Source organism: Dendropsophus ebraccatus, chromosome 11 (genome assembly GCF_027789765.1).
Source record: "Dendropsophus ebraccatus isolate aDenEbr1 chromosome 11, aDenEbr1.pat, whole genome shotgun sequence".
In the NCBI taxonomy this organism is placed as follows: Eukaryota; Metazoa; Chordata; class Amphibia; order Anura; family Hylidae; genus Dendropsophus; species Dendropsophus ebraccatus.
Window position 1 is genome coordinate 8161877 of NC_091464.1, and position 72089 is coordinate 8233965.

Here is a 72089-nt window from a genome sequence, read left to right on the forward strand (position 1 = left end):
ACAACAATCAACCAATGATCGGCTCCTTGTCTGATCGTTGTCTTTATTAAATGGACCCCTTGTAATAAACCCCTAATATCAGGACTGTCCCCCCAAATAAATTGTAATATAAATATAAAATGTTATATGTTCAGATTTTGATGGGATTATGGGGATGGGGTAAAGTGTCATATAAAATCAGTTGTATGAAATAGTCTCAGAGACTTTACAGTTGAACTTTGAGTCCTTTCATTTGGGCAGATCTGTGTCTGATATGAGCACCATCGAGCAGATTAGCACTTGTTTCATGAGTCTTTCACACAGCTCAGTGACCATGTATCATTGTTGGCCACTCATCTCTTATTACAGGCTGATATGTGGCCGACCAACTATGATTGTTAGGATTGCTCAGTCCCAGCCATCAACTGAACAAACTAATAGCCATATAATGAGGAATCGATATCCTCCTCATACACGTCTCCCCCGTTTACCAGTCCCTTCCTGGGCTAGTCTCCCCTCTACTGGATTCCAAACAGCCTTGATGTTTTGTCTTGACTCTTGAAAAAATAAATGGCTTTCCCTTACAGTTTCCCCCTTTGCTTCTCCAAAATTGTGATTGTCCAAATTGTGAATGTCTGATAAACTACAAAATCTAAGGGTACTATTACCCTACGAGCACCTAACTACCCGACTCTGGCCTGATCATTTTATAAAACGAGCGCTGATCTGCTAGATCGGAGCTTGTTTACTGGACCTGTTAGACTGCCCTATAATTGGGCAGCAAGGGCTGCATGAACATCATTTGCGATGTTCATGCAGCCCTTGACCAAACACCTGACACCTAACCTCTTCATGGGACCGCCACAGCCTGCAGTTGTCGGCCGTCGACCACTCATTGCTATTACACATAGCAATGCACCGTTGGCGTCCGATGATTTTATGTCCAATCCTAAAGCAGCGATCAGCCGATGAATGTTTCATCAGCTGATCGTTGTCTCTATTACACAGAGCGATAATCGCCGAATCGGTAGTTTGTCATCTTTGCTCTTCCTATAATTTCAGCTGTAGAGACACCATTAAAGCAGATAGAGTTTGTACAATGAGGAGTACAAGACTTTCTCCATCAGAAGGAAAGATTCTCGTAGTACAGCTTGTAAAGCTTTGTCCGTCCGGTGAGGTTTGTCCCGGTTATACATTTGGTTTTCTCGATGACTTGATGGAAACTGCTTTTGACTTGGAGTCAAACTTCAAAATCCGAATGTGACATTAATTGTGAACCCCAGAAGTGAAGGAAGAGACCTCAGCAGTTCTGCCAATCAATGTAACCACGAGAAACTCTGACATCCAGTCATCTTGTCTATCTAGATCATAAACACATGCACATCAACTGCATAATGAAGAAGGCCTTAGATTACGTCAGAAATTATAACATCAAAATGAATGTGGAGCAAACTTGCCGAATGTTCAGCAACTAAAAATCGCCAATTACTGACATTGGGGGAGATTTATCAAACTGATGTAAAGTGAAACTGGCTCAGTTGCCCCTAGCAACCAATCAGATTCCACCTTTCATTCCTCACAGAGTCTTTGAAAAATGAAAAGTGGAATCTGATTGGTTGCTAGGGGCAACTAAGACAGTTCTACTTTACACCTGTTTGATAAATCTCCCCTTTGTTTGTTTTTTTCTTTTGCATTTACACCTTTTTCCATGCAGGATCACAGCTTAATAGTTGGGGCAATGGCTCATGGGATGATTTTTAAAAAAATATTTTTTAATTCGAAAAAAAAGGAAAGGGGTTAATTTACTCTTTTATTATGCGATGGATTTATGGATTCCTGAATTTATTTATATTTTTAAATACCTATTGATCTATCATATTGGGACAGCCCAGGAGGCCTCTGGCTTTTCTCGAGATCTCAATGTGTGGCGTTGATCCAGACCACTACACCACCAACGACACGGGGCCAGGCCATTTACATGCTGCATTCAATTTTTATGGCAGCATATTAATAGTTAAAAAGTGGCATGGCTGATCACTCCAATAGCATGATCATTATGCGTTAGGGCTTAAAGGGAACCTCCCCTGGGCATCGCCCATGAACCCACCCCATCCCTGGACAGGGCCCTGCATACATAACCGATCCTGTGTGTCCCGGTACTGGTCCCGCCACGGAGATCTGGCCGCGGCTCATCTGTACACTCACTATGCAAATGAGCAGATCGTTTTCCTACGGCCATCAGACTCATCTCCGCTCATTTACATATTGTGCACGCAGAGGAGTCATGGCCACATCTCTGCGGTGGGACCGACATTGGGAGCAGGACATGCATGAGCAGGTATGTATGGGGGGGCCTGTTCAGGAGCAGGGTGGGTTTGGGGGGCCTGACAGGTTCCCTTTAAGAAATCCTCTCTTCCCTCTAAGCCAAGCCTTTTTTTCCCTTCAAGCAACATTCTCTTTAAGCAAAGTGAAAAAGGTGTCCAAAACACATAATAAATGTGGGGCAAAGTAGGTATACCCCTTTTTTTTGGCTGGAGAAAATAAAGCTCAACTTGAGCTGTAAATAAGTACAGAAGAAACAAGGGGCATAGTAGCCTTGATATTTATACACCAGGCTCCCTGCAGGTATCCACGCATGGCCCCGTTTATCAAATCTGAATTTCAAGGATCAGAACAAGAATATTAAGATAAGATGGAGAGGCTGTCAGGTCGGCTCGGCTGTGTATATTAAAAGAGTGACAAGAATGAGAATAGAACATGACTTGTACAAGGCATTTCAGAGCCAGAGTGGCCCCTTCATCAGGTATACATGATGTATGTGTTTACCCCCCCCCCCCCCGTATCAGAAACGCTCTGTACCAGACCGCGCTTTAATAAAAGGATTTGATTCCCTCCTTATCAATTATTTGATATAAACTCTAACTCTGACAGACTGACATTTTTCTCCTTGATCGCCTTCTGATCCTCTAAATTTCCCAATGGAACTATTGTTATAACACCATACTTTACCACAGCGATAGGAAAGCCAATATTGTATTACCCTCGAAAATCATCCTGGCAGACTAGAGGAAAAAGCTAAAATTAACAATTGCTATACAAAAGATCAAATGCTAATGCTATTTAAGGATATTTTGCATTTTTCTTATGTATTTTATAACCTACACAATATATACTGTATCTAACTTATTGTCCTAACATTTATAAAGCACAATCCTATTCTCATTTACAGCTAAAACTAAAGTAGAAAGATAAATTTTTGAACGTGTAAATTTAAATTTTACGATTGCTCTGCTATATCACAGAGCTGAAGGAATCCTTTTAAGCACATGAATACCTCAGGGCACATTTATCATTGTCTTTACGTCGTTATTTTAGCTAATTTGGTGTTTTGCACATGATGTAAAATTGTAACCAACATTTATCAAGGCGCCTTTTTTATTTTTATATTATATATATGTATATTTGTTTATTTACATTTATGTTTTTATATTTTATATTTCTTTATTTTTTATAGTGTTATGTTAGCTACATTATTAGCCAGATTTATCATGGGCATTTTGTGTGTGTGTGTGTGCAAAATTTTGCACATCGCTGCTCCACTCCTATCCTGGCGTAGTTATGTTAGTCAAAAATATTGTGCAAACAAAAAACAAAAAAGGTGCAAGATTCATCAAGGCCTGTGCGCCGTGATACATTTTGCGCAAGGTCCGTGAGTTTTGCTTGAGAAAAAAAAAAGCACAGATAGTAAATAATAATAGTAAATGTAATAAATAATAATAAGTGTTTTAACAGATAAACCAATGGAAACTCCCTATTGCCTCCAATCAAAAGCAAACCTGACATGTAGGCCACTCTTGTTGTCTAGACTGGTGATCAAAAGATAATGTGGCTTTAGAAGAACTCTTGGGAAGGAGTCTGTGTCTGGGATTTCCATTTGCTGACCCCTATCCTAAATGCTGGACAGGTTACCACAGGCACGTGAATGTGTTGGACAACCCAAATACCGCGCTCCTGTTATTGTGTAACGCCAGTAACATTGCTTGCAGCCAATGAAGCACAACTAAAATACCATCCAAAGGACTGTTGTGCTAAAGATCATCTAGCCATCTAACTGCTCCTATGATGAAAGGCAGCAAGGGGATGTGTATCTGCATGCCAGTATATTACCAGGGAAACTGACATTGTCTTTTAAAGACAATTTCTTTCTTTTTTTTGTTAAAATAGACATGCCTAATCCTATTACTGCCTCTAAAGTCTCCCTAGGACAAGGATAAGATTGCTTCCTTAGGCCGGGTTCACACAACATACAGTTTTTTTTTATTTTTATTAATAACGGCTGTGGCAACACTGGCCGCTATTTATTGAAAAAAATACATTGCATTGCTTTCTATGAAATGCTGGCCAGACTGCATACATTCTGTATATCCTCCGGCTGGGATTCTTTGCGGCCGCCCAGAAGACTAACGCGTCAGTTTTGTGTGGCCGCTATTCATTGAATTGGTTTAGTACACCAACCCTTCCCTCTATAAATAAAGCACCTGTCCTGACATTCTTCAGTGTACCTGCCCGTTGTTCCTGCATGTGGTTTCTGTCCATTTGTTTCTGCCTGTGGTTCCTGGTCATTTGTTCCTGCCTGTTGTTCCTGCCCGTGGTTCCCGTCTGTGGTTCCTGTCCGTTGTTCCTGCCCATTGTTCCTGCCCGTTGTTCCTGCCTGTGGTTCCTGTCAATTTGTTCCTGCCTGTGGTTCCTGGTCATTTGTTCCTGCCTGTTGTTCCTGCCCGTGGTTCCTGTCCGTTGTTCCTGCCCATTGTTCCTGCCTGTGGTTCCTGTCCATTTGCTCCTGCCTGTTGTTCCTGCCCGTGGTTCCCGTCTGTGGTTCCTGTCCGTTGTCCCTGCCCATTGTTCCTGCCCGTTGTTCCTGCCTGTGGTTCCTGTCCATTTGTTCCTGCCTGTGGTTCCTGCCGTTGGTTTCCGTCTGTGGTTCCTGTCCGTTGTTCCTGCCCATTGTTCCTGCCCGTTGTTCCTGCCTGTGGTTCCTGTCCATTTGTTCCTGCCTGTGGTTCCTGTCCATTTGTTCCTGCCTGTGGTTCCTGTCCATTTGTTCCTGCCCATTGTTCCTGCCCGTTGTTCCTGCCTGTGGTTCCTGTCCATTTGTTCCTGCCTGTGGTTCCTGTCCATTTGTTCCTGCCCATTGTTCCTGCCCATTGTTCCTGTCTGTTGTTCCTGCCCATTGTTCCCGCCCGTGGTTCCCGTCTGTGGTCCTGTTGCCTGTGGTTCCAGTCATCCTGTCCTGCTGCGTTCTTGCTGTCAGCCTACGTGTCTCCAGCTGCCCCTCGTCCGCTGCCGTTAGCAATCCTAGCCAGGGGTAGCAACCTGGGGGTCACCTGCCGCAGCAAGCCCATCCCGCCCATTGTGGCGGGCACTGATGATGACCAGCGGTAGACTCCGCTCCCTGGTGAGGCTTATGTCATCGCTAGCGGTAGTACAGCGGATCCATGACTCCTGTTGTTACAAGTACCTCTTTAATTATTTTATTAGATATTTAATTCAAGATTCCTGTCTCTTCTTTTGTTTGTACCGTAGCGGCTGCCAGCCTGGTATATAAGAGAAACAGATTGCTGAACTCAGGGAGAACAGCCAAATGACAACACTGCCGGCTGCTAATGAAAGCGCTCAATGCAGTGAAGTCCTAGGTGCATTGCCCCCTGGGAAACATGAGTATGCAAAAGAGGAGTCCGTGGAGCCTCATTGAAGAGTCTCAAAACACAGGACTAGCCAGATATCCCTCCGGGAAGGACCCAGCCAAGTGGCAGCTCCTGTTAGGAAACCACCAAATCCACCATATTAAGTGGCCCTATAAGTCAGTGTAATGACAAGGGATAAACCAAGGCTAGGTAACCATCCACAGACGGCTGTTTCTGTGGTTCAGCCTGGTATATACATGGACCATTCTAATATTATTAGGGTGAACAAACAAAATGTTCTGCCTAGATCACTATAATCTATACAGAATCCACAACAAATAACATTACAAGGTATGTCTGTATCCTTTTGGGATGCTTAATATATTATAAATAAAAGTTATTGCATGTAAATGTTTGCACGGTGTCATCTGATATCATCACACAATAAGGTCCTCACTTCCATTGACTTATTGCACAGTTGTAATCTCCATGGAGCTGGACGTCTAAAGGAAGAAACAATCAGAGCAGTTCAGGATGCCTGGCTATTGTTTCCTATTATTTCTCATAATCTCATTTTATTCTTCCTAGATGGCTCAAGCTTCAATCAGTCTCTGTCTAATTTATCTGTAATAACATTTTCTAAATACAATCACTTGGGGTCCTGGCCTAGTAACAAGGTACAGCGGCTATAAAAATACAATAGAACCGCACAGAGGGAGCAGATTGTTGGCAAACAAAGACTGGAATCAAGATAAATCACCTCAAAATGTTTGTGTATAATGCAACCAATGGAGTTCAAATAAAAATCGAATATAAAAAAAAAATATAACTTATTTCCCTACAACTTTGGTCATGGTCACAGGAGACAGAGTGGAGGCCGGATTTATCATGTAGAATTGAAGCAAATAATTTCCCCATATTAAATTAAAATGACAATAAATTTTTTTATTGTATTTACTTTTTATGTTTTTTTTTGTATTGTGCTATGTTAACACAGTAAAGTAATACCAAAAAACGGGTATAGTGTAATTTTGAGAAAAAGTAAGACAATGTGTGAAAAGGTGAAACAAAAGTCGGTTTTTCGAAAAAAAAAAATATATATATATATAGATATATATATATATATATATATATATATATATATATATATATATATATATTTTATACGGCCTGGTTGGTGTCTGTGTGTAGATCCCAGTAGCACGTCCATTTGTCAAAACGCCACCTGATTCCTGCCCTCTGCACTGGTTTCTCGATATTCAAATGGAACCACTCAGTGCACTGCAGGTGCAACCACTTTATGTAATCTGTCAAATGATTTCATATAATGTAACTAATCAAAACTCCATATAGGCCAAGACAGACAAAAGGCAGAGCTGCAGAGACTGGGGAAGTCCCGAGGACACCAAAGAAGGCCCGAGGTCACAGGGCAAGGGCTGCACAGACATCACTAACAATGTCCATGCAGCCCTTGCTGTCTGATAGTCGGCCTGTGTAATTGCTCAGTAAACGAGCACCAATCTTGCAGATCAGCCATCATTTAGGGGGCATTCACATGCCCGCAAATTTGCGGACGTTATGGACGGAAAGGAATGTAACGGATTGGTTCCCCACCCAGCATGATCTGTCAATAACATGCTGGCAGTGGGGAAAGTCTTTGAATTGCTGCTGCTCTATCACTACAGTGCAGCAGCGTTTCAAAAAGTTTCCCCACTCCCGGCCTAATATTGACACATCATGGCAGGTGGGGAACCAATCCGTTACATTCCTTTCCGTACGTAATGTGGTCAAATTTGCGGACGTGTGACTGCTCCCTTACACTTCATGATGGGGCTGTGTAACTCTTACCTGATGCTATGATCACTGACACTATGAGAAACCTTCTTTGGTTCTTTGTTTCCGTCCATCAACATGCATACAGAAATTGTATAGTGGTCTACATGGTTACACCGGCTAATAGTTCACTGTAGAAATTAGAGTGATTCTCTCTGTGTTTGTTAAGTAGTTTATAGCTTCTTGAATTCTTTAAATGCAGCAATGCAGTAACTTCAGGGCTTACAACAAGATATAAGAAGGTACAATTGCATAGAAGGAATTGCTTTTGAAGCAACAGGATGTATGAATAGTTTCACAAATATATTAGTGGAAGGAGACATGACAGTGCATGCTGTAGCTGTGTGACCCCCTAGGGAAGCTAGATACACAGGGAATGCAGGAACTCACAGATGTGTGGACATGTGGCATTTGCTTTATTATAACTACAATATCTTAGGTCCTAAAGGAGATTTTACAAAGGGTCATCATTGACCAATAATCAGTTTTTTTTTTTTTTTTGCATGTTGCTTTTTATAAAATACAGCTTTGCCCATATAAAATATTCTAATCAGAGTAAAGGAAGTATTGCTGGATAATATAGAGTGTAGCTGGCCTAGTTTGTTATTACAAACAATAATGGGATTTATTGCTATAACTCAATTTCCCATAGTCAATGTTGATACTAAAGGGGAATTCCAAAGTAGTAGAAGATGGAGAGGAGAGGCCTCCGGGGAACTGGAGCGGGGAGAGGCCTGAAACACCAGTCTTAAAGACAGATGGAGAAGAATTTAAATATAGTGGTGGTAGAGTTGATGTGGGAGTTTTTAATAATGGTTGTGAAACAACATCATGATCGAGGTGATCGAGGCTAATGCAGCTTTTTATAACATTTTGTACAGCTGCAGTGTACAGGAGCGACTGTCCACCGCTCTTTTCTCGCAGGTATAGGCCGGTACAATGTGTTATAGGCTCTGGGGCTGAAGCCCGTAGAATGCTGCTCCCACCACCTGCTGTCACTGTACTCTTTGCATGGCTGAAGGTAAAACTATGATAAAAGATTAACTGAGGTCTCTATTGATTATGTGTATTCTATGCCACTGTCTGGTGATTATTGACTGGCCAACCCTGAGCCAGGTACCTCAGAGGTCCCTAACCTATCAGAGGTGCCTAACATAGATCGCCCCGACCCTCCCCCAAGATATTTACATAGTGGGGCTAATTTTTAGGGGGGGGGGCAGTTTTGCAATTTTTATTGATATTATGGTGGATCTTGTCACAGTGTCAGGCTATACCCAGAGAACATGCTGAGAGATTCTTTCAAGGGCTGGCCTAAGACCAGGACCCTGTTGCAGGGATATTCTTTATTTTTTATGTCTGGCAATAGCGTAGTAATGCCGGGCAAGAGCACTCGATGAGGGGCTAAACCTATTCATGTTGGAATGCTGATCTTCTACCTTTGATTGCTACACAAGCTTACTGAGGTAGTTAGGTAGCCAGTAGTTAAGCTAAGTGCAAAGGCTGAGTCTCTACTGCAAACATGCTAGGTTCCTAAGGGCTACTCTTGATGGTTAACTCTCCTACTAGGTGGGCCTGTAATCCCTGATTGTGTGTCACTTCATGCCCACAAGATAGCACAGGCGGATGTTCATTCCTGTGGATGCAAGACTCTCTTCTAACGGCCCCAGCTGAGTACCTTGTGTCTGAAGTTATTCTTGTCAAGGTAATCTACTTTAAATGTCTATAGTATACAGAGACTGTGTGAACTCTTATCACTACCTCTACCAGCGTCCACAGTTGTGCCTGAAAAAGTATCTTCTCTTATCTTTTTTTGTCTGCCAGTCAAGCCAGCTGTGTTCTATAAAAGTCAAAGCAGAAAAATCTATTGTATTCTTGAGATTCCTAAACTGTGGAAGAACTGTTTATTACCCGGAAACGGAAACTTCTGCACTCTATACACATATATACCCTCATACCTCTGTATTGCACTACGAAGTTCTTCAGTAAAGACTTTAACCGGACTCTATTAGTGTGTGACACTCTGCATAACACTGTCTTTACCTAAAACAAGAGTTGTCGTGACAGTGTATCCAGGATTGGGCAAACCTACCACCCTTGGTCATCATTACAAGTTCCCCAGTGGTGCTACAACAACCAGCCGAGCCACATAAGACCTGGCCCCCCTGAGTTGCTGCAGAAAAAAATACATATTGAACTTTGTTGGAATTTACTCTGCCTGTACATAGAGCAGGCAGCCCTATATGTTCAGTTTCATCGCAAACATGTGGATATTAATAGATATTGTTCCTCAAGTCTCCAACATTCAAGAAAACAAAGTGGATAAGAAAAGACGGGTTAAGGACGGGTCAGAAATTGACTGTTGAAAACATGTTTAGGTTTAATGCACTGAAAAAAAATCACTTGAGGGAAAACTGACTCATGATATTTCTTTAACAGAAATATTTGTACTACATTGAGGTTGGACCAAAACTAGGAGTCTTATAGTTCATACACGTTATACAAGGCAGTAATATGCCAGAAAGGAATTTCAGCAATCATGTTGGTGACGTGAGTTACAGATTTCAGGACCCTCATCTGTCTTAGGCTGGGTTCACACAAAAAAAAAAAAATTTCATCAGTTTTTTCATTCTTTTTTTTTTTGCAAAAAGCAGATGAAAAACCGGATGGAGAAAGGATGCATTTGTGTGCATCTGTTTTGTTCTCTTTTTCCATTGACTTCCATTAAAAAGGTAAACAAAAAGAAGTATTCGGTAGGGCACTCACCATAAAACGTGACATCCCGACATCCTAATAGAACTCTGTTCACATAACAATAGTGCCGATCTCTTTTTCTATGTTTTAGGATTTTCCATTATAAAGGGGTTTTTTTTCTGTGTGCGTGTACACAAAAACAATCACGTTTTTGTGTATGTTAAAAGCAGACGGATGCATTTTATTTTTTATAAAAAAAAATTATATTGGAAGTCAATGGAAAAGCAAATCTAAATGGGTGCACACCAAAGCATCAATTTTTTCCATCTGTTGTTTCATAAGTTTTAAAAAAAATAAGTTATGGGGAAAAAAAAAACAGATGAAAAAAATACAGGGTGAACCCGGCCTTACCAGCTTGTGAAGAGGCAGAAGAGAACATAGCAGTAGACCATAGGATTCCATAACTGCCCATTGTGATCATAGTAGGTCAGACGTTGTCCAGATGGCGTTCACCATTAGCTAGTTGGGAGTCAGACTCATGTGGTGATCGGCGGAATCATTGCATATTACAGTCAGCCACCTCTAATAGTGATATAAAGGCTGCTAGCAGCTCAGCAATAGCTCAGAACATCCAGCGGCCATGTGTTGCTTTTCATGACCAGCATTTTTCGAGTGTAATAACTTTCATCAACAAGTTATACAAAGTGATTGTGTTTACTGAGAGATCAGTTGCATTCTGCCCATAAAAGTCTATGGAGGGGGAGGGGTGAGGTAGGTGATGGAAGGGGAAACTGGGGAGAAAGCTGGGGAGACTGCTAAAAGACTATATACCAGACTTTACTATAAAATAGGGCAGGAGAACAACATATATGGACAGAGAGGTATGTAATATAGTGTAGCATGGACAATATCAGTAGGAAAATTACTTGAAAGTGGATCAAAATAACCTGGTGTTGTGCAAACCTTAGGCACAACACTAGTAGTCATTTATGTTAAATCAGTCTGCTGCCTGGCCTCTGCTTCTCTGCTCCCGGCACCCGTCATGATGACAAAGCACGAAAATGCACCATATATACAGCCACGGCGTAGGACTCCCAGAAGAACTACAAGGACCTCAAAAATATCTTTCTTGGATGTTTATTCACACTAGGCTTAAAAATGAGCGAGGCGTTTCGGTGTCGGACCGAAGCTCCTCCTTACTGCAAAACGCCATGTCCCCTTAGCGTTTGGCGGTGAGGAAGAGCTTGATAAAGCTATAACCATTTTTGTGTATTGCGGGAACGGCAGACATACCTGTTGGCTGGACAACAAACAATCTGCCTCCAGCAATGTCTAGCAGATATGATGTGCCAGCAGTTCTGCAGGTGGATTAGTTTCATTGTCATTTAGTGGTGCTGATCCACGCCTCTTACATCCTAAGGTCATGACCTTATGATCTTTCTTTAGCCTTTTGATGGAATTTTTTTTGGTTTTTGTTTGGACAGCCATCATTTCCAGCCCAAATAATGTCTGTTATTTCAAAACAACAGCCATTGTTAAAAAAAAAACTAGGTTCAAAATCGTCCAAAAAACGGCAATCAAAAGGCCAAAAAAAAGTTTTGTTGTTGTGCGCTGAATACAGATTATGTACAACACAGAATACTGAATCAGTACAAATGATAAACCTGGCCATTGGTCATAATTTCTAAATTATAAAATGCCTTATTCACTTGCATTATCTGTGCTATGTTGGTGGATTAAACTTCTATACAATTGTCTGGCTCAAAGTGTCTAACTTAAAAAATAAAATAAAAAATAAATCCAGCCTGAGACTCCGCTCCTAAACCATTTCATCCTGAGGTCAAAGTATTATTTACCTTTTCCAGATAATAAACAATATATTTCCACGCTGTAATTTCCTAACTATATCCAAAAGGTTTGCTATTATATTTCCAATATGTGACACACACAGTAATTGAACACCATTTATTTTAAGTTACCCTGTGGGCATGTCATCTCTTATTGTGCAAAAGAACATTCGAAGAGCAAACATACTGGATCTTACATGTGGCCGTATTACATTTCCTATGTAGTGTTTTTTTTTTTTTACTTTAACCCTTTGAGGACCAGGCCCAAAATGACCCAGTGGACCGCGCAAATTTTGATCTTAGTGCTTTCGTTTTTCCCTCCTCCCCTTCTAAGAGCTCTAGCACTCTCAGTTTTCTAACTAAAAGCCATGTAAGTGCTTGTTTTTTACAGGAATAGTTGTACTGTGTAATGGCGTCATTCATTTTACCATAACATGTATGATGGAATTCCAAATATATTATTTATGAAGATATAAATAGGTGAAATCGTAAGAAAGAATGCAATATGGTAAGGTTTGGGGGGTTCCTGTGTCTACGTAATGCACTATATGGTAACAGCGACATGATACCATTATTCTATAGGTCAGTCTGAACACAACCATATGCAGGTTACACAGATTCTCTAATGTTATATATATATTTTTTTATGAAATCCTTTTTTTTGGCAATTAAATATTAATAAAATGGGCCTATTGTGACGCTTATAACGGTTTTATTTTTTCACCTATGGGGCTGTATGGGTTGTCATTTTTTCCGCCATGATCTCTAGTTTTTATTAATACCATATTTGTGAAGATCGGACGTTTTGATCACTTTTTATTGATTTTTTTTTAATATATAATGTAACATAAAATCGGTAATCTGCGCACTTTTTCCCCTCTTTTCGTGTACGCCGTTTACCGGTCGCAATGACGCTTGTTATATTTTAATAGATCGGACAATTACGCACGCTACGGTATATTATATGTTTATCTATTTATTCATTTTTATATGTTTTATTTATATAATGGGAAAGGGGGGTGATTTAGACTTTTATTGGGGGAGGGGCTTTGGGGTAGTGTAATAGTGTTTTGAACTTTTTTTTTTTTACACTTTTGAAGTCCCTTTGGGGGACTTCTACATACACTACTTGGATTTCTACACTGATGAATGCTATGCCATAGGCATAGCATTGATCAGTGTTATCGGCGCTCTGCTCATTGAGCCTGCCTGTGCAGGCTCAGTGTAGCAGAGCGCCGATCGGACCGCATGGAGGCAGGTAAGAGACCTCCAGCAGTCCGTTTCAACGATCGGGACCCCCGCAGTCACACTGCGGGGGTCCCGATCGGTAAGTGACAGGGGACTCCCCCTGTCACTTACACTTAAACGCTGCGGTCGCGCCGCGATCGCGGCGTTTAAGGGGTTAATGACACGCGGCAGCGCGATCGCTGCAGCGTGTCATTACCGGTGAGGTCCCGGCTGCTGATTGCAGCCGGCCCCCACCTGCTATGAAGCGCGCTCCGCTCCGGAGCACGCTTCATAGCGGGAATAACACCCATGACGTAAGGTTACGTCATGGGTCGTCTGGGGACAGACTTCCATGACGTAACCCTACGTCCAGGGTCGTCTAGGGGTTAATAATATTTTTAGTGTCAAAACCTATAACAGAGATATTTAAGAAAGAAATAAAGAATAAATTATTCAATTGTGACACTGAGAGCATTTTGTAGTGGTATTAACTTATACAGATCCCTTTAAGGCTATGTTCACACAACGTCAAAAATAGGAAAAAGTGGCCGCTTTTGCCATTTTAAATCATGTCCATTTTTGCCGCAATACATTGAAGTCAATGGAAAGACAGACGTCCAATGCACACTATGCATTGAATTACGGATGTTATTGCTGCGGACGTCACTATTTTTGGACCTCTTTTGCAAACAGCGGATGTTTTTTATTAGTAGTTCACACACCGTTTTTCTTTTGTCATCGTTCTTTCTATGGATTTACTAGTAAAGTCAATGGACTTTTCAATTAAGCCGCATCCAAAGGGCAATTAGTAACCAAACTAGAATAATGTACAAACACCAGTCATTGCACTAAGGGGAGGCCAGACAGCTAAATAACGTCCGTTATTTTAGACTCAAAATAACAGACATAATTTTAAACGGAACTGAAAAAATGTGTGAACATACAGTAGCTAAACAGTTAATATTTAATTAAAACAGCAAATTTTTGATTTCATATTGATATTTTTCGTTTACAAGAGCCAAATTGAAACAAAAAAATGTTGTTTCAGTTAAATATACTGCAAATAAATAAATAAATATATATTTTATATATTTATTTATTAACAGCATATTTAATTGAAACAGATTTTTTTTGTTTAAATTTTGCTCTTGTAAACGAAAAATATCAATATGAAAACAAAAATTTGCTGTTTTAATAAAATATTAACGGTTACAGGGAGCGGTATTATTGCTGGGGACCGCTAATACCGTTACCTGTGGTAGTGGTATAATACTGCTTCCCTGCTTTCCCAGTTGCATTCCCGAGGTCTTGGCATCATTTTGCATCATTTTGCATTTTTAATCCATTGACTTTAATAGGGTTCGATATCTGATTGAATAGTCAATTATCTTGGTCTACTCGAATCGAATTTTGAACTTTCAAATATTTCACTACTCACTCATCTCTAGTTAAGTTCGAAACAACACCTTTTCCAAGAAAGTTTATTCATTTTAATAACAAAAATGACATCATGGAACAGGCGGAAGCCCATAATGGAGTTACAGTACATAGTCCTGAGGCTAAGTGGAAGATCTTGTAGCCATCATTTTCCAAACATGTGCTTTGTCCGTTTTTCTGGCTACCAAAAAATGTGTAAGCTCTGTACTGTTGACTGCTATATTCTATAGGGCAGATAGTATATCAAGACTGGTGGACTGTACCACATTGTGCTTTTATATGGAAGATTCATAAACACTGGTGCACCACCCTAATTCACAAATCCGATGTAATATTGGTTTCAGAGAGCTCCTAAGTCCAGTTTTTTAACCCCTTTGGGAACAGATATATACTAGTAATGGCTTCACTTTGTTTAGTTGATTGATTCACTCATCTGTACTGGAAAGCATCAACAAATAAAATAAACCAATAGAGACAAACTCCTTCAATAACTAGAGATAGCATTGTGCCACTGCCTCATTCCATCTCCTGTTATTGTGAGCATACGAGCCCTATGAACCAGCGTTCAGTGGCCATGGGTCACACGCCGAGATGTCATTACAAGAAGCAAGTCTGATACTGTCCATTCATTGCAACTGGGAGCCACTTTGGGAATGGAGATTATCAATGGCAATCTGACATCGTAGAAATTGGTTTTCATAAAGGGAGCCAAAAGTAACAAAAGCAGAACAAGATGAAAAGTGCCCCAGGCTGATTTTCACCAATGACATCACATATCACCTGACCCAGGGCAGGAAAACAACAGCCTCTCCTGAGTAGTATAAAGGAAAGGAGACACTGTTTAAAAGAAAAGTCTGGACATTTTTAAAATCCGTCATGCGCCAGGGGCAGCGGGGAATTTGTTAATGATTAGGAACTTACCTCTCCCCGTGCCCGCGATAAGTGGCGGCACTCGCCTTGGGACCCCTGCTGGAGTGGTGATGATGCAGTGCCAAGATCCCGGAGCCTGGTGAGAGTCCTGAGGCTGGTCCCGCTGCTAGCCACACACGTGGAGAGGTAAGTTCTTAGTAATTATAAAACTACACCCTGACCCTGCTGGTTGCCAGCTTTTAAAAATGTCTGGACTTCTCCTTTAATCTCTCTCTCTCTCTCTCTCTCTCTCTCTTTCTCTCTCTCTCTTTTTCTCTAATCCATCTATGTAGAAAGCTCTGAGGTGCAATGCATGCTGGGAGATGTTTCCCATCTGGGTGCCATGATGTAAAACTGGGATCATTTGTAAAACTTTATATTTTGTTACCGTCTGAGTTCCCCTTTAAGATAATGTATATACCAGGCATTGATACATCAGATCCTACTTAGCTCTCTTGGATTTGGTTAACAAGAATAGTCAGATCAGTAATGCAGCTTTCTGGAATCCTGCCAAGGCAGCTGCAAGTTCAGTCCAGATGAAAATGGAGTAAGTGAAGGGAAAAGTCTGCGGCATAATATTATAATATTGTTTTGAAGAATCCATTAAGTTAAAGCCTACATTAACTAAAGCATTGCCCTATTTGAATTATTTATTCCTGCCGAGATTAAATCTATTTTAAAAGCTTAAGTTTCATCTTTCACCTTTTACCTCTAATATGACGGTTAATGTCTAAGTTATAAGATTTAGGAGTAAAGCGCAGTTTTCATTTGCAGAAGACCCAGCGCCAATGTTTAAGGTTAATCACTAACGCATTTGCAAAGGAATCACTTTGGTCAACTTATCCCTGATTCTTCTGTTCAAAATTCCTTCCCATTGGACAATAATTGCGAGTAGATGTCCACTTCTGGAGTATTTAGGAAATTAAATTACCCAGCAAATAAAGTACTGTATACTGGCCACAGTCCTAAAACCTGCAAAGGGTAGCAAGAGTAATCTACATCTCAAAGGTATCGCAGGATCACATACCAGTACATTAATTTTAACATTGCATTCCTGCATATAGCCATTTCAGTGGGTCTCAACTGTTAGAAATAGCTGTGCACCCGCTGCAACTGCCAGGACCCGAGTCATGTTCAGATCCTGGCAGTTAACTCTATAGATGCTGTGGTCAGTTTGACGCATCATCTATAGTGAAGAAAAGAGTGGTATTCTCCCTCTGTTAACCATTGGGGCTATGCGAAGCGATCGCAGAGCCCCGATGCTAGCTATGACAACCAGAGGCCTCAGGGAGAATAATAGCTACGGAAACTGATCAGCTATGCCTATGGCAAAATACAATGCCACTGCTGTGTATTATACTGTACCTGTCAACAGACAATCAGACAGTAAAGTCCCCATGGTGGGACAGTAAAATAAAGTTTTAATGTAAATAAATAAAATTAAAATAAATAAAGCACAGTAAATGCATAAACCCCATATCCCCCAATGCAAATAATAAATGAAGAAAACAATGTGCATGGTGACCGCAGATTTTTTTTTTACAGTTAGAAAAATACAAATGTTGCCATTTTTTTATAAATGTGGGCAAGGAAATCATAAGGATATCAGCCAAAACTTACCACTAACCTTAATGTCATCATTACGAGAGGCAGGTCAGATTTATTAAAAAAAAAAAAAGGGCTCTGGTTCTTAAGGCTAAGATCAGCTGGATCCTGAAGGGGTTAAACATGGCACTGTCATGGGATACACTCTTTGCCATAAATCAGTTTATGAGATTTCTGTTCCGCTAGATTTGCCCTGAACAACTGTAAGGGCCCTATAACATTGAGTGATTAGGGTTCTTTTTGTTCCAATATGGCTGTGCCCCTGAGCATAAAGATATAAAGTTTCACCCAGAAGAATGGAGGCTGTTAAAGGCACAAAAAGAAACAAGCTCTTTATGCCCCTTTGTGCTACCAAAAAAAAAAAAAAAAAAAAAAAAAAAAAAACATACTCACCTGCCCTGATCTTCTACCGCTGCATTTCTGACAATGCTCAGTTCTCACCAAAATACAGGAAATGACCAAAAAGACAATCACCGGTTGCAATGGTGACCTGTATCGGCCAATATTGGCTGGCTGGTAGTTACTTCAGGGTCAGAACAACAAGAAAGCTGGATGACAAGGAGAGGGAAGGGATCAGGGATCGATCAGAGTGAAAGCAGAGGGGGAAAAGAGCAAGTAAAAAAGGGAGTTTATTGCTCGTAGCCTTAGAATGGTCAAGTCTCCACATACTTTTATTTATATGCTGCAACATAACTTTAGATTTCACTGAGAGTAGTTAATAACTTTTTAATGTTTTGCTTACCTGCTGCTCTTTTTGTAATTTTTTAGACTATGTTCACACTGCGTATGAGTCCGGCCTTAGTGCGAACCGCGAATATACGCACGTAGTTTTGAGGTTGATGCATTCGCTGGGAAGTATACGATATACGGCCGCACAGTGCACACTACGTATGAGCTTAGGGCCGGATCGTATACGGCGCTGTGAAAAATGAACAAGACCATTGTTTGAGGAGGGAAATGCTGAAACTCACAGCCGTGGATTTCCATGCGGTCCCATACGAAGTACTTATTTCAGCCAAATTAAACTTAATTTTTCCATCCAAAAAGTTCTGTGTGGTTTACAGGGCTGGGCGAAGATTTCCAAGTAAATGACCTGCCTCAGATCACTTCGAAACAAGTTAGGGAAGCATAACTGTACTACGGGCGTATGTTCGTGGTTCGTACGCATCCCGCCGCATGTCTATTTTTCCCACGCCCCTAGTTTCGGCAAACGAATTGCGGCCAGACTCGTACGCAGTGTGAACATAGCCTTAATATGTATTTTTACTGTTTTTTTTTTTTTTATCTTTTGCATTCCTTACGCTCCCTGAATGATGATTCTGTCTTCTCTGAGACTACAATCAATGTTTTACCTTTCTGTTTTATTTCTCACTGACCTTTTTGCTTACCCAAGTTTTAATTTGATTTATTTTTCTATCATTTGTTTACCGAGTACATATACTGAACAAATGCTTAGGGGTTTTTTACCTGTCATTTCATGGTGGAGGCTTGGCAGTATATTAGTTTACAGTATATGTGATGGTTGAACTAAGGCATTTAAATATTTTAGTCAAAAAAGGACGTATATAATAACTGCTGAAAGAAGTATTAAAGTTATTTAATTTGTGGGTTGTTAATGATTTATGCTTATAATAGATCTCTTACTGTAGGGGATCTATTATTATTATTTGTAGATATCTATCTATGGCCAATCCTGTCATGGCAATACTGTTAGGCCGGGCTCACACTACGTGAAACACTGGCCGTTCTGTGACTCGGCCGGTGTCAGTGAAGATCATCCCGCAAAGTACTGCAGTACTGGTCGGATGATGTTCATTGTGCTGAATTGGGATGCGGGCGCACCCATGTGCACCCGCATCCTGATTTACCATTGCACCCAATTGGAGAGTGCGGCCAGAGCCGCACGCTGCATAGTGTGAACTGACATGTCTGTGCATCTGCTACTGAATGAATAGTGGCCGCACAAAACTGACATGTCAGTTTTTCGTGTAGCCGGTTGGAATCCTGGACAGAGTGTATATTATGCGTATACACTTCGTTTGCGATTCAATTAATTTATATACAATGTATTTTTTTGCATAAATCACGGCCGCTGTTGCAAATTGCAACAACGGCCGTAGTTTATGCAAATAAACGTTGTGTGAACATGGCCTTATAATGTGTGAAGACATTGCTTTCAAGTAAGGTGAAATCCATGGAAAGTAATTACTGAAAATAAAAATAAAACAGATTAGGGCAATCCCTTTTCACATTGTAGCAGGAAGAATATCACCCCTTCAAATCTAAGGGCCGTACCATGGCCCGACCAAACATTTGCAATGTTCGTGCAGCCCTTGCCTTTAGTGTAAAATAATAAAGTTCATACATACCTGACCACACTCCCCATTGCCTCTGCCCACTTCCTGGTATCTTCCTGGCTTCTGCCCAGTCCTGCACTGCCAGGAGAAGTACAGAGACCATTGGCCAGTGATTGGCTGAGTGGCCTGTCACTTGAGAGACTGACCCTGAAGTTCTCATGGTGGCTGCAGAATCGGGCAGAAACCAGAAAGATATTGGGGAGTGGGAAGAGGCACCAGGGAGTGCGCCTATTTTTATCATGGAATGATTGTCCTGGAAGCAATTAATATTGTAACTAGAAGTACCATTGTCACTTAGAATGAGAGATTCATTATCAACTCCAATCAGGCAATCGGAATAAATCCCTGGATTAATAACCAAGAGAGGGGGTAGACAAAGGGAAGGGGATTTGGATGCCCCTTCCCTGCAACATCACAAGGGGGCATGGATTCCAGCACTGGACTGAGGCGGGGAGAGGGGCTCGATGGCCAAAAAGCTCCACCTCAATGATAACGTCCACCAATGATAAAAGTGTTTTAATAATGAAAGAAAGGAAAATTTACTAAGACCTTTGAGCATGTCCCGCAGGTGCATTAACTGATGGTGCCGAGAACAGCACAAAACAACAGAGAGAAAACTGTCTCCTTTATGAGGTCTATAGGTTTTTGTTTCCAGTTTATATAGAGGTGCCGTATGAATTTTTTTTTTCCTACTAAGCCTATTTCTATAAACTAATCAGATCTCTACACCAGGTTCATTTATAAGTCAGTTCCCAATCTACACTGGTAAATTATAGTTGCTCCCCCTCCATTGCTTAGTTTAAACTCTCCTCCAACGTCTCAGCCATCGTCTCCACCAACACAGCTGCACCCACCCCGGTTCTACCCATCATCCACCCCCCTTCTCTTTATCTGTCCCCTCCTTGTATATCCCCTTCCCTCTATCTGTCCCCTCCTTGTATATCCCCCTTTCCCTGCATCCATACCCTCCTTGTATATCCCCTTTCCTATATCCATCCTCTCTTTGTATACCCCCTTTCCTCCATCCAGCTCCTCATTGTATATCCCCCTTCCCTGCATCCATCCCCTCCTTGTATAGCCCCCTCCATCCATCCCCTCCTTGTATATTCCCCTTCTCTCCATCCATCCCCTCCTTGTTTATCCCCCTTCCCTCCCCCAATCCCCTCCTTGTATACCCCCCTTCCCTCCATCCATCCATCCCCTCCTTGTATACCCCACTTCCCTCCATCCATCCCCTGCTTGTATAACCCCCTTCCCTCCATCCATCCCCTCCTTGTATATCCCCTTTCCCTCCATCCATCCCCTCCTTGTATATCCCCCTCCCTGTATCCATCCCCTCCTTGTATATCTCCCTTCCCTCCATCCATCCTCTCCTTGTATATCTTCTTTCCTGTATCCATCCCCTCCTTTTATATCCCCCTTCCCTCCAACCATCCCCTCCTTATATACCCCCCTTCCCTCCATCCATCCATCCCCTCCTTGTATATCCCCCTTCCCTCCACCAATCCCCTCCTTGTATACCCCCCTTCCCTCCATCCATCCCCTCCTTGTTGAACTTGATTGACATGTGTCTTTTTTCAACCGTGTTAACTATGTAACTATGTAACCCAATTCCCGCTTTCCTGCACCAGCTTTTTAGAAACTTGATCCAACAAAACAATGGATGCTCTGCCTATGCCTTTTTTGTGTCTCTCCGTTTTGTTTTTCAGATAATTGTATCTGAAGAACTATGTCAGATATGGTGAACCACTGATCAATGACCAGTAGATTATTATTATTTTTTTTATAAAATGGTCAATGAGGGGAGTTTTTTTTTTTTTTTAATCATTTTTAAGGAAACTTAAGTTGTGCTGCCGTCTATAAACTCCTGTCCGGAGCGTTTACACATACTATACGCTCCGGCTGGGATTGCTAGCAGCGGCACAAGAAACTGACATGTCATTTTTGTGCGGCAGCTATTCATTCAATGAATAGCAGCCACACAAGCCTGACAGATCACACAATGGAGAGTGCGGCTCTGTTGTGTTCAATGGTGAATTGGGATGGTGCGCCAGCATCCCAATTCAGCACAAATAAGGATCATCCATTAGTTACTGCAGTACCGGACGGGATGATCTTCACTAACACCAGGCCGGGTCACAGAACGGCCAGGGCAGTATTAACAGCTGCTGCTGCCCTAGGCACTAAACCTGAAGATACCCCATCTTAGGGAACGTGGGGGAGAGGGGTTTCGGCCACACGCATCTCTCTACATGTGGAAACATTGTCTAAATCACGTTTTTCATTTTTTTAACGGCTTTAAACATAAATGAATTTCCTTTGCATATTGTCTGATGGAATTCTCACCACTGGATTGGTAGGCAATAGCTTCAGGCATTACATTTAACCCATCCATACCAGACCTGACCAATACAACCATAAACCTATCTCCCTCCCCCTTGAAAAGACACCAGATTTACTGGCAAGTCTGAATGGGAGGTTGGAGACTAAAAAAATAAAAATATATAAAAAAGTTGTTTCCTTCCCCCTGCTCCCTGGTGCTGCCCCCCTGCAAGGTGCTGCCCTAGGCACCGGACCACGGGTGCCTAGTGGTAAATACGGCCCTGAGAACGGCTGGTGTTTCACGTTCTGTGAACATGGCCTTAGTGCTGAAAGCTGTCTAATAGATGGCATCAATTACTAAACTGGCTCCATAAAATGGCTTACATTAACCCTCACATTGTAACCCCAGCACCTACTGCCACAGTTTTAATAGGAAGATCTGGGTACCTGTAATCCCTGAGAGTCAAAAAATAGCACTCCTGGACTGGAGGGCAGCAGACTGGTATTATTAGGCTGAGGAGGGCCAAAGTAATTGTCCCTTCCCACCCTGGTACTACTAGGATGTTCCTGTTTATCTATTTTCAAAAAAAAAAAATCTAATAAAAGACGAAGGATTTCCACGTTTGGTAGTATAAACCAGTCAGATCTCAGGCTGCCATCATTATGTCACAATTCCCCTGATTTGGTTCTTTAGAATGGCCACAATTTTCACTTGATCTAACTAGTTATCTCAGCATGCTGTTATGCTGCAGACACTATTTTCGGCGCTTTGCTATAAAGAATTAAATGGTATTTTTCTTGTGCTAGTAGGACTAACCCCTACGTGATTGATTTTGATATATAAAAACAATTTAACTGATCTCCGTCTACACAAAGGCGGCATTGTTCCTTTATTGCACCGCTTCAATCTCGATATTGTACATCAATAAATCTCTTGTTGCATTATATGTCTAACATATAAACAGTAGAACCTGGTTTGCTTCTGATCCACTTGATAGAGTTAATGGCCGTAGTCCCTTTGTTACTTAGTGATTCTGTTATAAAACTTCTTCCTGCTAATATCCACAGACACAACAATGGCCATTACTTTGAGATATGTTCTGTAAGCCTTTGCCGCTACAATAGAGAAAACAGAGATATTGTTCCTACTCTTGTTCATTTCAATAACAGTGCTGCCTGATGCAATTTCATCTTTAATCCCTGCCTTATAAAACCTTCTCTGAATGATATTGTGTTGCATCCGGTCTGCAATCCAATCTACTCTGATCCCATTCAATTCACACTTCCAATAAACCTTTGTGGATAAAATACTAAAGGATACGCAACCAGTGCTTCATCTCTTCCAGGAGGTTGAGAGCTTCTAATGTTCGTTGATTTTTTTTTTAATATAAAGGAAAGATGAAATTTGGTGATGTTATTATTACCTGAAGAAAAGCAGAGGCAACGTTATTAAATTGTGTAAGAAGTGATAATTACCAGATGATAGTAAATAAATAACAGCTGAGTCTAACTCCGTCATGTCTCGCCTTTATGGATGAAACAACGCAAAAATACAGAACTGGATAACCTGCCTTTATCTTGGATTGCCTAAAGCTCAGGAGGTGGAATGATTATTGACCAAACTACAAAAAAAGCCATGTAAAAAAAACAAACAGCAGCAACCTAGTACTACCAGGGAAAGGGCCATTTATTTTGGCCCTCCCCAGCCTAATAATACCAGCCTACTTCCACCCAGTCAAGAAGTCAATTTTTTGATGTCCCAGGACTACTGGTACCCAGCTAATTCCAGTATCCCTGTGGGGTTGATTACTATGGTAATAATGTGGGATTTAGTGTTATCCATTTTACAGTCTAACACTAAGCCCCAGCTTAGTAATGGATGCTATCCTACAGTTGGCTTACACTACTAAGCCTGTAAAATAAAAGGAAAGAACAATACAAAATAGAATTATTTTATTTTTTTTTTTTTAGATAAAAACACCCCTCGTTGACCATTTAATTAAAAAAATCCACTGGTCATTGATCAGCAGTCCACTGAATCCGATGAAGTCCTAAGGATACCAATATCTGAAAAACAAAAAGGAGAGACCCATACACAAAAAGGCATAGTCAGAACATCCATTAATATGACAGGTGTTCTGCTCCCTACAGTATGCAGCATCTGTACAGATAGATGCTTACAGTCTGGCCCCTCGCTTACTCAAGTGGATATGCTATATATCCCCCTTTAACTCCCTGGGGCCAGACTGTGGTCCATCTGCTGTCCTGACTACACTGAACCTGCCCCAGCAAGGTAGGGGTTAAGTAATTTAACCCGTTTATTGCTACGGCGGGTGCAGTGTGCTCAGGACAGCAGTGTCAACTTGGGGCTATGTGGACCAACTGAAGGCCAGAGTACTGAGATGTTGGGAACTGTACCAAATATTTGAGTCTCCCACTGATGTCAATGGCGCCCATTCCTAGAGTCGAGCACTCGAGGATTAAAAAAAATACTCGACTCACGTAACAAGCACTTGAGCATTTTAGTACTCACTCAACACTAGTAAGAAGATAAAAAGAATCAGACACAAAAGAATAAAATCTTACATTTTAAAGCTTAATTTTTTTTTTCTTTAAAGAAAAGTGCGTCTTGTTCTTCAGCTTTAATATAAGACAATTAGGGACAATTTTGTGCATTAAACTGAATCTCTTTCTACCATATCTGAGCAGATGGAGGCAACAAAAGGTTTTACCATCTTCGATAAAACGTGCATGAAATATTCTTTGAGAAGGGCGCGATATTTCAGCGATAGACCCCAGGTTCTGAATTTGCATGAACAATATGTCAATTTGGCACATGTTGAAAGGTGCTAATATAATGTCCTGTCCTGCTGCTTTTCCATCATCTCAGCATTACTATGGCAGGCTTCTGAGCGCCTCCTAATCCGTACAGGAGGAGTGACTGCCATTTGGCACGGACATATTTAGGAACGTTCTTGGTAAAGTCAAATAATATTAGCAATTTGTGTTGTTATATGAAGGCCAAGTCATGCTTCTTAATATGACAGACAGGGTGGGGATGCTCCTGCTGTCCCCCAGTGTTCTACTACTATTGAGTGACGGCCAAGACAGGCATTCTGCTACAGAATCCAGATTCCATATTTATAAATAACATACAGCGTTATCGCGATGCACAAACAACGTCCCCAAAGTATCCGACATAATAATAGATAGACTTCTACATATTCATGCACAGCTCAATAGTCTCTGGTGCTTATAGAGATGAAGGTTGTAATGTTTTGCGGTAACCTCTTCACCCTTCGGCTCCCAGCAGTCTCTATACTCTTGTTTCGGAGAATTTGCAGCGAGATGGGCAGCTCACCTTGGAGTTTGCTATGTGGTTCACACTATCTCCCGGGGATGGAATGAGGCTGGAATTTTCCCTCGGTTGCACGGGCTTGCTTCTCGCTCAGGAATGCGCGCAGGATGCAACATGCTTTAGTAGTCTGTGATCAAGCCACAGCCCCAGGCTGCAATAATATTTTATCTATAATAATAGAGTCCACCGCTTAACCCTTTCACACACTACCACTGACTTTTTCTTATAGGCTGTGATACATTGCACACGTTGGCGTCATCTGCCGTAGAGCAAATATAAAAGGACATAACCCATATCGGGGCCGGAGAGTCACCGGGGATTTTATTTACACTTGTGATCATGTCCAACACCCTAAAGAGTTGTACCGGCTTGAATGTAATTGCTTGCGACTTGTCATGTTTGCATAAGCTATGAGTGACTACACGAGTACATCTGTTGTAGGCCTGATAGCAAAAAGCAAGCAAAAATATCAAGGGATGCAGTTTGTTAGCAATATTCAACCTGCAAAATTAAAGAAGCAGTTCAGTAAAAATTATTATTGCCCCCCGGTAGGCACTGGCACGTATACTCACCACAGCTGATCGGTGTCCCGCTGGTTGGCTTAATGATTAAGTTGGCTTAATGATTGTATCTACACAAATATTTAATTTGATGATTTCTACAAGTCTGACTATGTTAGCTGAGGTGGGAATCCCCCTTTAATGACATCACATCAGGCCGTTTTTATACACTTATACAGATATACTGTATGTAAAAAAAAAGATGTGTCATTTGTTGATGGGCAGGGTATTTTTGTAGAACCCTTTTCTTTCAAATCAACTGGTTTCAGAAAGTTAGATAGATTTGTAATTTACTTCTATTTAAAAATCTCCAGTCTCCCAGTATTTTACATCTGCTGCATGTCCTGCAGGAAGTGGTGTATTCTCTCCAGTCTGACACAGTGCTCTCTGCTGCCCCCTCTGTCCATGTCAGGAACTGTCTAGAGCAGCTGCAAATCCCTATAGAAAACCTCTCCTGCTCTGGACAGTTCCTGACATGGACAGAGGTGGCAGCAGAGAGCACTCTGTCAGACTGAACAGAATACACAACTTCCTGCAGAATATACAGCAGATGATAAGTACTGGATGGCTGGATATTTTTAAATAGATGTAACTTACAAATCTATAGAACTTTCCGAAAACCAGTTGTACCAGTTGAAAAAATATTTCCGCTGGCGTACCCCTTTAATTTACAGTTTTTTTTACTAATTTAAACACAATGAAAAGACTGGTAACATTTAATGTAATTACAATTTGCCATCTCTCTCTCTCTCTCTCTCTCTCTCTCTAAACATATACATATTTTTCCATACTGTAACAGCTCATTCTTGTGGCTAGGTTCTGAATTCTCTCAGTACAGTATGCATGCGCTCCTTTCCCAGGCGGAGGACTCCATGGGCAGTGAATACAGAGCATCATTGATGGTTTCTATGACTCATGCATTGTGTAAGCAGCAGAGATGCTTTGTTTCCAACCACTCACACACAGAGACTCATAGGAGGCACAAGGGAAAAGATGTCTCAAAAATGGAAAGGAAAAAAATCGTCCTGGATGAGAGAGGCGAAGCTGCTAGTATTCAGTTGGTGTGACTGCTTCTAGGGTTATGTTCACACACATTGTCTTTTTTTAGTAAAATAATGGTCATTATTTGATGCCCCATTGAAATCTGTGGAAACAAAGACCATTAGTTCACACAATACATAGAATAACGGCCGTTGTTGGAAGCGGTCGTCAGATTGATGTCCAAGACATTTATTGGCAGCCGGCTATATTTTGGCCGTCCTTTCACTGCCTTTTCAACAAAATTCAACAAACCTGTAAAAATAACCACACCCAAAAGTAAGATACTGTGCAAACCTTTGTCATTGCCAAAGTATGTTGAATAGCGGTCGTTATTTTGAGTATCAAATAATGTCAGTTGAAAATCATTGTGTGAACATAGCCTTAAACTAAAAATACCCACATGGACAACAAAAAAAATATGGGCATATAATGGCCGTTACAACAACGAACAGTATTTCCCCCTATTTTAACATTGTGGAAACATAGCCTAAATTTATTCAAATGAAGTCCGTTTTTATAAGACATTTTATATGAATAATGGCCGGTGTTTTAAACAAGGCCAATCAATAAAAACAGCTTTCATTTTTATCTAGTGGCAACATAGCCTTAAAGGAGAAATCCAGCAAAATGTTTTATTAAAGTATTGTATTGCCCCCCAAAAGTTAAACAAATCACCAATATACACTTATTATGGGAAATGCTTATAAAGTGCTATTTTTCCTGCACTTACTACTGCATCAAGGCTTCACTTCCTGGATAACATGGTGATGTCACTTCCTAGATAACATGGTAATGTCACTTCCTGGATAAAATGGTGATGCCACTTCCTGGATAACATGGTGATGTCACTTCCTGGATAACATTGTGATGTCATGACCCGACTCCCAGAGCTGTGCGGGCTGTGGCTGCTGGATAGGATGATGGCAGAGGGATGCTCAGTGTCCCTCCAGTGCCCTGTGTCCCTCAGTGTCCCCCTGCCATCATCCTCTACAGCACCCACAGCCCACACAGCTCTGGGAGTCGGGTCGTGACATCACCACATTATCCAGGAAGTGACATCACCATGTTATCCAGGAAGTGATATCACCATGTTATCCAGGAAGTGACACCACCATGTTATCCAGGAAGTGACATCACCACGTTATCCAGGAAGTGACATCACCACGTTATCCAGGAAGTCACATCACCATGTTATCCAGGAAGTCACATCACCATGTTATCCAGGAAGTGACATCACCATGTTATCCAGGAAGTGAAGCCTTAATGCAGTAGTAAGTGCAGGGAAAAAAGCACTTTATAAGCATTTCCTGTAGTAAGTGTATATTGGGATTGGTATAACTTTTTGAGGGCAATACAAAACTTTAATAAAAAAATTCGCCGGACTTCTCCTTTAATCAGAAATTCTACAACTATTGCATATAATCATCCCAGATATTTTATTCTAGATGTCACTTGCCAAAGAAAAAATTGAAGGCGGCATTTAGGTGGATGAACAAACACAATGAAAAACAACCCTAAACTAAGTGATGAGAGTGGAAATGACAACACACAAAGACAATGAGTACTGGCTTACAATGAAAAAAAAGAAAGTTAGCCCAAGAATTTCACAAAACCCTTTAAAGGGAATCTGGCAGTACCTGGGCCGTACCTAAGGTGCTGACAGTGTACTGTAGCTGGCAGTCCCCTAGTGAGCATGGTACATTTTGGTAATTTGGATTATACACAATCTCAGGTCTCCTACTGTAATGAAGAGTCAATAAGGAGTTGTTTGTGCTGCACTATGGAACACCTCACCACTCCTTACTCCTCTCCATGAATAATCAATGCTGCCTGGCCTTCTGCTCACTCAGCTGTCAGCCAGTGTCTCTGATTGCAGATCAGTCCTCTGTAGGCAGGTTATGTCTGAAAGAAACACTCAGATATAGATGAATCTCTAAGCCCAAAATCCTTTGTAGCTGTGGTTTAGGGGGTAACTCACCTGTCTAGAAACCTACCAGCAGTTCTTTCTTTGGTTCAAATCCCCTGATGGAAATTAAATATAGGGCTTTATTTTTATTTTTTTCTCATTATTGTATCATTTTTAAGGCTATGTTCCCACTCGGTATTTTTGCTCAGAATTTTACAACAAAAACCGGGAGTGTTTCTTTCAGACATAAACTGCCATCAGGGGACTGATCTGCAATCAGAGACACTGGTTGACAGCTGAGTGAGCAGGAGGCTTGGCAGCACTGATCAGTTATGAAGAGGAGGGAGGAGGAAGCAGCGGTGAGGCGGCCAGAGTGCGGCACAAACCACTCCTCCTTGACTCTTCATTACAGCAGGAGATCTGAGATTGTGCATAATTTGCTGCATGGATAAATTAACAAAAGGCACCATGCTTACTAGGGGACTGCCAGCTACAGCACACTGTAAGCACCTTAGGTAGGGCCCAGGTGCTGACAGTTTCCCTTTAAAAGAATATCCACCTCCCCAAGCAAGTTCCAATCCATCTTCTGCCGATTCTTTTTGAAGAGTTGCAGAGGTTTATAAAGATTTTTTTTTTTCAGGCAATGCTCTGTGACATGAAAGAATGTAAATTATGTATCCTCCAAAAGTAAGAAAACTCTTTCCTACTAGGTCTCTGCGAAAGGCATTCCCTGCTCTGTAATAACAGGAGGCAAGAACTCCATGGAGAGCTGTCTATAGAAGACTTGGAGGACACTTTGGTTTTGCATGTACATGAACAAACCATCTTTCTAGTTTAACTAGCATTATACTATTATGTGTAATTTATGTCTTGAGGCTTCGGAGGTTGTCTGGGATTCTGCAATAAACTAGCACTGCATTCACTTTTATGGGTGTTGTATATTCTATGTACACGTTCATTTTTTTTATTTCTGTTCTCATGCTGGGTCACATGTCTGTGAGTTCCTGGGATTCACTGTCTGTTTCCTGTTCTTTCTAGAGAACATGAATTTAAAGGCTGAGTCATTGGGTGGGTGGGAGCCGTCGTCTCTCCTATGGGCTGGCAGGAATTTCACATGGTTGTTAGACCCGCCCCTGTGGGTGGAACTAACGTCAGAGCGCCATGGAAGCTGTGGCAATAAAGGCAGCATGATGTGGAGGAAACCAGAGGTGGCATAGTGGCTCAATGGTTGGCATTGTGAGAGTCATAGGTTCACATCCCACCAAGAACAACATCAGCAAAGAGTATAGTGTTAGTATTGGGATTACATGGGTTTCCTCCCACACTTACAGCCAATCTACCACCAGGTACATCCCTTTAAGTTTTATACATGAATGGATTGGCGCTGGCGCAGAGATGCTGGTGATATGGTCCTTTTTTTGAACTGGCGCCGCTCTATTCTCAGGCACTGGCTCGGCATTAAGCACTGGGAGCGCAGCCATCGGCCCCCAGTGTGACTAAACCACCTCCCATCTGTGAAGTGGCTCCATTAGAATCAATTGAGCTGCATCACAGAGCAGAGGGGAGAACGTCACACTGGAGGCCAGCGGGTCTGTGCTTCATGGTGGGCCGGTGTCAGGAACAGACTGGCGTCTTGCACGGGAACTGGGCACCGCTTCAAAAAAAGGACCGCAACACCGTTCTCACCGCGCCGACTCTGATCCATTCAAGTAAAGAACTTAAAGTGGTGTACCTAATAGTAGATTGGCTTAAAAAAATTGTTTAGAGGTTATACTTTTTTACCCTGCAGAGACAAAAAAGAGACTGCGTAAGAATGATTTTATTTTGGTAAGTTACCTCCCAAAAACGAAAAAAGTTGATCAAAAATTGGTGTTATAGGAAACTGATACCAATAAAAACACAATGCCACCATCCAGCTTTATCAAGAAAAAAAGTGTTAAAAGTTTTGTTAGTGAAGTTTTGAAAAACTGTAGATGGAGGGGGGGGGGGGGGGAGGGGGTGGAGACCATATTTTAAAACTACGTTATTTGCCATTAAATTGCGGCCATCCACTAAATTTCATCAGTGTGTGACTATAGCTTTTATGGGTTTTCAATCCGCTCCTGGTTTTGGTTGCAAAATACTGAGACAATATACTGTGTGGGAACATAGCCTTGTGGATTTTCACTTTCTTATTTAGACCTATATTTAAGTTGAAATTGACATGCTACAAATTAAACATTTGGACTTTATGTTGATTTTTTTGATTCTTTGTGAATAAGATTTTTCAGATTTATTTGCCAAGTGGGACCTCTATGGAGCTCTACGTAGTTAGCAGTGAACTCCTAGACGTCCTCTAGTGGCAGCTGCACAGATGATCCACGACAGCTACACTCTCCCTTCCCCAGAAGTTCAGGATCTCCCTCTAAGCTGTGACAGCCTTGGGCAGCAGTGAGCGTTGAGTCTGTCCAATGTGACCACAGGCCAAGGGGGATGGTTGTACGGACGGCTCCTTAGCTTTTTAGACTGTTAGATAGGACAGTCAGAGGCTTTCTCAGTCACAGCTGTCCTAGCTATAGTTGTCATCACGTTTGGGGGCCGTGGTCCCTGCCTCTCCTGTGATGACTGAGAATGATGGTACGTTTACATGAAACGATAATTGGCCCGATCGTACGATTAACGATGTCGGAGCAACGATTTTTTTTCATAACGATCAGCGTTTAGACGGTACGATATATCGTACGGAAAAATCGTTTTGCAATCGTGCACCCGCAGCCTGGCCCCCCGCTCATCCGCAGCCCCCTGCGCTGGCTCGATCAGCACCCCCGCCGCGGCGGGGGTGGGGGTGGGGGTGGGGGGCGACCGGAGCGGCGGCGATGAGAGCGGCGGGGGTGGCGATCGAGCTGGAGCAGGGGGCTGCGGATGAGCGGGGGACTGGGCTGCGGGCGGCCGGACTATCGCGCGACGACTGTTTACACGGAACGATCGGCAGATTTTTTGTGAACAACGATTTGATGACATGTTGAAAGATCAAAACGATGTCTCGTTCGTCGTTTGATCGTTCGCTGGGTTTACACGTACGATTATCGTTCGAATTCGATTGTTATCGCGCAAATTCGCACGATAATCGTTGCGTGTAAACGCACCATAAGACTCTGAAAGGGTCTCCTGCTGCATTACCTAACGGACTATAAGGCCATACAACCAGTCTCCGGTTTGGGCTTTGCCATGATCTGGCTCTTTATGACACTAGAGATAAATTTGATGTGCTCCGTTTGACCATATGGGTCCTTGCACACTACAGAAATTGTGCGGATAATTTACCGCAGATTCCATGCCTTCCTTGACTCTTTGCCCGTCCCATAGACTCCATTCTATGCTTGTGCGGATTCAGTGTGTGTGTTTCGAGAGACAGAATCCACGGCAAGTTATCTGCGCAATTTCTGTAGTGTGCAAGGGCCCTTACTCTGAGAGGGATAGGCTAAGGAAAACTCCAGTTTGACCTCCAGTAATTTGCAACGTGCACCCCTATAACAGAGAGTAAAAATGGAGCAAAGTTACAAATACTAATTTTAGAATAGTAAATGTGCCCTAATGTGCTTATGGAGTCCAATATGATAGGAACTGTGGTTAATGACTAAATAAAAAAAAATGCTGGTAGAAGGGAATGAGGTGTGATGGTGTATAGCTTGTTAGAGCTGTAATGAAATCTATAGAGATGTGATTGTATGAACTATCTAGCGCAAGTGGTGGCAAACAATCTAAGCATAGATGAGACCCCTTGTTCTGGGCAAAAAGTACCAGCTACCAGAAAGGCCTATGGCATCCCAAGTAATGGAAGAGCACCAGAAACTGCAAAATATTAAATCAAGAGTCTTTAAAGGGGTTGGCCACTTTATAGTAAAATAGTTCAGTGTACAGTATTAGTAACAGTGCTCACTATATATACTGACAGCAGCTCCCTGTACTCACTGTATATACTGACAGCAGCTCCCTGTGTACTCACTGTATATACTGACAGCAGCTCCCTGTGTACTCACTGTATATACTGACAGCAGCTCCCTGTACTCACTGTATATACTGACAGCAGCTCCCTGTGTACTCACTGTATATACTGACAGCAGCTCCCTGTGTACTCACTGTATATACTGACAGCAGCTCCCTGTACTCACTGTATATACTGACAGCAGCTCCCTGTGTTCTCACTGTATATACTGACAGCAGCTCCCTGTACTCACTGTATATACTGACAGCAGCTCCCTGTGTACTCACTATATATACTGACAGCAGCTCCCTGTACTCACAGTATATACTGACAGCAGCCCCCTGTACTCACTGTATATACTGACAGCAGCTCCCTGTGTACTCTCTGTATATACTGACAGCAGCTCCCTGTGTACTCACTGTATATACTGACAGTATATACTATATGTGCTGCAGGAAGTGGTGTGTTCTTTCCAGTGCGACACAGTGCTCTCTGCTGCCACCTCTGTCCATGTCAGGAACTGTCCAGAGCAGCAGCAAGTTTCCATAGAAAACCTTTCCTGCTCTGGACATTTCTTGACATGGACAGAGGTGGCAGCAGAGAGCACTGTGTCTGACTGGAGAGAATACACCACTTCCAGCATACAGCAACAGCAGATTTTAAATTGAAGTAAATTACAAGTCTATGTAACTTTCTGAAACCAGATGAATTGAAAGAAAAAGTTTTTAGCAGGATGACCCCTTTAACTCTAAAATGTAGCGTATTACCAGGGCCGTATTACCAGCTGCTGCTGCCCTAGGCACTAACCTGAGAGGCCCCATCCTCTCTCACCAATTAGCACCAGGATTGGTAGATTGGTAGGAAATAGCTCCAGGCGTTACATTTACCAGACCTGACTAATACTGCTATACTGTGACTGGATAACACCGCCACACCAGACCTGACCAATAGCACCATACTGTGACTGGATAACACTGCCATACCAGACCTGACCAATACCGCCATACTGTGACTGGATAACACTACCATACCAGACCTGACCAATACCGCCATACTGTGACTGGATAAAACTGTCATACCAGACCTTACCAATACCGCCATACTGTGACTGGATAACACCGCAATACCAGACCTCAGCAATACCGCCATACTGTAACTAGATAACACCACCAGACCTGGCCAATACCGCCATACTGTGACTGGATAACACCGCCACACCAGACCTGACCAATAGCACCATACTGTGACTGGATAACACCGCAATACCAGACCTCAGCAATACTGCTATACTGTGACTGGATAACACCGCCACACCAGACCTGACCAATAGCACCATACTGTGACTGGATAACACTGCCATACCAGACCTGACCAATACCGCCATACTGTGACTGGATAACACTACCATACCAGACCTGACCAATACCGCCATACTGTGACTGGATAAAACTGTCATACCAGACCTTACCAATACCGCCATACTGTGACTGGATAACACCGCAATACCAGACCTCAGCAATACCGCCATACTGTAACTAGATAACACCACCAGACCTGGCCAATACCGCCATACTGTGACTGGATAACACCGCCACACCAGACCTGACCAATAGCACCATACTGTGACTGGATAACACCGCAATACCAGACCTCAGCAATACTGCTATACTGTGACTGGATAACACCGCCACACCAGACCTGACCAATAGCACCATACTGTGACTGGATAACACCGCAATACCAGACCTCAGCAATACCACCATACTGTGACTAGATAACACCACCAGACCTGACCAATACTGCCATTCTGTGACTGGATAACACCGCCATACCAGATCTCAACAATACCGCCATACTGTGACTGGATAACACAGCCATGCCAGACCTGACCAATACCACCATACTGTGACTGGATAACACAGCCATGCCAGACCTGACCAATACCGCCATACTGTGACTGGATAACACTGCCATACCAGACCTGACCAATACCGCCATACTGTGACTGGATAACACTGCCATACCAGACCTGACCAATACCGCCATACTGTGACTGGATAACACTGCCATACCAGACATGACCAATACCGCCATACTGTGATTGGATAACACCGCCATACCAGATCTCAACAATACCGCCATACTGTGACTGGATAACACAGCCATGCCAGACCTGACCAATACCACCATACTGTGACTGGATAACACAGCCATGCCAGACCTGACCAATACCGCCATACTGTGACTGGATAACACTGCCATACCAGACCTGACCAATACCGCCATACTGTGACTGGATAACACTGCCATACCAGACCTGACCAATACCGCCATACTGTGACTGGATAACACTGCCATACCAGACCTGACCATTACCGCCATACTGTGACTGGATAACACCGCCATACCAGACCTGAACAATACCGCCTTACCTCCCCACCACCACCATCATCACCCCTCTCGAAAAGACACCAGATTTACTGGTTTTCCAGTGCTATAGAAGCTGTAAGCAGTTCTACCATTCCCTATCTAGGTCTTCCCAATGGCTGCGCCCACAGACAGACACACATATTTAATTTGGTGTACAAATTCCAGAATAAAGTCCTTACAATATGTCACCGACCCCGGTATAACCATATAGAAATTACTACTACTATATACTGTACCTATCCTGGGAATAACAGATAGAGAGAAATGTATTTAGCTGCTCAATAGGCCGCTGAATGCAAATGAAAATGTTGTTCTATATTTAAAGTCCATGAACATACGGCAGGAGGATTTATAAAAAAAATCTATTCAATTAGCTCCTAGACTTGTATACATTAAATATGAATAAACAAATGCCTACAGATGGTGTTCATCTTCTGCTGCGAAAACTTCGAGAAGTTCTCTACACAAAACTAATGCTGGATGTCCGACTCGTAATCCTGGATTCTTCTATGCAAAATAATAAGAGGGTAAAGCTGGTGATAGATTTGTCAAAGGACGGTTCACATGGCCTCACATTCAGACATTGGTCGCTGTGTATTCTGGGGCATGGTTGTGGGGTGGGGATCAGCAGCACAGAGGACTGTGAGGTTGGGGGTTCCCAGGGAATTAGGGCTTGAGCTGCTGCCGCCGGTGCCCCATCCACCGCCTTGGCACCCCATCCACCACCTTGGCACCCCATCCACCACCTTGGCACTCCATCCACCGCCTCGGCACTCCATTGCTGCCGCAGACAGGCTGAAACAATCTGACAGTCAGACACCCCCCAAAGCCTCATAGAAGCCTCAGGTTGCCCTAATAACAGATCAGCTCCCTGCAATCTCGCTGCGGGGGTCCAATCCAGACCACTACACCACCATAGAGATAGGTTTAGGCCATTTATATTCTGTTGTCAGCTGTAAAGCCCTTAATAGACTGGGTCCCCAGCTACAGTATAGTGTAAATTAACCCTTCATTTTAGACACTGTAACACAGGGTAAGGGTGGGTTCACATTGGGATTGGGATAACCTGCTGCGGATTCCGTTCCTTGCCCCCGCACGCATCTCCGCCTCGCCATAGACTCCATTCTATGGTCGGGAAAATTCCGTCGTCTGAAGGGCACAGGCAGAGATGCGAGCGGGGGCATGAAACGGAATCTGCGGCGGGTGTTCTGCCTGGATTTCTCAGTGTGAACCCACCCTAAGGTTGGAAGCACGACCCCCTCCTCTGGAGGTGTAAACCAATGGTATGACTCCAGGACCAACACACAGCTAGATCATAAAGGAGTATTTCCAGATTTTTTTTGTATCCTCCACTGGGGACTGGCAGAAAGTGGACGGGTGAGAAACCCTTTTAAGGGGTCAAATCCTATCTAAAACGTAAGAAAGAACATCAGAAATTCCTGTTAGTGGGATGTTATTTGTTCTCTCTGATGGCATTATGGAAGCAAGTGTTTGTCTCTTCCTAGTTCCTGATGAACGTTTTATCCCAGAACATTTCCTATTATTGCCGACCACACAGGCCTCGGCCCCCAATACCTAGAACTTCCTATTCAATAAAATAACCAAAAGCTAAAAAGTGTATGGATGTGCAAAAGCTATGGCGTCATTCAGCAAAAGCCTGGAAAGTGGCACTAGATGTCTGTCAGGAACGTGGGATTGGCCGTGACTTACTCCAGCAAATTATCTCCTATTCAACTGATTTAAAGGGAAAGTCCAGTAGGAGGGGGGGGGGGGGGGGACTTTCAAATCAACTAGTTGGAGAAAGTTAGATTTGTAATTTACTTTTATTTAAAAATCTCCAGCCTTCCAGTATTTATTAGCTGATGTATGTCCTGCAGGAAGTGGTGTATTCTCCCCAGTCTGACACAGTGCTCTCTGCTGCCACCTCTGTCCATGTCAGGAACTGTCCAGAGCAGCAGCAAATCCTCATAGAAAACCTCTCCTGCTCTGGACAGTTCCTGACATGGACAGAGGTGGCAGCAGAGAGCACTGTGTCACACTTGAGAGAATTCACCACTTTCTGCAGGACACACAGCAGCTGATAAGTACTATAAGACTAAAGATTTTTTTGTAGAAGTAAATTACAAATTATATAACTTGAAATAGTTTGAAAGTTGATTTGAAATAAATATTTTTCACGCTGGAGTACCCCTTTAACACATTTAGATTTCATACTGTGGAGTCAAGTCAAGGGCCTTGTTAACTTTGTGAATATAAAGACTATAAAGAATATAAAGATATCACAGATTTAGGCTATGTTCACATTACATGAACATCCGGCCGTTACGTGACCCCGGCCGGGTCACGGAACGGCCGGTCTTATCCCGGATCATTCCGGCCGCGGAGCTCTGATGCGGGCGCATCAGCGTGCGTCCGCATCAGAGCTTCCCATAGCACAGAGTGAAGTGAGTGGCCGGAGCCGCTCGCTTCACTGTGTGAACTGACAGGGATTCACTGAATTCCGGCCGCAGAAAATTGACCTGTCAGTTTTTTCTGGCACCGCACAGATCCCGGCCGGAGTGTACACACATCGTATTTTTTTCAATTGAAAATAGGCTATGCTCCACCCCGCAAAACTACGGCTGTAGTTCTGCAGCGAGAACTACGGCCGTAGTTTTACATAGTGTGAACATAGCCTAAAGATGAGAATAAAGTTATGCTAAAATAGAGCGCCTTGTTGTTTTACTGGTTATATGCTCTACCAGGTGTCACACACCTACCTGCCTAACCTATGATGGGGGGAATTAAGATATGTCCCCACTATGATGGCCATCTGATCAGGTTGCCCCTTTCCTCCACAGTTTGTGTTTAACATTGAGCTACCAGGTGACCGGTGATTTTCATGTTTTATGTGGTTTTTTTTTCCTTACTTTGTACATAAAACCATTACTCTTAAGAGTCTGCCACTAAGTGGCCACTAGATGGCGAAACTGAACTGAGCTTGTGCAGCATGCGGCTTGCAGGGACACTCAGAGATGAGTATGCATTGTGCAGGGACACTCAGAGATGAGTATGCATTGTGCAGGGACACTCAGAGATGAGTATGCGGTGTGCAGGGACACTCAGAGATGAGTATGCATTGTGCAGGGACACTCAGGGACACTCAGAGATGAGTATGCATTGTGCAGGGACACTCAGAGATGAGTATGCGGTGTGCAGGGACACTCAGAGATGAGTATGCATTGTGCAGGGACACTCAGAGATGAGTATGCATTGTGCAGGGATACTCAGAGATGAGTATGCGGTGTGCAGGGACACTCAGAGATGAGTATGCATTGTGCAGGGACACTCAGAGATGAGTATGCATTGTGCAGGGACACTCAGAGATGAGTATGCATTGTGCAGGGACACTCAGAGATGAGTATGCGGTGTGCAGGGACACTCAGAGATGAGTATGCATTGTGCAGGGACACTCAGAGATGAGTATGCGGTGTGCAGGGACACTCAGAGATGAGTATGCATTGTGCAGGGACACTCAGAGATGAGTATGCATTGTGCAGGGACACTCAGAGATGAGTATGCATTGTGCAGGGACACTCAGAGATGAGTATGCATTGTGCAGGGACACTCAGAGATGAGTATGCATTGTGCAGGGACACTCAGAGATGAGTATGCGGTGTGCAGGGACACTCAGAGATGAGTATGCATTGTGCAGGGACACTCAGAGATGAGTATGCGGTGTGCAGGGACACTCAGAGATGAGTATGCATTGTGCAGGGACACTCAGAGATGAGTATGCATTGTGCAGAGACACTCAGAGATGAGTATGCATTGTGCAGGGACACTCAGAGATGAGTATGCATTGTGCAGGGACACTCAGAGATGAGTATGCATTGTGCAGGCACACTCAGAGATGAGTATGCATTGTGCAGGCACACTCAGAGATGAGTATGCATTGTGCAGGGACACTCAGAGATGAGTATGCATTGTTAGCATGTTTAGCTTGCCCATTAAAGGTAACTAAATATTTCATGTTTTTTATGGCTTTTTGTAAACCTGTTTTATATATTAATGTATATAGCCTGGGGCATAACTGGAAACTCCTGAGTCTATTATATAGTAGTGGTCTATTCTTATGTACTGTATCAGGAGGACTTTTTGGCCCCTTTAAGCACATTTTTGGGGCCCCTTTTTCCCCATTGCTTCCTCTGCTGAAGGTGAGCAGAGCCCTGTGCAAGGATTGTCTATTAGCCTTCCTCTCTTTAGTGGTGCACATATCAGACACACACTTGTGTATGTATTGTGTCTGGGTGTGTATGTACTGTATATGTGCACATGTATATCTACTGTAAGTAGTGTGCCTATCTGTATGCATGGATATGTGCAGGTGTGCAGCTATGTAATGTGTTTATTTGGGTGTAAGTACTGTTGATGGGTATATGTCATGTGCATGTGTGTATCTGTATAAAATGTGAATATGTATGTAGTGTAAACAATATCTGTGTATATCTATGTAGTGTGACTATTGTGTGTATGTGTGTGTATCTATGTGGAATGGTGGATGGTGTCAGAATTGAGGATTTGAATTTGTATAGTCTGGAGGAAAGAAGAGAAAGGGGGGACATGATGGAAACCTTTAAGTATGTTAAAGGACTAAATAAGGTTCAGGAACTTAAGAACAAGAGGACACAGTGAGAGGTTACTGGGGGAAAGATCAGAAACAACGTGAGAAAATATTACTTTACTATCTATCTACTGTATCTCCTATCTATCTATCTATCTCCTATCTATCTATCTATCTATCTATCTATCTATCTATCTATCTATCTCCTATCTATCTATCTATCTATCTATCTATCTCCTATCTATCTATCTATCTATCTATCTATCTTCTATCTATCTATCTATCTATCTATCTCCTATCTATCTATCTATCTATCTATCTATCTATCTATCTATCTATCTATCTCCTATCTATCTATCTCCTATCTATCTATCTATCTATCTATCTATCTATCTCCTATCTATCTATCTATCTATCTATCTATCTATCTATCTCCTATCTATCTATCTATCTATCTCCTATCTATCTATCTATCTATCTATCTATCTATCTCCTATCTATCTATCTCCTATCTATCTATCTATCTATCTATGTAATATGCCTATTGTATGTGTATGTATGTAAATGTGTACGTTAGTACTATTGATGTGTATAAGCAATGTGCATGTGTATATGGCTATGTTCACACAACGTTTTTTTCAGCTCCGTCTAAAATGACATCCATCATTTTGAGTCTGAAATAACGGACATCATTTAGCAGCCTGGCTTCCCTTAGTGCAGTGACTGGTGTTGGTACATTATTCTAGTCTGCGATTACTAATCGGCCTCTTGGTGCGTCTTAATTGAAAAATCCATTGAATTGTAATAGTAAAAGCGGAGAAAGAGCGGTGGAAAAAAAAACTGTGTGTGACCAACAAATAAAAACGTCCACTGTTTGCAAAAGACGTCTGGAAATAATGGTTATGTTTATTATTTTGACGTCCGCTGTAAAAACGTCTGTTATTCAATACATTGTGCGCATTGAACATCTGTCTTTCCATTGACTTTAATGCATTGCAATGCATCTGTGTAAAGTGTGAATATGTATGTGGTGTCTACAGTATGTTGTGTGTATGCATGTATCTACATTATGTAAAGTGTATATTTACATGTGTGTTTATACTTAAATAATCTATATCTATGACTAAATAAAATTACATAGGTAAAAGTGCTGTATCTTGTTCCATTGTATTGAAATTCACAGCTTAAAGGGGTTGTCTATGATAAATGCTTAATTACCCATGCGGCATGGGCACACGGCACTACTGCATACTTACCTGTTCCACTCCGCTGCAGCTGCCGCTTCCCAGGCCATCCGCTCTGTAGCACTGTCAGCGTTTGGAACACTTCACCCAATGTGCTGTTCCCATATGAAATGGCCAGTCAGCAGAGAGTCTATGCCTTAAACAGCTGACAGCAGTGCAGAGTGGGTGGCCTGGCAACTAGAGGCTGTGGGGGAGCAGGAAAGGTAAGTATACTTTACTGTCATGTTCCCCATAGCCACATCAGCATGGCTAATTATGCATTTATCCTGAACAAACCCTTTAATCAAATTGATGTGATTGCTGTAAAATACCTAACACATCCTAACATTTCCGGGGCGGGGAGGGATGCCATGCGGCCCAGTCATTTCTAGTTACGCCCCAGTATTTAAAATTGTTATAGTGTGTGAAATCTATAATGAAGTTTAAAAATAACAATTCCCTTTCACAAAGAATAATACTAATACCAAAACCAATAATATCATCTATTGTCAAAGTAAAAGATCCATGAGACGCCTGCACAGTAAGAGCCCCTCACGTATTCTTTAATGTCAGCTTAAAGCGTAGCTGCTTTGTGCATTTAATATTCCATCTGCATCTCCCGCTCCTCCGCCTGGAAACATGAAAGGTTATTTTCAGTGCAAAACAAACATACAAACAAAAACCTCTCGCGTCCAGGAAAACAATCGTCTGCAACCTAAAACTGAATGTAGTACAGTAGTAGAGGATGTCTATAAAATACTCAATCACCCACCTGTTAGATTAGGATTATATTATCACCAATCTTATTATATTACTGATCAATCATCCGGCATCTTCTGAAAATCCCAAACGTCATAAAACATTCATTCATTTCCTGCAGTCTAAATAGGAATAACAACCAGAGATTAGATATATGGAATTTCATGGTTACATGCCGCCATCTCAACAGGCTCTCAACAGTGGAAGGCCAAGACCGCACGTCTTTATTTTGTCCGTTTTTCGGACAGCAGTTATATGGCGCATTTGTTATTTGGAAACAATGGACATAATGTGGCCGTGAACTGACTGCCATCCAAAGGAAAATTAAAAAAAAGTCAGCAAACGGCCAATAAAAAGTTGTGTGGTTGTGGCCAATAATTGCATACAATATATTCCCTATCTTATATATAGTTGTCTATCACATTTCATTATTAATTTCTATCACATTTCATTATTAATTTAAGGGTATAAACCCACACACCGTATAAGCAGCGTATTTACTGCTGCGATACGCAGCAAATACGCAGCAAACACGCAGCAAATACGCAGCAGATTAGATCTAAATAACTGAACACAGCATCAAATCTGTACCAACAAATCTGCTGCGTATTTGTTGCGTATCTGCTGTGTATACGGTGTGTGGGTTTGTACCCTAAATTAAATTACGGCCTAATTTTATACCTATTTTACTACTGTATGTTACTTTTATTTTACTGTGTGTGTGAGCCTAGCCTCACAATTCAGCAAAAAATTTAATGGAAAAAAATAGGCAAAAGTTAGGAGCATAATGCTATTATTGTTAATAGACTTTTTGGCTAAGTTACCACAATGTCTTTTTATGTCTTTAGGTTTTAGTAAGGGTTAACTTATTTAAAACAATGCAAGTCCTTTTTGCTTCACAAACTTCGAACACTGTCACCTCAGGGACTTAAAGGGAATCTGTCAGCTCCTGGGCCCTACCTGAGGTGCTGGCAGTGTGCTGTAGCTGGCAGCCCCCAGTAAGCATGGTGCCTTTTTGGTAGTTTTCCGTGCAGCGGATTTTGTACAATCTTATGTTTACTACTGTACTAAAGTGTCACAGAGCAGTGGTTTGTGCCACACTCTGGCACACCACTCCTTCCTCTTAATGACTAATCAATGCTGCCCGGACTCCTGCTCGCTCAGCTGTCAGATTGCAGATCAGTCCTCTGTAGCCAGTTTATGTCTGAAAGAAACACTCAGGTATAATTGAATCTCTTCTCCCTATTCTGTTGGAGCTGTGATCTAGGGGGTAGCTCACCTGTCTAGAGACCTACCAGCAGTTCATTCTCTGCTTCGAAGCCCCTGATGGAAATTAAATAGAGAAAATACAGAAAGGCTATGTTCTCACACTGTTGAAATTGAGCGGATAGCCGTCATTTAATGGCAAATATTGGACATTGTTTTAAAATAACAGTAATTATTTGCTATTAAATGGCGGCCATCCACTCAATTTCAACAGTGTGTGAACATAGCCTTTCTGTGTTTTCAATCCACTTCTGGTTTTGTTTGCAAATACTGACCAAAATACTGAGCAAAAATACTGTGTGTTACCATAGCCTTAAAAATGATACAATAACGAGGAAAACATAAAGACCTCTATTTAATTCCCATCAGAGGGTTTGGACCAGTGAATGAACTGCTGGTAGGTCTACTAGATAGGAGAGTTACCCCTAGACCACAGCTTCAACTATATCTAAGTGTTTCCTTCAGACATAGGAGACCGTCAACTATCCAACCCTATCCACTACTCCAAACTTGAAGGTGACCCCACAGAGGCCTACAAAAAACAACTCAAGGACATGATCAAGAAGTTTCCTATTAACATCCAGGAACAAATTAAACTGCTAATTCCAAAAGATCCCAGGCCAGGCTGCTTCTACATGCTCCCCAAGATCCACAAAGAAGGTAACCCAGGGAGACTCATAACATTGACAGAAAATATCTCTGGTTGGGTAGAAAATATCCTAAAACCCCTGGTCAGAGACACTCCCAGCTACATCCAGGAAACTACTGATCTCTTAAACAAACTAAAAGCCTTAGGCCCACTACCTGACGACACCATATTGGCAACCATGGATGTGGAATCCTTGTACACTAACATCCCCCACAAGGATGGAATTGCAGCATGTCGAAAACACCTGGAGGAACAAGACCTCCCAATAAAACTACACAATCACACAATTGATTCAATTCCTGCTAACCCATAACCATTTTGCCTTTGGAGATGACCTATACCTCCAACGAATGGGGACATCAATGGGCTCAAGATGTGCACCCCAGTATGCAAATCTTTTTATGGCAGAACTGGAAGGAGCATACCTATCCACATGCACCATCAAACCTACCATTGGATACATTGACGATATCCTGATTATCTGGACTGCAGGTGAGGAGGCCCTGCTTAAATTTCATGAAGACTTCAACGACTTTCACCCCACCATAAACTTCAAACTAAGCCATTCCCGTAGTGAAATCAATTTTTTAGACACAACTATATGCATTAAAGACCACCAGATACTTACATCAATATACCGCAAACCGACAGACCGAACTGCTTACCTGAGAAGCGACAGCTTTCATCCCAAACATACAAAACAATCCATTATATACAGCCAGGCTATTCGATACAACCGTATCTGCTCAGAAAAAGCAGACCTGGATCAGCACCTCCTTAATCTTAGGACTGAATTCCTCCAATTGGGCTACAAACCAAACATGACGGACAAACAGATCAGCCAAGCAGCAGCCATCAACAAGGACACTCTCCTCACCTACAAGGAGCCCCAAGATGAACCCCGAGTGCCCCTAGTTGTCATCTACAATCCACAGCTGGAGATCCTACAAAAGGTTTCTAGGGAACTCCAATCTGTGCTACACAAGGATAGCAGACTAAAAGAAATATTCCCAGTCCTCCCACTGCTTTCATTTCGGCAACCACCAAACCTGCAACAAATCATTGTCCGCAGTGCTCTGAAGGCCCCAACGGATAATGGCACCTCACCCTGCCTACAAAACCGGTGCAAAACCTGCACACATATCCATATCTCTGACGGTGTACCAGTCCCACAGTCACAGGAGGTACACAGAACCAAGGGAACATTTTCTTGCAGATCTTCCAATGTGGTGTATCTGATCATGTGTGTGCGATGCCCCACTACAGGCCTCTATGTGGGGGAAACAGGGCAGAGACTGAGTCAACGTATGAACTCACACCGATTTACTATTAACAACGGCCGGACAGATCTCCCCGTGGCTGCACATTTCTCTGGAGAGGGACACACAGTAGAAGACCTGCAGGTTACGGTCTTAATGGGACATTTTAAGACACAAAGAGAAAGAAGGGAATGGGAATATAAACTGATGCTCAAATTTAAAACTTTGCAACATGGTCTCAATATCCATGCCAGCTTCATGTCGGCCTATGTGTGACCTGTTCTGGCTATGAAGACCATTAATTACTATTAGGCCATTAATCTGACAACAATCAGATAGCAACAAGAGCTTACCATCCTCTTGTCACGCCTCATGAGCTTTAGTTTATGGACCTGTTGTAAATAGCAGACCCTATGTATATTACATTTTGTTAATTCTAAAGTTTCTTAAAATCCTTTGATGAGCTCTATTTAGTGTGTATATAAGTCTGTGATTTTTTCAGTTTTGTATAACATCATGTCTGAAGAAGGGAGCTAGACTCTCGAAACCTTACAATCAACTATACTCATTTTGCCTTGAAAAGGTATCACCTGATTTCTTCTCTATTCTACTGAATTCTATGGCTAACACGGTACAACAATACTCTCCTTCAGACATAAACTGGCTACAGAGGACTGATCTGCAATCAGAGACACTGGCTGACAGCTGAGCGAACAGGAGGCCGGGAAGCATTGATTATTCATGAAGAAGAGGGAGGGAAAGGAGTGGAGAGGTGTGCCAAAGTGCGGCAGCAACTTCTTCATTACAGTAGGAGATATAAAATTGTGCATAATCAACTGCATGGAAAATTACCAAAAAGCACCATGCGCACTAGAGGACTGCCAGCTACAGCACACTGTCAGCACCTTAGATAGGGCCCAGGAGCTGATAGATTCCCTTTAATCGAGAATGCAGAGAAAGTCCAGCCATTTTTAAAATCTGGTAGCTGGCAGGAATTTGATCAGGAGTATGAACTTACCTCTCCCCGTGCCCCCAGTGAGCAGTTGCACCAACCAGAGAGGGCCATAAGGCCAAAACACACCCAAATGGGTTACCACTAAATAAGATATAACTTTTATTGTCTCATATAAAACAGTAGAAAATATATGATGTGGTTTGAAAACACATTCTCCTAGCCCCTATGCGTTTTTCTTTTTAATAATCACCCTCTAATGTCCTGAGATAGATAGAAAGTTAGACTCAAAAGAAGTCAAAAAATATTCTGCAGCTACTGTGAAATTATAGCTATAACCCCTCTCTCCCCAGAGAGTGCTGCTATGCTGTGCTCACCCTATACCCTGCACATTCCTCCCTGCAGTCTCTGTCAGCCCCTGTATTTCCCATCCTCTTCATTTCTGCTATAATGTGCCTGCACTTACACTCAGCTATACACACTGCTGTAATGAGCCTACACTTACACTCAGCTATACACTCTGCTGCTGTAATGAGCCTGCACTTACACTCATCTATATATACTGCTGTAGTGAGCCTGCACTTACACTCAGCTATACACACTGCTGCTATAATGTGCCTGCACTGACACTCAGCTATAGATACTGCTGTTATTCTTATGAACTTACTATACATTATACTCCACATGCTGATTGCTATACTGTACAGTAACTTATATTATAACATATTTAGCTGTTTATAAATGTTTTTTTTTTTTTCATTTTGCTTTGGTTTAAAAGTGATTTGGATTACAAGCACGGTCCTGGAACGCATAGCAACATTTAAGCCAAAAAAAAGCTTTAAAAATGCCTTTAGAAATCACCTAAATGTTTAAAGAAACAAGATTTTCCTGTCTGGTGAAACCAAAATTACATTCTTTACTTAATTCATGTTTTGAAGAAGCAAGTCACTGCTCATATGGCCGATGCCATCCCTACAGTGATGCATGGTGGTGGTGGCAGTATCATGCTGTTGGGGGAAGTCTGGTCAGGGTCCAGTACAAAGGTATTCTAAATGATGACCTGATCCAGAGTATTCTGAACCTCAGACTGGGCCAAAGATTCACAGCCAAGACAACACTGGGGTAGGACCCATCTGTGAATGTCCATGATTGGCCCAGACAGAACTCTGACTTACTGTAAACCCAACTGAACATCTTTGGAGAGACTTGAACATGACTGTTCACATTCAATTCAACAGATCTGGAGACAATTTGTAGAGAATAATGACAGGAAACCTTGTGGCCTTATAGCCAAGAAGACTGCCGAGAGTTGAGTTAAGAGCGGGAATACTAACGTCACTGCAAGATTTTATTTTTCCTGTTCGGTAAATTAGCAAAAATCTGTAACATTTTGTTTTCACTTTGTCATTACGGACTATTGAGTGCAGAATAACGGGAAACTTTCTTCCTGATTTTAGAACAAGGCTGCAACGTAACAAAATGAGAAAAAAATAAGGTGGTCTGAAGAGTTTCCGAATGATTGTATCACTAAATACATTTGTTACTTTCAATTAGATTTCATCTCTTTCATCTAGAAATGTAACAGCAATGTCTGTGAGAGTCCTTAGTGAGTGCCGAGAGTGTCAGAGCTGCTACAGTGCCGAGACATCCTGTCATCCCCTGCTCAACCATTGAGTCCTGGTGCTGCCCAGATATGTAAATGTGATGAGAAGTGTTAGAAAAAATATCAGCCTTTCTCTATTCTACAGTTAAATAATTGCCAATGATTGCCAAGAAGAAAGCTAGAAATAATTATGGTTACAGAGTAAGATGCATGTCCAATAAGTTCAGCAATGAAAAAGGGAAGGGGTGAACGTCACCCTATTTTTTTTTTTCTATTGATGATTTTTTTTTTCTTATCTATTAAAATAGTAATAAGTTATCTCCCCATGTATTATACACTATATGCCGGGCAGGGTTGGCATCTGTCCACACAAATGTAACTTCTGTATTAACTATTGTTAAAGTTCTGCCTCAGTCACTGATTGGCTGAGTGTCAATAATGAAGACAGATAGAATGCTGGCATGGTAAGACTTTTACTTCCAAGATTATAACTATAGACACTATGCAGTGTTAGACCCCTACTGGAGGGGGCCGTAGTCGGCCCGAGTGATAGGACCCTAAGTGTCCCAGGAGCTGTTCATAATGACAGGCAGCCACAATCACACTGCTGCCTGAAATTTACCCTTTAAACAATAAAGGAAGTCAGTGAAAGGATAAGTACTTCTCACTGACTGATCGGGGTCCAGATCAGTTTCCCTAACTGCTAGAGGTCTCATGCTTATCTCTGTGTGGTCCAATTGGCAGTCTAGTCGTAGAATTTGCCTCAGGCAGATTCTATGGGTAGAACTCCGATAATACTGATCAGTGTCATGCAATGGCATAGCATTGATCAGTATGTGCAAGCTGATGATAACATGTAATAATAGTAAAAAAAATAATAAATAAATAAAAATGACAAAACCCCTTCCCGATTAAAAGTTTAAATCATTCTACAGATAAAAATAAATGTAATAGAAACAAATAAATAAACAAACAAATAAATAAATAAATAGACTTCCAGGCTTACTTGGCTCTTTCCGGCACCTTCATAGGAATGATCATAGGAATGAATAGAGCTGCCGATCATGTGCTGTACCCACGGCTCTATTCCTAACAAAAAAAACAGGGGCGGACACAGCAGAGGTTGGACCTCCCGCGATCTCTTACTTTTCCCCTACCCTGTGGATAGGGGGAAAAGTAAATTTTTTTCCGGACAACCTCTTTTATAATGGTATATTCAGAGATTGATACCACATGTGTTACTGTCATATTCATCTAAAGGGGCTTGTAGAAATCTCTGTACACAATCTGCCACGCGTGAAATCACACATATACTAATATCAACTATACTTGGAAATTCAACAGTAAAAGATTATTAGCTGATAACATGTGAGAACGAACCTCGGAGCCCAATATCAGAATAGTAAGAAAGAGGAATGAGTTGTTACAATGTATTATAAGTAAAGGACGTCGTTGTTATGTACAGGAAATTTACTGTAATAGGATTCTGGACTTTACTAAGTTACAGTGAAAAATTATCGCCAAGCCCGGGCTGACACGATTCCGCTGGCAGCCATGCTTTGTAGACCACAACATGATGAATGTGCGCAGTAAATAATGTAAATGATGAGACTTTTTTATAAAGCTGTTTCTTTGTTCTGATGTCTTTGTTTGTTGTATCTCAATTGGTATAATGTAATAATCTGTAATTGCATTATCCCTGTGAAAATCCATTACGTCTCCTTTCATAAAGGCACACAGTACGTTGGAGAACTCTAACTCTATGGAATCATTGTTGGAGCCCTGTGAAGGTCTTTTCTATTTAATATATTTTTTAGTTTAGTTCCTTCAGTTTCTAATGATTTCTTTATCTGTGTATAGACTAAAGCCCCTATTGCACGGGGCGACAGGAGGAGCAAACGAACGCTGTCAGTGCTCGTTTGCTCTTCGTTTCCCGCTCGCTGCCGACACTATTACATGGGGCGACTGCCCTATTACTAGTTGCCCGGTCTCTGCCGGCGCTATTACATGGGGCGACTGCCCTATTACTAGTTGCCCGCTCTCTGCCAGCGCTATTACACGTGGTGGCAGCGAGCAGGTAAGTGGAGGGGAAGCCGCCGGAAGCTGTAGGGCGGGCTGCCCAGGTGATCGCTAGATTGTCTGCTGATGCCTCTCCTATTCCATGGAGCGATGGCAGAAGATCGTTGCTATCACAGTCGTTTGTCGTTCAACATGTTGAAAGACAAACGACAGCAATGATCTGATCATTGCCTACTCAATCCGATCAACAAATGCGACCCTGATACTAAATAACGAATGCCAGTATTCCTGTAAGTAGTGACATCTCGGATTTCATGTGGGAAGCCTTCATTCATTCTTCTTGTTAGGTCCTGCAATTGAAAATGATACAACTTAGTCCCTATTAGTCTACATCCGGTAAACAGGTCCTTATAACTAAGATGTAGCCCCAAAACATGATGTCAATGTTGTTAACAAGAATTATGTCTACATCTACAACAATACAAAGTAATTCAAAAAAGGCTTTATTTATCGACAACAATGCTGAAAATAAAAAAAAACAACAAAAACAAACATGATAATCTGCAATTAAACTGCAACTAAACCTACATTCTCGCAGTGGAATTAAAATCCGCTGCCAGACTGCAGAGCCTTGGCCATAACATTTTCGAGTTTGACAGCGGATTTCGGTGCAAAATTTTTACTCCATATTTTGGTCAGTATTTTGCAACCAAATCCAGGAGTGAATTGAAAACACAGAAAGGCTATGTTCACACTTTGTTAAAATTTTGTGGATGGCCATTAATTAACAGCAAATAACAGCCGTTATTTAAAAACAATGGCGTTTTTTTTTTTTTTTTTAAATACCGGCTATTTGCCGTTAAATGAGATTCATCCATTAAATTTTAACAGTAAGTGAACATAGCCTTTTTTGTTTTCACTTCACTCCTGGTTTTGGTTGCAAAATACTGATCAAAAATACTGTGTGTGAACATTGCCTTATAGTGTAACATTTTAGCAGTTTTTTTCTCTATAAGAGATATATGCTTTTTATCATGCTCCTCATACTCAATTAACCTAAAAATAGTCAGAGGTTATAAAAAAAACAGGCAACTTACCGAATCAATAGATTTTGTGCCAATGGTTCCGCTTTTGAATCATTCCATTTTATTTCCCCTTTATCTGTATCTTGCAGATTCTAATTTCCTGGTATATAGTATATACAATAAAGCTGCCCGCCACCTATGAACTGAACTCTGTAACCCTAAAAGAGGATCTTTCGCTAAGTCAATCAAATTTTTGTTCTTCTTTTCTAAACAGTATTTTAACTTCAAGCAGAGGATTGTCCTAGAAGCCTGTCCTTGATTTATTACCAATAATAAACCGAAGAGCCATTTTTATTGTTTAGTGCCGGGAGTCGTGCTTTCTAGCCAGCTTATTGAAGCTGCTGGCCAAAAGATAAATTGTATTTAAGGATTAAGTCTATCTCCCCAAACTTCTTTGTATGTGGAACTCAGAAAGCTATTAATAATGGACAATGGCCTTCCATGATTGCTCATTGCTTATGAGTTAAGATGCCAACGGGAGTCATTCTAATGTGATGCTTTGTACTTAGGTTGTAGTACGGCAATGTACCGATTCTTGTTTGCTTTAATGGAAGATGGAAAGCAAAGATTGTCGCTCTTTATGGATATTTTCTATTTTTATCTAATCTGAGGCACGCTGTAAATCAAACACAATGAGGTACTGCAAGAACAATATTGTACAAGATCAACGCAAGGTCAAATAGAGCAGGCACAAATTGAAATTACGTAACAAAGTCATCCTGTTCCGGAGGGCTCACAGATGCATTGTATACAGTAAAGTTGTTCATATTGTATTTTTGTTTCAATAGGAAGAAAGAAAAAAGTACTTTGGGGAAACTTTTGTGATTGGAAGTATTGAGAAGTATAAACTTAGTTGCTAGACTGCAGAAACTGACTTTGGCTGTATCCTTTTCTGTGATGTCACTCAGTACCCAAATACCCCGGTACCTATAGTAATGCAGAAAATCATACAGGCATATGTCTATACAAGAACAAATTGTTGCTCTGTCCACTGAAAGTTTGAGTCTTCTACATGCATAGGCTGCCCATGGTTATCTGGTGCAGAAGAACGCTATAGTCTCTGGAAAGTGGGCGCTTGCCAAGGCACCCCATAGACATGATCAGCCTCCATTGACATTTCATATCTATACAATTGAAGGAATGAGATTGTCCAAAGAAGCTGGCAAGTGAGAACAAGTTAAATCATCCTTATTGTGTCCTGGTTTTTACTCTTTAGCCCTTACGCAGGGATCTGTACTTTACTGCATAAAACCCTCAGGTCACAGCCAGTCAGTCAGTCTATGGTCAGGATAGATGGAGTAGTCGGCATAATATGTCCAATTTGGATGGCTGCCTGGGGCGTTGGGCTCCGGGGGACCCATGATCGGCCAAATCAGACATGAACTTACTCCTAGGGCACAGACACTCTAGGCCACACCAATTTGGCACAGAGGGGCAAGTATAAAAGTAGTTTTTTTAAGATAACTGCATCACCTGCTGATCGGAACCCAGGACAGATCTTGGATAAAAAGCAGCTATCCAGAGGTACAAGCGGTTTGGGGGGGGGGGGGGGGGGAAGATGGGGCATATTGTGAGTACAGAGTCGCTTTAAAAATAATAGTTCCTTTATTTATATAGCAGCAACTCTTCCCAACTCTTCACAGCACATAGATTTGCCAATAGGTTTCAATTAAATTTCAATTATCAAATATAGCCTGGTTTGCCAAAGTTATTACCTAGGCTGTATCTCAGTTTTCCATGCTGGACTTGGGCTGTCAAAGGCAGCGGGAGTCAAATGCCGATGGTTCAGGTTCATACGAACCTGAACCTCGGCCCTGTTTGATCATCTCTACTCTTTAGCTCCAACCAGCATGTGACACGAATCTGAAATTATTAGTATAGTATACTCGGGAGGTGACATAGTTTAGCCAGCCAATCACAGTTAGAGTTTTTTGTTAGAGTCCTGCCTATTCCTTGTGCCTGTCCCTCCCCCCCCCTGCATGTTTATTGGCTGGAAAAAAGCTCCAGGGGGGTTGGAGGGCGAATCTAATTTTTACTGCTCGAATATTTTAGCTCGAATAACGTAGTATTCAATCAAATAGCTATTCGATTAAATACTATTCGCTCATCACTAATAGCCTGTAAAGTGGTACATTCACTTTAAAGGGAAACTAACAGCAAGTTTGGTATGTTGTTGTAGTGTTCTTTGCGCTCTTTATGTGTTGTACTGTTTTAGTGCTATTTTCTAAAACATTAATATTTAAATGGAGAAGTCGGGCCGAGAAGTACAAATCATCATGGGAAGGAGGTGGTGGTGTTCGTGGGGAATAAAAAACAAGCTATAGTCACCTGTCCTGCTGCCCGTGCTTAGCTGCATCGTGCTCCTTGACACCGCCAGTTGTCTTCTGAGCTCCCTGCTGACTGCGGAGTGTGGGCTCAGCAGGAATATTGCCTCTTTCAATTTCCCCACACCCACTACCCATAGTGATTCTTCTTACTGTTCCCCCTATACAGGGCCGATTCTAAGTTTTTTGCGCATGAGGTGAAACCTGAAATTGATCTACCCTTCATGCCCACATAACCCCATTACCCCCATAGGCCCACACTCACACAAGCGTATTGAAAATCATAAGTACATAAGGTGTGTGCAGAAAACCTGAATGTATAGTGACTAGACCTGGTCCACTTTACGAGAACGGGACTAAAAACTGGAAGAAAAGAATCCTATTGCTCAAACAGCAAAATGGCAAGCATTGTAAAAAGAATCTTTATACAGGCTTTGGGGATATTGCAATGAATAGCCAATGCCAGGAATACTGGGACATAACAGAAATATTATAAGGGTGCATTCACACTGAAGATTCTGCTGCTCAACCCCACTCGTGCCCACACACATCTCCGCCCATGCCATAGACTCCATTTTATAGTTGGGTGATTTCCACCGTCAATGGCAATTCTTTAGGCGGATGGGGGTATCCGCCCAACCACAAAATGGAGTGCATGAAACGGGCAGACATGAGCGCGGGCATGAGCAGCTAAATCCATGGTGGGGGATCCGCCCGGATTACTCAGTGGGAACACACCCTCAAGCTATAACCAAGAAGAGAAAACTAAGTAAGTGGCTATATAACTCTGAAACTCTTGAAGATGTATTATTTTTTTATCAGGCTTATTTTCTAAATAATTTATCATTCACACAATGTAAAATCTTTAATAAAGATGAGAAATGCTAATCAGGAGCTTGTAAATTATGAAAAATGTGTGAATGACACAAACTCTACATGACATTGCAGCAGTTATTTAGCTGTAGCAACATTTAGTTCTCTGGCAGCCTAAATGTAATTCACCGAGCTCTGCGTAATAGACTATTTTGTAGCAGTAAGTTAGGAACTTATAGGAACTTATAAGAGAACATCTGAAGGTCTTGATGAATTGTTCTGTAGAAGGCAAAACATTAAAATACCAAGTCCTCTATATCATTGCCCACCACAGCTATAACCAATCTAATTAATAGTGTTTCAGTCGGAACTCATTTAAAATAGAATTATAAAGTTCTTCAAAATTACTCATCAAAAAAAACAAAAAACAAAATTCTAATGTTGGATCCTTTTCAACGGTCCCAGATCCAGTGGCGTAGTACTGAACCTGGAAAAGGAACATTAGATACTAGGTAGGGTTTGTATGGACTATGTAGGCTATGGGTTAAGGACTGTGTAAATATGGGTTTTGCACAATGCTTCCATATATATGGGGTGCAGCAGGGTTGGAAAATGTATTACATAGTCTAATATAGTAAATAAGTTGTTACACATGCTACCGCATTGTACCTAGTAGTTTTATTCATACATTTACCAGCAATTACCTTTTTAGTGAAAAAGTATTTGCCTATTTTCATTCCAGTGTTGATGTTGGAAATGAAAAATGGCAACATTGGAACGAAAACATGCTGTAATAAATAATTATACAGAAAAGAAGCTGGCGGTAGAAAGCCTTCGGCATGGGGGATCACGTCTGCTGCTTTCTACCCGCCAGCTTTCATTCTGTATATTTACTTATCACACCCTGTTTTTGTTACACAATTGCTGTTTTTCATTTCCAACAACAACACTGGAATGGAAACATGCAGTTTTCACTGAAAAGTCATTTTTGGTAAATTTATGAATGAAATTGTTAGGTACAATGCGGTAGCATGTGTAACAAGCTAATTAATGGTAACAGGTGGCATTACAAACAACTTGTTTACTTCTAATGTTGCTGTTTTTCGTTTCCAACAGCAACATTGGAACATAAACATCAAATTTTTTCTGGTTCGTTTGAGGTTCGGTTCGCACAAACCTAAATTTTAGCCAAAATTTCACAAACCTGCTGAATGGCAAATTTGGAAAGTTTGCTCCTCTCTAGTGGAGATGTATATATTATGTGCAGCTAAATTCACTTTACATTTCTTGGTGCACAAAGTGTGATGGTAAGATGATTGGCAGATTTTGTTAATTGACAGTAATGGGCGGCCACACAAACAAATCATTTGTATTGCTGCCTATTACAGTCATTTCTGGTAAATGTATGAATGTTACACATGCTACTGCATTGTACCTAGTGATTTTATTAATAAATTTAATGACAATTACCTTTTCAGTGAAGTGACATTTTCAGAGAAATATGATGAGTAATGTCCCCTGCACCAAGGACAAGGTCTGGCTGACACACCTGAGGTCGCGAACCTAACACTAGAACATGGGTGACACCATACAGGAGCAGACCTCTAGCTACAAAAAGGGACTTCTATTTCAAAGGATACTATACAGATTTAGGCCAGGTTCACATTTTATTTTTTTTTAATTAATAACGTCTGTTGTTGCAGATTGTAACACCGGTCGCTTTTTATTGAAAAAAATACATTGCACTGTTTTCTATGGAATCCCAGACGTCGTGTATACACTGTATACACTCCGGCAGGTTTTTTATGTGGCCGCCCCGAAAACTGACAGTGCAGACAATGTAAAGTGCGGCTCTGGATGGACTTTACATTGTCTGCAATGGTTAATTGGCCAGGAGCAGACCTATATGTGCCCGCATTCTAATTAGAAGGAAATGAAGTTTATCCAGCCGGTACTGCAGTACTGGCCAGGGTATACTTCTCAGACAGCGGCTGTTCTGTGTCAGAACAGTGGAAGAAGTCTTATGTCATCTCTTACATCACCACTACGGCAGTCACCAGACTCTTTACAGATGTTTATAGGAAAACCTTAAAATGGACACTGTGTAAAATGATTATGAAAAGTTAAAGGTGTACTCTGTACCGTAATGGTCACTGATTACAAGTGCCTTAGCAATGACTTTAAGTGTGTTTACTTGAGAAATAGTTTTTTACCTATACAACGGCTTTCACACAAAGCACAGCGGCCCATTTTTGCGCTCTATATAACAATTATGAGTACTGGCCCAAATACCTGTTCAATGGACTAAATAAACAGTAGGATAGATCGCTATGATGCTTTAAGCTTTGGTCATTAGATATACGGTCAGTCTAGGAATTGAAGCCACATGAAACATTGAGGGTTAAATGTCTACATCACATTTGTGTAAACTCTGTCACCAAAATCAATTTAGCTAAATGAACGAGTTCATCCTGACGAGATAGATGAGATGCAAGGCGACATGTAGGAAGCGGAGATAAAAAATGAAGACAAATGACGTCGGCCGATGGCAAGAAGATAACAAGCAATAAGATGGATGTGCTAGATGCTGAAAAAGCACAGAATCGATAGACGCAAGAAGCTCTGCATGCAAACCAATCAAAACTAATCACTTACTAAAAAATGATGATTAATCTTTATGACTTCAATTACTTTTTAGAATGGTAAAGAGAATGGTTACAGCAACATGTTGTTCCTCAAAGCTTCATTTCTCATCTTTGTCACGTCCCTGACATTTATCTTATATACTATCATTTTATATATTATACATTAGCAACCACAGCGTAAAAAGTTTGCTGGTATTTTGTTATGGTTTTATTTAGACATCTGCAAAGTTTTCAAAAATTCACCGCACTAAAATAGTGAAACAATTGTTTCGTTGTTTTGGTGCAGTTCAGTTGTTTGCTCATCAATACTTACCTGTCTGTGCTCCTCCAATGTCCTCCTCTGTGTCTCTGGTGTCTTTGACTGCCTCCACCCTGCTCAGCCAATTACTGACTGAGACAGAATGATTGGCTGAGCAGGCTGTCACGAAGGGGTTGAATACTTTATTATACAGAGGTTGGAAGGGGGTTGATGAGGACTTATGTTGTGTTTTATAATATTTTTGTTGTATGTTTTTACAGTACAACAGGAACTCACCTGAGCAAGAACAGTGGGTTCTCTTCAACCACAGCATCCACAGATTGGTTTAAATGGACACTGGCTTCACAGAACCCACAGACTGCATTCACTGGAGACTTCACAGCAGTCAACACTAAAATACCCATGGGTTAACTTCACCCACTGGGATACCAATGGCTTAACTTCACCCACAGTACCCAAGGACTGGTTTGAATGGACAATGACTTCACAGTACCAACACACTGGGATACCAATGGTCTAACCTCGCCCACAGCACCCACAGACTAGTTTAAATGGACACTGGCTTCACAGCACTCACAGACTGGAATCACTGGAGACTGGCTTCACAGCACCCAAAGACTGGTTTGAATAGACACTGGCTTCACAGCACCCACAGACTGAATTCACTGAATACAGGCTTCACAGCAGCCACACACTAGAATATCATTGGGTTGACCACCCACAACACCCACAGCTTCGATTCACGGGACAATGAGCACTTTGCCCAAACACTGGACTTACCCACTATAACTTTACCCACAAAACTCACAGACACCCACCCACAATGGACTCTCCTCTCTCTTTTTCTCTCCCTGCCTTGCATTACAGCCGACTGCCTGACTCCAGGAAATGGATCACACTATATACAGGGTGAGGGTGAGGGGGGGCTGCTGACATCACAGTGTGTGTGTGTGTGTGTGTGTGGGGGGGGTTGCTGACATCACAGTGGAGCTTGCAGGTGATTAGATGGCGAATCTTCTGAGTAGTGCAATACTCGATCAAATAGCTACTCGATTGAAGACTGCTTGCTCATCTCTAATTATTATTATTATTTTTTTTTTTTAACCCCTTAAGGACAACACCAATTTTTACATTTTTATTCTAAGAGCCATAACTTAATGTTTCTATTTTCAGGGCCATGTAAGGGCTTGTTTTTTTCAGGAACAGGTGTACTTTGTAATGGCTCTTTTACAATCTAACATAAAACGAATTACATAATCCTCAAAATATCATTTATGGGGTGAATTGGGGACAAAAAAATACAATTCTGCAAATTTTGAGGGGGTTCAGTGTTTATGTAATGCACTTTACGGTAAAACTGACTTGCTATCTTTCTTCTATAGGTCAGTCTGAGTACAGCAATATGTATGTTTATAGCTTTTCTAATGTTTTACAATTTTTATTAACAGTAAAACTTTTTCTTTTGCAAATAGGTATGATTAAAATTTATTGTGTCATTAAATTGACTTATAGGGCCACTTAATATGGCGGTTTTGGTGGTTCCCCTATAGGAGCCCCCCCATGGCTGGGTCCTTCCCGGAGGGATATCTGGCTAGTCCTGTGTTTCGAGACTCTTAAATGAGGCTCCACGTCCTTTTTTTTTTTTTTTTTGCATATTCATGTTTCCGAGGGAGCAATGCACCTAGGATTTTACTGCTTTGAGCGCTTTAACTAGCAGCCGGCAGTGTTATCTTTGGCTGGTCTCCCTGAGATCAGTGATCTGTTTCTCTTATGGCATTACAGAGTGCAGAGACAGCCGGCCAGGGATACTGTTTACAGTAGCCATGTTGAAAGTGAGGAGGGAGGATGGTTTTCAGACCGAAGACAGATGAACAGCTCAGACACAGTTTTCTGTGTCTTCAGCAGAAAACTGCGTCTCAGAACCGGATAACTACTTTAAGCTCCCCTATATTTCGTATTCACAGCCACATACTTGCTGTGTGCACACTTGAATAACAACCGGCCTATTATTCCAATTAATCTGCAACAAATAGTTCTTCATTCCGATTCTACTTTCAAAGCTATTTTAATACCAGTTATCTCAGCTTTAATTGCCTTTTCATTTAGTTCTGTTGAAATAAAATGTAAAATGTAACTTTTTGTCTGATAGTTTATCATGTATATAGCAGATAAAGAAGCGCTGGGGACTCCATTAACCAAATGATGTGACTCATCTTATTATGCATGACATGAGACGGTCATGCTTATTAGATGGAAATCAATGCAATTAACATGGCTTTTACTGCTAATAGATAGGCCCTTATCTTTACTAATCTAAGGTGACACTACGAGATGTGTCATTTCTAGAAGTTTAAGATGTTTCAGAGAGAACCTGATAAGGACATTAATGGTAACTGTAACTCCAAGATTTACCTTATTACTAAGCTAATGACTTGTGAAGGAAAAGAAAACGCAAATAGACCTTTTACTTTAGAAATATATATATTTTTTTATTATTTGTGTTGTTTAAGGGGAACACTCACATTTCTAAAAGAATGTTTATTAGAGGGACAGTCTACTTAGGAAACTAACAATTCATTCCATTTATGTCATTACTGCTGTATTCTGCTGAAGACACAGAAAACTGTGCGTGAGCTGTTGATTCCTTTCCCCCTTCCAGGACAGTATTGTCACAAGTAACTAGACCTTAGATTAACTCTCCCATCATTACAGAGTGCAGAAACAGCTGTCCAGGAACATTGTTTACATTAGTAATCTTGAAAGGGAGTGGGGGACAGAGAAAACAGCTCACAACAGTTTTCTGTGTCTTCAGCAGAAAGCAGCAGGCTCAGAACTGGAAGAAGGAGACTGAAAAGGTAATGACATGTATGGAATGAATTGTTAATCTCCGGGGAGGGGGGGGGGGGGGGTTATTCATCACGTATTTTATTTGAGTGGAACACTCGATACTGCTGTCAGGGGTCCAGGCCAAATAAAAAGTAAAAGAGAGGTGTACGGCTGGTTCTGCTTCCCACCTCCCACATTTAACACACCTCTGAGTTTTGTTTGGTAGAAAAAAAGTAACCCCCTTGTAAGGCAGTAGGGCCTGTTCTTTTTACCAAGCTAAAATCAAAGGGTCAGACTCCTCCCCCTGTCCTGTCTTCAGGGCCTGACACCAGTTGATTTGAAAGAAAAGCCATCCCTTTGGTTATAGTTTGTAGTCAGAGAAGTTATTTGTATGTGGGGTTTATGGGGTATTATTACTCTAAATGCAAAAAAAAAACTTTATAAAAAAAATAAATAAATATATATATTTACACTAAAGTTATATTAATGGTTTTGTTCTTATACGTGTGAGTTTATTCAATGATGATGTTGGAAGGGGTATTCCTGCAATTTTTTTCTTTCTCTCAAATTAACTGGTTTCAGAAAGTTATACAGATTTGTAATTGACATCTATTTAAAAATATCCAGTCTTCCAGTACTTATCAGCTGCTGTATGTCCTGCAGGAAGTGGTGTATTCTCTTCAGTCTGACACAGTGCTCTCTGCTGCCACCTCTGTCCATGTCAGGAACTGTCCAGAGCAGGAGCAAATCCTCATAGAAAACCTTTCCTGCTCTAGACAGTTCCTGACATGGACAGAGGTGGCAGCAGAGAGCACTGTGTCACTCTGGAAAGAATACACCACTTCCTGCAGGACATACAGCAGCTGATAAGTACTAAAAACTGGAGATATTTAAACGGAAATAAATAACAAATCTATATAACTTTCTGAGACCGTTTTTTTTTTAAATGTTTTTGCCGGGGTACCCCTTTAAATAAATATATATATATTTTTTTTTATACATATTTATTTGTAGCCATGAGCAAGAGAACTTGTGTGTACCCGAAATACGTTGGGATTTTAAGAAACAGATTCAATAAAAATTGAATTTCAGAATCTAGAGCACACCTTTTTTTGTATATTAGCAAGTCGTGCCGGAGACATAGACACAATTAAGAAATTCTTTATCATAGATATAAACGTATAGGACGGGACATATGATTAAAATGTGTATATTACATAAACAATGCCTTATTACCTCAGCCAAGAAGGAAAATGTACGGCACAAGCCCTCCAGAGAATCCCTGGCCAGGAGCTTTCATCATGACAAAAGTTCCCATTGACTATATTAGCAGCCTAGGAGAGAGTTATTGCTTCTTTTTTGTCTGTCCAGGGAAATACGGCACTCAGAGCAGCGGCTGGCATATTGAAACCTAATAACCGAGAATATTAAAAAATAAGAGCTGGAATTTTCCAGTGTCAGAGCTCGGGGGAATAAATTAAGTGCTAAACCTTGTTTACCGGGTCTTCATCATTGGAGGAGAAAAAAGTAATTTGTCTTTATTAGAGCTGAGGTTGCTGTGAGATGATTGTTAGTGAGAAGGAGGACGACTGCCCAGGGTCCACAGCTGCTGAGAGACACCGCGCTCCTTGAAGGATTGATGTCTAAGGAAAAACTCCTGTTTTTTCTCTTTGTCTATGTCCTGTCATATTATCTTCCATTAAAAAAATATAGTTAAAGGACAACTCCCACGGGACACGGGAAAAAAAAAACAGACACACAGACACCATACTCACCATCCCTCCGGTGACGATCGCCACTCGATTCGCCCGCCGTTTGCATCTCCGTCACGTCTTACCGCCCGTCCAGCGATGTCTCTCACTTCTCGGTCCATGGGAGAGAAAAGGCTGTCAGTGCGCTTGCGCACCGGCAGCCTTTTCATTGGCTGGAGCTCATCACATGGCTTCCAGCAAGCTCAGCCAATCAGGGCAGCAGCCTTTTCTCTCCCATTCACTTTCTATGAAGAGACCCGGACCGCCCCCGACTCTGACGTCGTCGTCACAAGATGGCGCCCGGGAGAAGAGGACGGTGACGACCGTAATAGGTGATGTATATTTTCTTTAACTTCCGGGGGGGTCCGAAAGTGGGGGAAGGGGGCCAGACCGGTTATTTAAGCACATTACAAAGTTATATAATTTTGTAATGTGTGTTAAATAATCCAAAACATTTTTTCTTGGGAGTTGTCCTTTAATATGCACAGTAATAGTAACATTTTCAGGCTTTGTTCACACAATGGATGTGTTGTAGAAATCACAGCCGTTGCAACAACGGCCGTGATTTATACCGCACACACATTGTATGTGAAAGCATAGAATCCCGGCAAGAGTGAATACACATAGGGGGAAAATTATCAAAGGAAAAAGTTTTGGCGTAAAATGGCCAGATGAGAATAAATATAATCCTAAAACGGCCATTTGCCAATAAATATTTGCATCTGGCCATTTTACGCCAGCTTCACCAGGGGGGCGGAATGGGGGGGCTTGCTCTGGGTCCGCTTCATTTATCATTTTTCTCGCTGAAAAATAAGGAAACCTTCACCAGCTCTGAGCGGGCATAGGTTTCCTGGCGCACACACTGGGCAGTGCGCCTCTACATAAATCTCAGTACCGTCGGCGATGCAGGGACATTTTTACGCCCAGCGCAGAAAACGCCGGACTTAATAAAGTTCCCCATAGTATACACTCCGGATGGAATCCCTAGCGGGGCTGCAAGAAACTGACATGTCAGTTCAGTTAATAGCGGCCACAGAAAGCCCTGTCTCCGGCCGCATGCTCCATTGTGTGCAGCGGGGAATTCGAATGTAGGGCGCAGGGATGAGCCTGCATCCAAATTCAGAGACGGTTAAGATCTTCTCTGACACCGACCGTTCTGTTACCTGGATGGGTCACAGAACGGAGGGTGTCTTCGGCCTCACAGTGCATAACCATAAAACAAGCATTGGTTTTTAGTTTCAATAGTTTTTATTGAAGAAATTTTTGGTATAAAGAGTTTGAGAATATTGAGAGGTACAATTTTACTATAACATAAATTTCAGCTTACAAGTCTACATACAAAGATGTGGTACGTCTCTTAGATTTAGAATAGTTCTTTCTTAGAATCAGTGGTTAATAGATTTCTTACATGTCTTTGAATGAACTAATTAGTTACAGTGAAAACAGAAAAAACAATGGCTGTATAGCAGTAAGAAGTAATTGTTGAGCATTGGTTAATAAGGTCTCATCTGGTGCAAGAATATTAGGATATTGTTGAAATATTGTATGTCATGAGTAAGAGAGGGTAGAAAGCATTGGTTTTTAAGAATAAGCTAATGAAATAATGACTGTCTCTTCATAGGACGTAAAGGCTTTGTAATGTGTGCATGTAAATGGAACTCCTGTATCATAAAAAAAGGAATTGTTGCTGCCATACAAATAATAATAATAATAATAATAATAATAATAATAGTAATAATAATAATATGCTTCATGAAAAATGTTTCTTACATAATGTATTTAAAGAAACAGTCCAATTTTTTTTTTAACTCTTCCCCCTGGCGGCGGGCTGGCACATATACTTACCAATGATGATCGGTGTCCCGCGGCGCGGCTTTGTCCCATTTCTATGGTGCCGCTTGGATCCTGAGGCCCCCCGTTACCTCTTCAGAAGGGCAGAAGTCCAATGCATGTCTAGCGCTCTCATAGAGATACATTGAACTTGTGACCTTCAATAATCTATAAAAAGAAGAGGGGTCAGAAGAGCTGTGACGTTACGATCACAGCGGCACCGTAGCAGCGGAACAAAGCTGTGCTGCGGGACACCGATTATTATAGCTAACTATATGCACCTGCCTGCAGCGAGGGGAAGAATTAAGAGAAAAAAACTGGACTGCCACTTTAAGTGGAAGAGCAATTTTTTCTACAACATGAAAAGACCCCCCACACGCACACCCACCCACATTACTTCTATTATCTAGTCAGGGAAATTTTTGCTATTTATAAGACTACTAAATTAACACTGACCTATTGCCAGATTGATGCAGGTCTCAGGAGTGATACAGCACATACGGATGTCAACCAAATTCAACTTATGGCCTATGGAGCAAAGGAGTCAGATCTCCTGGCTGACACTGACACTTCACCTTTAAAATCCATAAATATAGCTACAAAAAGTCGGAGGGCCCAATCCTGGGCCCAATACTGTTACCTAGTGCCTGAATAAGATTGTAACCTGCTATGTTCCCATAGAGCTGGGAATCCTGGGAATGAAGATCATTTTCTGCCCCAAACCACCTAGGTTGAACATTGAATAAAGTGAAGATTTACCCAATACAGATTTGTTGTTATATAGATTTGTAATTTACTTCTATTAAAGATTCCACGGTCTTCCAGTACTTATCAGCATTGTGACAAACTGGAAAGAATACACCACTTTCAGCAGCACATACAGCAGCTGAAACGTAATGGAAGTTTTTTTTTTTTTTTATGAAAGAAAATTACAAATCTGTATAACTTTCTGACACTAGTTGATTTGAAAGTAAAAAAAAAAAAAAAAAATGGCCAAATGACTCTGCAGTGATACAGACTGTCCTCAAGGACTAGTGTTTAGAAATTGTAGTGCAAATGTTCAAAAAGGGGTCAAAGAGTAATATTGAGCGCACTCCATTACACAGAGTTGAATGCCAGTCTATTATGGAATCGGATCCCCACCCCGATCCAGAGATCAGTGTTGATCCGTGTTATGGAAAAAAACAACAACACAGAATTCCAATATTGAAAGTTCAAAAAGCCCCATTTATTAAATAAAAAACTCTAACCTCGAAAAATGTAATAAAGTAATGTATTTATCATGGTACATGGAAATGCCCTCGCTCTGCACAGTCAACACAATACAACTAGATTTGCATTTCCAGGGAAATACATAGTGCTTGAAAGGAGCACCCCCTTTAAGAGCAAAGGGACTTCCCTTTAAGAGCAAATTTGGTACTGTCCCTTTAAGAGCGACTTTTGTACAGTCCCTTAAGGAGAAAATTTGGTGCCAACACTTTAAGAGTGACCTATATACTGTCCCTTTAAGACTAGCTTATGTACTGTCCCTTTAAAAGTGACTTAGGTACCACCCTTTGAAGAGCAAATTTAGTGCTGTCCTTTAAGAGTGACTTTGGCTCTGACCCTTTAAAAATGACTTATGTACTGTGCTTTTAAGAGTGACTTTGGTACTGTCCTTTTAAAAGCTACTTTGGTACCGTGCTTTTAAGAGCAACTTATCTAATGTCCCTTTAAGGGTGACTTTGCTTCTGTCCCTTTATAAGAGAATGTGGACCTGGCCCTTTAAGAGTGAGTTTGAACCCGGCACTTTAAGAGTGGCTTTGGTACCCCCCCCCCCTCTTAAAAGTTTGTACCATCTCTTTAAGAGCTAATTTTATTAACCTCTGCTACATCACTGATTCACTTCTGCTGTTTCACTGACTGACCTCTACTACATCACTGAGTGACTTCTGCTTCATGATTGGCTGTTATATTTGGCTGTTATATTTCAGCTATTTGCATAAGTGCTGTGATTAGCTGTTAGTACTTTACTGTGTGGCTATTATTTCCAATGGGCTATTATTTCCTATGGGAAATTAGGGGTCATTTAACGTAAACTTCTTAAAAACAACAAATTCGATCAAAACTAAAAACACTTAGCACACCTGTCACCTCTGAGGGTTTCAAAATGTAGTTTGAACGGCATCTGTGCGCAAAGCGGTTCAGGCTGTATTAATTGCAGAAGAATAGCTGGAAGAAGAAGAAGAATACAGATTACAATATAGTGCTTCTTCAAGCACTATAATAAAAAATATGTATTTCTGTTGTTTTTAAAAGTCATTAAAGCAGAAGTCCAGGCAAAAGTGCTGGGAAGGGGAGGATAAAAGAAATAACATGCTCTTACCTCCCCCACTCAGCGCTGGTGGCCACTAGAGATGAGCGAGTAGTAAAATGTTTGAAAGTTCAATATTCGATTCGAGTAGACCATGATGCTCTACTATTCGATCGAATATTCAATCCCATTAAAGTCTAAGGGGAAAAATGCTTGTAACTGGGTGGCTGCATCTAACACGCCCAAGTCGCAGCATTACGCCACTATCACAGGCTCTCAACTACTGTATATACTTCAAACACTCTCAGTATACAGCCCTATACCCAATTTATATGATTTTTGAGAGATGCCTTCAGGCAACATTTGGAACAATGGTAATGTTACGCATGGAACGCAAAACAGTAGTACCAAATTATTATTATTATTATTATTATTATTATTAGGCACACTCTCAGTATACAGATGTATACCCTATATCTGAGGTTTAAGCAAGCACAGTGCACTCCACCTACCTATCTGAACACACTGATATGCTGCTAGTCGGTGTAATAGCTGTCTATCTATCTATCTATCTATCTATCTATCTATCTATCTATCTATCTCCTATCTATCTATCTATCTATCTCCTATCTATCTATCTATCTATCTATCTATCTATCTATCTCCTATCTATCTATCTATCTATCTATCTATCTCCTATCTATCTATCTATCTATCTATCTATCTATCTATCTATCTCCTAGTTATCTATCTATCTATCTATCTATCTATCTATCATCTATCTATCTATCTATCTATCTATCTATCTATCTATCTATCATCTATCTATCTACAGTAGAAAAATGACCGTGGCACTCCAAATATGGTGAAAAAATGGCTTTTTATTAGCCCATGAAACACAGATGCACTGTGTTTCATGGGCTAATAAAAAGCCATTTTTTTCACCATATTTGGAGTGCCACGGTCATTTTTCTACTGTATCTGGCTTTCACCGTGTGTCCCCGGGGACGACCGCAGGCACCCGCCTCAACATTTACCGAGTGCAGCGGCAACTTGTATTTTTGTATCTATCTATCTATCTCCTATCTATCTCCTATCTATCTATCTATCTATCTCCTATCTATCTATCTATCTATCTATCTATCTATCTATCTATCTATCTAACTGTCTATCTCCTATCTATCTATCTCCTATCTATCTATCTATCTATCTATCTATCTATCTATCTATCTATCTATCTGTATGTGTGATCAATCTCTGCTTTCTATCATTTTGGCCCTAACAAAGTCTTTTGGGGGTCCCTCCTGTCTAAAATCTCCTAACACCTGACTGTCCCTGCTATACACTCTCTCCCTGTCTAGCTCCAAGTAGTATCTGAATACGAATCTGAAAACCACTATTCTTGTACTTTGAAGGTCACATGGTTTAGCCAGCCAATGAATGTAGATGCTTTTTTTAACGTCCTGTGTGCTCCTAGTCCCGGTCCCACCCTCTGCATGGTTATTGGTTAAAAAAAAAAAAAAAAAACGCAAAGGGAACGTTGGAGGGGAATCAAATTTTTACAGTGTTTTTGGTTGAATGCTGAAATGAAAATGAGTATTTTGAATACCTAGTTGATCGAGTAATACTCGCTCATCCACCAGAGCTGGAGTCGGGGGGGGGGGGAGGTAGGAACACATTATTTCTTTTATTCTCCCCCTCTCCAGCACTTGTTAAAATAATCGATTTGCCCCGACTTCTCCTTCAACTCTTGCTGCCAGTATCAGTGTCACCCCCACACATCTGCCCCAGCAGTATTCAGTGAGCATACTCGGATGCTGCTCGAAAAACTGACAGACAAACTATCGTTTATTTTTTTGTTCTCATTTTTGTATATTTTTTCCTGTATAAATATTTGTGTAAACATCCCCCGAAGGAACGAAATATACAAAAATTAGAATAAAAATTAAGGAATTTAAATCCAAACTGAGTAAAAAAAATCCCTATATTAACCAGACTCTCTTCCTTCTGCTGGTAAAATGCTAGAGTCTCCCATTGATTTCAATGGGGGTCCTTACTCGAGTCGAGCATTCGAGCATTGAAAAATACTCAACTTGAGTAAGGAGAACTCGAGTATTTTACAACTCAATCACCTCTGCTCCTTATCTTTAGCCAAGGTGTAACTAGGTCGCCCCCGGGAGGGGCTGAGAACATTGAGATTTCACTTCTCCTCTTTATATGACTCTTTTTACAACATATATTGTATATGGAAAACTATTTCACTTTAGAGAATGGCAAAGAAATTAGCACTAAAGTTCTCTTTGAAGTCTCTCCGACTTAATCAACACTTGCATTTATTTTAGCATTGAGCTGTTTAGCTGAGAAATGTGTGAATACCTTCAGAAATAAGTTGAACGTAAGTTCACCTAGTACTGAGCACTGTTTCATTGCTGAACACCATTTAAAATTCCAGCTGAAAGTGACATTTAATGTGAGACTGTTTGGCAGGTAGTTAATTTCTACAAGGCAGAGCGGCACATTCATAATATTTTATAATGTCATTTTCCTAATACAGAACAATTCCCTGAGTAAGAGCTCCGGCTTGGACTGCTTTTAGCTGGGGTGAACAATAGAACTTCAATGACCTTTCCGTATCTGGTGTTTCTATGACTAGATATTTAAAAGGTTTTATAAAATAAGGGCTGAAGTAATGGCCGCATGCTGTGCTGTTTGTATACAGTATATATATATATATATATATATATATATATATATATATATATATATATATATATACTTTGTTAAGATTTGCTTCCTGAGCAGTAATTTCAGGGACCGAGGTGGCATGCAGAGTCATTTATTTACTTACCGTACATCCATGCTGGCAGATTTAGGCTATGTTCACACAATATAATAATTCAGACGTCCGTTCTTTTCAAAAAGAGTGGCCATTGTTGCATTCAAATCAATGCAGATTGATTTAATTACTAATGGCCATTCTTTTTAGAGGGGTTGTCCAGCGAAAATAATTTTTTTCAAATCAACTGATTTCAGAAAGTTTTATAGATATGTAATTTACTTTGATTAAAAAAAATCTCATGTCTTCCCATACTTTTTAGCTGCTGTATGTCCTGCAGGGAATGTTGTTTTCTTTCAGTCTGACACAGTGCTCTCTGCTGACATCTCTGGCTGAGACAGGAACTCTGTCTCGGTTTTCTATGAATCCCCATAGGAAATCTCTCCTGTCTCGGCCAGAGATGTCAGCAGAGAGCACTGTGTCAGCCTGAAGAGAATACACCACTTCCTGCAGGACACACAGCAGTTAATAAGTACTGGAAGACTGGAGATTTTTGAATAGAAGTAAAATACAAATCTATATAACTTTCTGAAATCAGTTGATTTGAAAGAAAAAGATTTTCACTGGATAACCCTCTTAAGTAAAAAGAACAGACGTTATCTGAATTATTATAGTGTGAACATAGCCTAAATCTGCCAGCAGGGTGAAAAAAATGAAGATGTCTATTTTCTACAGTTTGGCCAACAGCGGTTGTAGAAAATAAAGTCTGTCTGCTGACCATACTTTACATTGTATTCAATACTTAAAGAGTCACTGTCGTATTTTTTTTTTTTTTTCAGAAATCAGTTTTCCAGGCGATTATAAGAAACTTTGTAATTGGGTTTATTAGGCAAATATGCCATTATCTGCATTCAAAAAGACTTTTCCCAGATCCCCCCCCCCTCCCTCCTCTTTTCCATCCACTGCAAAATATCAGGAAATTGTGTCTTGTTGCATCAGAGTCAACCCTGTCTGTTATTTAGAGAGGGGAGGGGGGAGGAGGAAGGAGGGAGATGAGTCGGCAGCAGAGGGCAAAGAACAAAGAACAAAGGATGTTCATCCTGCAGTAACGGCCAGGTGAACGTGCAAGGCAGCGGCCGTTGTTTGACACTACTAATAATGACCGTTGTCAATACAGTGTGTGAGCATAGCCTTATGGACCTAAAATGTCTTAAATTCTCTTGTGACGCTGGAGAAGCTAAACACAAATTTAGGCCCATTTTGAGTTACAATGGGGGTCCGACTGCTGGACCAAATACAGGGCTCCTAAACCCACCTGTTAGAGTTCTATGGTTGTGACAAGGATAGAGGACAAGATAGTGGGATACAGTGCTCTGCCATCTTGATGAGGCCCATAGCATGTGAGTGAAGCCACAGTCCAAAATGCATGTTGCAACTCCATTCACAACGGTGCACCCAGAACCCCCATTTTCATGATGAGTTGGGGTTACAGTGGTCAGACCCACACCAACCACTTGCCATGTATCCTGCGCTAAAGTCATACATTGTAGCCTTGGGAAAACTATGTAAAAAATACATATATTTTTTTGCTGACAGAGTTGGATGAGTGCTTGTTTTTTGTGGGATAAGTTGTCCTTTTTATTAGTACCAAGTTTGCGATACATGCAATGTTTTGATTCTTGTGCTTCTTACCTTCTCCGTGGCCTATAACAGCCAAAACCTCCGCTCACCTAATAAGCATTGCTTCTATCGCCAATATCTTCTAACATGGCGCTGCAGTACAGGGGTGTCACAGAACCTTAAGAGCAAAAAAGGAGTATGCCAATCTAGAGAAGGAGCACACCAAAGGTATAGTACAAGTAATCAAATCTTTATTTAACGCACATGATTGGTATAAAAAAATGACAAACAGACTAGAATCCCCAAACATGATTAAAAACAATAAAAAAAAACCACCCAAACAACATGAGAGAACTATACAATACAAAGAATCTGCCGAGCCAACAACTCAATTACACATTCATGTCATATACAAATACTGTAACTATTTACATAATAAATCACCAGTAAAAATGCCGTGATTTAAAGTGCTATGTGAATACCTATAAAAAACAATAAAAATGTACTACGTGTTCCATAGAAAATAGGAATGTAATAAAAAAAAAGGAGATAGAAAACTTATATCACAATATTCAAGGGGAAGGAAACAGAATCGGGGTGACCCATGATGCCGTACGCGTTACGTCCCCCAGGACCTCGTCAGGGTTCTATTACACAGAATGACAATCGGCCCTGTCCGGCCGATTATTGTTCCGTCTAAGAAAGACAACGATCAGCTGATGATCATTGTCATTGGCTGATTGTTGATATAGGTTCTGACCTATAATTGTCGGACGCCGACTGTGCATCACTACTTGTAATAGCGGTGCGCGGCCAGCGCTGATGATATGCAAAGAAGAATACATTACCTATCCAGACTGCAGGGCTCCTCTTGCTCTGTGCTTCTCCCCGGTCCGCGTGCTCCAGCTTCAGAGCGGCCTGACTCAGCTGACAGGTCGCTCAGCCAATCACTGTCCGGGACCGCCGCGGCCAATGATTGGGCCTGAGACAGCTGAGACAGGTCACTCTGAAGCTGGAGCGCGCGGATCGGGGAGAAGCACAGAGCAAGAGGAGCCCTGCATCATGGATAGGTAATGTATAAGGTATCAACAAGGGCTGCAAGGACATCGGTAACGATGTCCCTGAAGCCCTTGTTAAACGATTATCGGGCCCAGTAAACGACGGGTGATCTAGCAGAACGGCGCTCGTTTAGATTTATTATCGGGCCTTCAGAGGTTCCCTCTAGTACTCTTAGAGGCGGTGCATTCCCCCTCCCGTTTTTTGTGCAGTACAGGGGTGTAAGGACCACCATCTTGGTTTTCTCTAAATGCCCCCTTCATGTTACCATAATAAACGCAGTTTATACAGTGATATAAAAGGTGTTATTTTTCTATATTTTCACTCTATACTCTTCACTGAAAATACTGAGAGAAACTAACACAAAAACCTGTGTTCACGTTTCTCTGTCTATAGGAACATAAAATACGGGGCTGGACGGTCTCTTTGAAGGATGATAGGGAGCGTGAGGCTTTTAATCAGCTTGGTGAATCTCCTGGCCCACAGGCCATCTAGCTGCTGTCTACCTAAAGAATGACAGACATTGAAACTTAGTCCACCTAAAATCTGCAGTGGCAAATTCAATTTCACAGGTCATAAAATTATATGTCCACTTTCTATATTCTTTTTTTTTATTTTTTTTTTATTTTAGGTTTTTATTTATTTATTTTTTGTTTATCCAGTTGAAAAGATTTAGCAAGGTCTGCAATCCATCTCTCTCCCGCTGTATTTTTGAGCCACTCTTGACATTTTCCCAGCCAGGAAATTGAATAGCATTCTTCTTTGGGTCAGTGGTCAGAAGTGATGGAGCTGGCTGCTGTGGGACACGACCGATCTTTTTCCCTGGCTGAAAACTTTAGCTGTTAGTGGAGACATTGATTATTTGCAAACAATGTTCTTTTGAAGTTTCTTAAAGTATACCTACAGAAAACATATCACTATATATATATATATATATATATATATATATATATATATATATATATATATATATATATATATATATATATATATATATATATATATATTCTTTTATTATATCACTATATATAATTTATCTGTTGTTTTTTTATTTTTAATTCAACTGTTGTCAACAAATTATATAGATTTGTAATTTACTTTTACTCTTAAAAAATCTCCAGTACTTATCAGCTGCTGTATGTCCTGCAGGAAGTTTCCATTCTGCAAAAAAAAGGGAAAAAGTAACACACAATGGCGCTGTATGTGCAAAACTTATTATTTGGGTAACAGAGGTTGGAAAGAACACAAATGCATGCTCACCTGGTAAGGTCATACATGCTTATGGCCCTATTCCACGGGTCGTCTAGAGGAGCAAACGAGCGCTCGGG